The 72,089-nt window shown below is 35.7% G+C and overlaps 2 protein-coding genes and 1 long non-coding RNA gene across 5 annotated transcripts; all 3 read right to left on the reverse strand.

Annotated features, from left to right (window-relative positions):
- Window positions 1–4,800: 4,800 nt before the first annotated feature.
- LOC142634310 (uncharacterized) lies at window positions 4,801–15,021 on the reverse strand. 3 transcript variants are annotated; one of them, XR_012844112.1, is made up of 3 exons: window positions 14,808–15,021; window positions 12,907–13,001; window positions 4,801–5,382 (listed from the first exon to the last, which is right to left on the reverse strand). It is a non-coding gene; the product is annotated as an uncharacterized LOC142634310 (long non-coding RNA). The 3 variants fall into 3 exon arrangements; XR_012844110.1 differs by having other exon boundaries at window positions 4,801–5,411; window positions 14,808–15,015; XR_012844111.1 differs by lacking the exon at window positions 4,801–5,382 and adding an exon at window positions 11,951–12,509 and having other exon boundaries at window positions 14,808–15,000.
- A 4,276-nt stretch (window positions 15,022–19,297) lies between these two features.
- On the reverse strand, window positions 19,298–34,070 carry LOC142636156 (vesicle-fusing ATPase). Its single transcript, XM_075810263.1, has 21 exons — window positions 33,809–34,070; window positions 33,408–33,503; window positions 33,193–33,274; window positions 33,039–33,089; window positions 31,084–31,254; window positions 30,098–30,252; window positions 29,896–30,004; window positions 28,507–28,606; window positions 28,372–28,427; window positions 27,654–27,719; window positions 27,487–27,569; window positions 27,038–27,171; window positions 26,138–26,348; window positions 25,767–25,898; window positions 25,634–25,694; window positions 25,454–25,513; window positions 23,791–23,849; window positions 23,561–23,648; window positions 21,188–21,310; window positions 20,092–20,157; window positions 19,298–19,693 (listed from the first exon to the last, which is right to left on the reverse strand). Exons 1-21 carry the CDS (start codon window positions 33,949–33,951, stop codon window positions 19,550–19,552), a joined length of 2,190 nt encoding a protein of 729 aa, XP_075666378.1. The 5' UTR covers window positions 33,952–34,070; the 3' UTR covers window positions 19,298–19,549.
- Window positions 34,071–55,404: 21,334 nt separating this feature from the next.
- Window positions 55,405–56,508, reverse strand: LOC142635393 (protein neprosin-like). The gene is made up of 4 exons (XM_075809553.1): window positions 56,470–56,508; window positions 56,300–56,353; window positions 56,038–56,184; window positions 55,405–55,794 (listed from the first exon to the last, which is right to left on the reverse strand). The coding sequence occupies exons 1-4, from the start codon at window positions 56,506–56,508 to the stop codon at window positions 55,405–55,407; spliced, it is 630 nt and encodes a 209-aa protein (XP_075665668.1).
- Window positions 56,509–72,089: the final 15,581 nt, after the last annotated feature.

Consider the following 72,089-nt stretch of genomic DNA (forward strand, 5'->3'; position numbering starts at 1 on the left):
CTGGTCCATTCAAAACCCTTCCATTTATTTAATAATTGAAAGAAAGGCACATCGTCCGCGGACCGAGATATAAATCGGTTGAGAGCAAAGCAGTCATACCTGTTAGCCTTTGCACTTCTTTAGGATTTCGAGGTGGGTGTAAGCTGTTTTATTGCCTTAACCTCGAGCAGATTCACTTCGATTCCCCGGTGAGTCACCATATATCCTAGAAACTTGCCCGACCCCACACCGAAAGAGCATTTAGAGGCATTGAGCCGTAATTTATACTCTCTTAGCTTCGAAAAGTGCCGTTCGCATCTTCCAGATGTGCGTAAACTTCTTTACTCTTTACCACCATATCGTCCACATATACCTCAATAGTATTTCCTAGCCGTGTGCCTCAAACATCCTCGTCATCATCCTCTGGTAGGTAGCCCCTGCGTTTTCGGTCCAAAAGGCATTACCTTATAATGATAATTTCTGTAGGAGTGACGAATGCGGTCTTCTCTCGGTCCTCCATGGCTAAGTATACGGTGGTAACCTTGGAAAGCATCGAGAAAACTCATCCGAGGATACCCAACGGTAGCGTCAACTAACCGGTCAATCCGAGGCATCGGGAATGAGTCCTTCGGCAAGCTTTGTTTAAATCTCTGTGAAATCTACACAAACTCTCCACTTCCCATTCTTCTTTTCACCACCACAAGATATGGGCTAACCATTCAGATAAAACACTTCTTTGATAGCGCCGCTTTGAGTTTCGAGCACTTCCTCTTTTACGCTTCGGAATGTTCTTTTGAGACCTCCCGAGGTGGTTGCCTCCTCGGAACCACAGTTGGATTGACCTTTAAATGATGACATATGAAGTTCGGATCAACCCCAGGGGCCTCATACGCGTTCCAAGCAAACACATCCATATTTTTCTTCAAAAATAAAATCAGCTCTGTCTTCTCTTCCTGCGGCAATTGAACTCCAACCCGGAAGAACTTTTCGGGATCATTGCCTATGATAATTTTCTCCAATTCTTCACATATCTTGCCTCATCTACCTCGGCTATGGGAAGAGACTTTGATTGCTATGCTTCACCGTTAGCCGATGACGGGAGTACGTTCGGTCGACGCGTTGCACTGCGCCCGTGACACGGCTGTCGAGCCATGGGCGTGACTCCCAAGTAACTCCACCACTGGTCTCCGAATGAAATTTGATTTTGACATGCAAGGTTGAGGAAACAGCCCACTAACGCATGCAGCCAAGGTCTCGCCACAATAGCCGTATAGGGAGAATAAGCATCGACCACGATGAAATCTACGTCTACCACCTCCGACTGATTGCACGGCAGTAATGTCCCTTTGGAACGATCGCTCTCCTTCGAAGCTTATCAAGGGTGAGTCATATGGCATAAGATCTTGAACCCTTAACTTCAAGCCTCTAAATAGGTCGTGTATATGATATCCGCACCACTACCTTGATCAACCATTACCCTCTTTACATCATAGTTCCCTATTCCGAGTGGTTACCACTAAGGCATCATCAGCGAGGCCGGATGGTCCCGATCTTGTCCTCTTCGTAGAAACTTAGGACTGGCGGGATACTTGCCTTAATCCTCTTCGGTTGATCCCGTGACTCCTCGAAAATGTTCGAGCAACCGACATTACCCCGAAAGGAGCCGAGCGTCCTACGGGTGCGCAAAAATGACATTGATAGTACCTGTAGGGGTACGGATGAAGGACCGTCGTGGTTTGCCACTCTTGATTGGTTTCCTCGCCCGTTGGGTTGGTACAAAACGCTTCGGCTTTCCCTCTTTAACCAATTGTTCCGCATGATTCCACAAAGTGCGACAAATCTCGGTGGTATGACCTCTCTCTCGGTGATAATGGCAAAGGGAGATTTTGATTGCGTCTCAAAGGGTCTCCTGCCATTTTATTCGGCCATTTGAAAAAAAGGCTCATGCCTTACTTTCTCCAATAGCCGCTTTGCACCGCTCCCTGAAGACGGTGTTGACCACTGTGGGGGTATGCGTGGCCGCCCCGCCCGGAAAAATCCCGCGTAGGCCTATTGTTGTTGTATCGGTCCGACTGAAATCCCTCCTTTCTTGTGGGATAACCTTCGCCTTGCCTTTTCCCTGTTGTGATCTTCCTCAACCCTTTGTACTCGTCGATGCGATCCATCGGTCGACGTACGCTTCTGCGGCTTCTTCGTCAAGGATTTCCTCGAAGTCATGCTCCGTTGGTAGGCCGACCTTGAAGGTCCTTATGGCCACATCATCAAAGTCTCCATCGATTTCGTTGAACATTTCCCAATATCGGTCCGAATACGTTTTCAGTGGTTTCCTTCCCTCATGGCCATGGATAGTAAAGAATCCAATGGACGAGGAACTCTACCGCACGTGATAAAGCGAGAACCGAATGCTCTAGTAAGCTCCTTGAAAGAATCAATGGAGCCTCGCCCTTAAGCCGTCAAACCATCTCATGGCTACGGGCCCTAGGCTAGAAGGAAAAATCTTGCATAACAAAGTTTCATTCCCGGAATGCACTGCGCCATTCTCGGCCGAAATGGCTTACGTGCTCCACAGATCCGTCCGACCATTATAAAGAGTGAAAGCCGGTTGTGTGAAACGCCGAGGTAACCTCCCTTCCTCCACCCCGCGCGAAGGGTGATCTAGAGATTTGGTGCAACGCTCTTCCCATTGCGTCATTTCCCAAGCCCCTGTGGGGGTAGTCTCCCGCCCCGCCTCTCATGCATTGTGTCTTCCTCGGAAGAGACATATTCACCGGGGGAGTTACGGATCTCCGCTCGTAATTGTCATTCTCGGATCCTTCCGAAAGAGGGGTCGAGGCGGAGGAGTTCTCCTTCTCCTCTCGTGACGCGATCTCCTTTTTAGGCCGTCAATCTCTTTACGCATGGCCCCGGCATTTCTCTCATGGGGACTCCTACTTCCTCCTTGCGAATGACTAGCACTCCTGATGGTGTGTGTAGTATGTACACTTCCTTCTCGGTTCTCTCCATGATCAGGATGTAAGGAGTGATCCTCACGCTGGGAGCCGACGGACTCTGCACTGCGTGGTGGTTCTGTCCCTACCATGATGTCCTAAACTTCCTTAAAAACTAAATTCCCACAGACGACGCCAATTGTAAGGACACAATTCAAGTTCCCAAACAACGACTGGGAGAAAAATGGGCTTGAAAGGCCTTTCTTCACAATGAATTTGTAGAGGATGGGTTTGTAATTTAGATTTCAAGGATGGTTTAGACAATTACAAAAAGAACGGGCTTTGGGCCCAATGGAACAAAACAAAGAATCGTTTGCAAAGAGTAAGACTGAGAAGTCGTCCTCGGATAATGTCCGAGGATGGTTTATAATAATATTTCTCAAGTTTGGATACAAGTGTTGATTATCATTTACTATTGACTCTATCCCTTCTACTCAAAAAGTCCTCCCCTTCTTCGTATGCCTTTCCTCCTATTTATATATTTTTCTTTCCCTTCATCACCTTCCACTCACGGTTGCAATCCTCATTTTTGGATACTTGTCCCATCCATTCTTCCCTAAAGCCCGCTGGGATTAGGGACCAAGTTCCAAGCTCGATGTTCAGGTCCCATCCTTCCATCTATACAGTCAGCGTATCAATTTACAGAGCTTTTAATGTATGGGCGGTGGTAGCAGCTTTATTTTTAGACATTCCACCGTTTTTTCTATCGCCCTCCACGTATACTGTGCATCCCCATAATTTTAGGACTCTTTATAATATAACCCAAGGATACTAAACTTCTCTTCCTATGTCCTCGGCTTTGTAATCCGAGGACAAATCTACTCCTCGGACGTATTTGGATATTTAAATAGTCCACGACCATTTTGATGTCTTCGGATTTTGGGTTTCCAGCCCAAAATACTTCGTTGGGCCATCCTTCATATACTATTGGGCCCAATACCCCTACAATATCTATTCTATATTTCTCGAAGAGACAAAATTTCCTAAAGCTCATTTTACGAGGATCAGAGTAACGAAACTTGAATTCCATCTATGTTTGACCAAAATTTCCAACAATGATAAAAAGATTCAAATCAACCATGTAAAACTCACAATCTTAAAGCAATAAACAGATCCAGATTTAGACAGGAGGGGAAATCAAGTTCTTGAACAATTAAATATCTCCTCGTTGAAAATTAAAGCCTGGCATTGTTTAATCTATGTTGTGTTTACACAGTTTTCACGCTTGGGGGTATTTTTGGTATATTTATATTTAGTTGAGGGTATTTTAGACTTTGCACAATGAAATATTCCAAGTTTAAGTGTGAGTAACAGAATAAGGGTACAAGGTATTTGCTCATTTCTAAAACATAGTGAAGGACATTGTTTGGTTTAAAAGATAATGAAAGGAATGGTCAACAACACAAAACATAAAAGGGGAAAGTAACTTGAAAATGTTTTTTTCTCATTTATTTGTTATATTTTTCAGAATAATTTGCCCCAATTGGTTGGGCCATTTAGGGTTCTCGGTTGCCACTAAACTCATGATGCTTCATGCTAAAAACTATGTTACTATTTAGCTGCAATTTCATTCTTTTTTTCTTTTCTTTTTTTCAAGAATAATTTCTCTTTTTTTAGTTACTAACAACCAACAGTTTTTAGTGTTTCTAATTTTTATTCATATTAGTCGCTAACCCGTGCTATGCACGAAAAAGTTATTTTATTTTAATATATTATACGTATTTTTTTTCTTTATTAAGTACTAATAAATCAAAAAAGTCAATTAATTTTATATTAACATGATATAATATTATATATGTTATCTCTAGAGTATATACGAACAAATAAATCAAGGTTAATAGTAACTTGAGGGTTATTTCATAGGTTCATATAACAATTTCCACATTAAAATTGCAATAATATAACAACAAAAACTCACATACAAATAAATACGAAAATAATTTGTTTGTGCTTGTATGCTTCCACTTCTCATGGATGGAAATCTTCATATCTCTATATTGTTGTACATTCTGCAAAGGGATTGTATTTTTGTATGATGTAGTCTCATTTTTCACCTCAAGACAAAGTTAAACATGGCCCCAAAGAGCAACAAAAAGTTGTTTTCTGGTCCTTTGCAGTGTTCTTTCTTTTCCATGGTACCCTAGATACTCCCAAAAGTGCAGCTTATATGCCTTGAAAAAGGAAATAACTTATTAAATTCCTTGACAATAACAAACAATAACAAAGACCTCCCTATGAAATTGTCCACTTAACAAAATAATAACCATATTCTTTAGTTTCACTAATCCGTAGTTGAAGAAAAGTGAGGTTTTAATATTAGAGAAAATACATTTTCCACCAGTTTAACAGTTTCTTCCTTCACCCTTTTAACAAAATCCTCCATCTTGTAATTGATGCAAACATTAGCTCCACGATCCTTGCAAACAACTAATTTTTCATCATTCCCTACCAAACACAATCTAAAATATATTATATATGGAAACTAAACTTATGCATGCATTAGAAGAAAAGTGATATTGGACTATCAGCAACAACACTGAATTGCAAATGTACCAATACTCCCATGATTTTTTCCCAATATGAGAGAGAGAGAGAGAGAGAGAGAGAGAGAGAGAGTCTTCTCTTATTTGAAACTGTACTATATATTGCTTATAATTGATTTAGTATGCAAAGCCCCTGACTCTGAAATTCCTGGTTCACTAGGAGGCCCGGCTACCTCGAATTAGCCAGAAATCCTATTTTCAGTCTTATTGTGATCTTAGAGTTTGTAGTTGCCTTGATCATGGGTGGCGTTCGTAGTTTTTTTATTGAATCCAAACTTTTTCAACTGGTTGTAGAGGAAGGGGGACGGTATTTTTCTTTAAGGATTTTTGAGCGGTGTAGGTACTTCATGAAGTCGGTCTTCATGGGTAAGACAGTGGCACAATGGCTGATGAAGAGCTTAGAACAGTTAGTCGTTGGGTCCAGTTCGAAGTATTTTTTTTCATTCAGGGAAGGTGATTTTGCTTATACCCTTCAACGGAGCTCCAATTCTTTTGGCGTGTTCCTACGATTGACGGAACTTAAAGTTGGCGGGTCTAGGAGGTCCATTATTATTCCAGTAGGCAGAGCTAAGAATGGATGGAGGGTGTTTGGGTTAGAGTTAAGGAAGATGTTAGAACCCGATAACTATGCGAATAGTGGGATTGGGCAGTACAAATTTGTGGCTCAGCACCTTAAGAATAACTCAGGGATTAAATCTTCTACATCCTTTGCCGATGTGGTGCGTGGGCATGAGGTGCAGGTCAGAAGGAAAAATCACTTTGAGAAGCAAAACCCAGTTGGGAAACAGAACACGGTGAGCTTGGCTAGTCCGATGACTCTAGAAGGTAGAGTCGCAGGTTCTCGGAGCAGTACAGAGGCATTTAATGTGGGTATAACAAAACCGGTAGGAATTCAAAGGAAATCCCAGCTGAATTTCAAATCAAAGGGGTCTGAACATGCTTTTGGAAAAAATCGTGAGGAAAGCACATTGTGGGCAGGTAACAGCTTGACCATAGAAGTGATTGCAGAAGGAAAAAGGAGGGTGGCGTGGCATAAAGTTGGTCTGAGGAGTTCCTTATGTGTATCAAGAGATCAGAGGGAGCCTTGTGGTTCACGGGCTAATACATGTTCTGTGGTGGACTTAGACAAAGATGGGTTCCAAGTGGGCCTTCATTCTGAGCCCAATGGCCCAAGTAGGCTGGAAGTGAGTGTTAGCCCACCAAGGAGAAACCTGAGTCTCTTAAGTACGAAAGATCAAGTTTTGGCTAGGTCCAAGCAACATACGAAGCTTCGAAGGTTAGGGATGCCATCGGGGGTTGACTTCGCCCCTGCCGAGGAGTCACGGAGCTATCGGAGAAGGTCGCCTCGGTGCGACAACCTGCTCCGACGACGGCGGCCAGCGCGGCGACCGCCGAGACCCATTGTGGCCAGGTCGGCGACCGTCTCGGTGGCGGACGGTGGCTCTTTTTCCGATGGGTCTCTGGCCGGGGCTTCACCGGCGGAACTGGATAGGGCTGATATTGGCCTTCTTCACACCATGAGGCCTGATTTGGTGTCTGTTTCTTCTTCGGAGCATTTGGGTTGTCCTGCGGAGACTATGGCAGTGGCTATGAGTCTCTTTTCTGGTGGACCTAGTGCTGTTGAGTCTCTGCTCACTTTGGGTAATGCTGAAACAGAGGGTGAAAGGTCTGTTAAAGGTCTCGAGCTATCTACCTCTGTCCTAAGTCCACCGAGAGTTAGGATTGAGGCTAATCAATCGGTATTGGCTTTGTCTAAGGTCAAAACAGCCTATGCAGTTGAGGCCCTGGGTGAAGTGGAGAGTTCTTCCCCCTTGATGTCTATTAATCCCTTGGGGGTGGTTGTGACTGCTAAATTGAATAAAAATACTGAGGTGAGGAGGTTGGATAACACTTTGGCGGTGTCTAATTGGGTGAAACAGAAACTCCCCAGTTTCAGTAAGTTGATGGGGCTTCCTTTGGGTCGACATGAGAAGAGGTGCATTATGCTTCTACAAAGACTTGAGACGGAGATTGAGGCAACCAAGCTGGTGCACAGGAAAGATGTAGCTCACCATAAAGTTGCCTCCAAGAATAAAGGGAAGAGGGAGTTGAGGAATTTGATTTCCTTGGTTAATTATGATGGACGACAGTTTTATTTTCCTTGATTGCTTGTCTGAGGCTGCAGTAGGGAGTTCTTTAGTTTTAATGAAGCTAAGAATGGTGTCATGGAATGTGCGAGGTTTGAACGACTCGCGGAAGCGTTTGGTAGGTAGAAATTTATTACGAGATTGGAATTGTGATGTTGTTTGCCTTCAAGAGACTAAACTCGCAAGCATGGATTGTCAGTTGATCTGCAGTTTGTGGAGCTGCCCCTATGTAGATTGGGTGGCTTTGGATGCGGATCAGTCAGCTGGTGGGATTTTGATGATGTGGAATAGGAGGGTTTTAGAAAAGTTGGAGGTTCTAGTGGGTCAATTTTCCGTTTCAATCCGGTGGCAGGGCTTGGGGAACGGTTTTATTTGGGCTTGTTCTGGGGTTTATGGCCCGAATGATAATAACTTGAGGGGGCATATGTGGGATGAACTGATTGATATTCAACAACTTTGGGAGGTCCCATGGTGTTACATAGGGGATTTCAACATTGTTAGGTTCCCAAGTGAACGGTTGGGGGGTTCACGTCTCACCCCGGCAATGGAGAACTTTTCTGAGTTCATTGAGGAGCTTAGCTTGATAGATTTGCCTTTGGAAGGAGGGAGTTTTACTTGGTCGAGTGGTTCGGATCAGCCCTCAATGTCTAGGTTAGATAGGGCTCTGGTTTCCCTCGATTGGGAGGATCACTACCCGGATGTGACCCAACGGATTTTATCTCGTCCTATTTCAGATCACTTCCCCATTTTAGTGGAGGCAGGACGGATTGTAAGGGGGAAAAGTCCTTTTAGGTTCGAAAACATGTGGCTAAAGTCGGATGGGTTCAAAGAGAGGGTTCATTCTTGGTGGAATCAATACTCCGTCTCAGGTACCCCCAGCTTTGTTCTTGCCAAGAAGCTGAAGGCATTAAAGGCAGATATTATTCAGTGGAACCGGAGTGAGTTTGGAAATGTAGAGCGTCGGAAAAAAGAATTGTTGGAGGCTTTGAGATTATTGGACGTTAGGGAAGGGGAGCATGGTCTTTCTGAAGTGGAGTTAGGTGAGAGGGCTGGGTTGAGATCCCAAATTCAGAATCTTCTCTCTTTGGAAGAGATTTCGTGGAGACAGAAATCGAGGATGTTTTGTATTAAGGAAGGAGATAACAATACCAAATTTTTCCACAAGATGGCCAATTCTCGGAGAAGGTATAACCATATTAGTATGTTGGAAGTGAATGGGGTTACCTATGAAGACGAATCCGAGATGGCCGACCAAGTACGGTTTTATAAAAATTTGTACAAGGAGACGAGAGGAGTGGAGGCCTTTCGTGGAAGGATTGGAGTTTGTTCGGATAGAGGGGTTGGAGAGGGCTTGGCTTGAACGGAGGTTTGAAAAGGAGGAGATCCTTCGAGTTGTCAAAGAGATGGAAGGAGATAAAGCTCAGGTCACGATGGTTTCTCTACGGCTTTTTATCACCGGTGTTGGGAGGCTGTGGAAAGAGATGTCCTATTTGTGTTTGAAGAGTTTTATCAACACGGTAAGTTTGAAAAATCTCTAAATGCAACGTTCCTAGCCTTAATCCCTAAGAAGAATGGTGCTTCTAATATTCGAGATTTTAGACCTATTAGTTTGGTGGGGAGTGTCTACAAGATTTTGGCCAAGGTGCGGCAAATCGCATGAAAGAGGTTTTGGATCGGTTGATATCGAGTCTCGAACGGTTTGTGGGTGGTAGACGGATTCTTGATTTGAGTTCTCATTGCTAATGAGTGTGTAGATAGTAGGGTGAAAAGTAAGATTCCGGGGGTTATCTGCAAATTAGATATTGAGAAGGCGTATGATCATGTGAATTGGGAGACTCTTCTTGATTTGTTGAGGAGAATGGGATTTGGGGTGAGGTGGTGTAGGTGGATCCGCACTTGCATATCTACAGCCCAATTCTCGGTGTTGTTTAATGGGACCCCGACTGATTTTTTTGGGAGTTCGAGGGGGTTGAGACAAGGGGACCCGCTGTCGCCCATGTTGTTTTTGGTTTTGATGGAGGTTCTCAGTAAGATGCTGCAAAGAGCTGAAGGGGCAGGTTTAATTCGAGGTTTTAGGGCTCACGGTAGACGAGGGGGAGGGGTTTGTGTATTGCATCTATTGTTTGCGGATGACACGATTCTGTTTTGCGATGCTGATGAGGAGCAAATTCTTTATATTCGGATGCTTCTTCTTTGTTTTTAGGCAGTGACAGGTCTTAAGGTTAATGTGCTGAAAAGTGAGATGGTTCCTATTGGGGAGGTTCCTAATATCCATGTCTTAGCAGAGCTTTTGGGATGCCGGATTGGATCTTTGCCTATGACCTATCTTGGTATGCCTTTAGGGGCGTCCTTCAAGTCCCCTACTGTTTGGAATCCTATCTTGGAGAATTTTGAGCGTAAGTTGGCCGGTTGGAAGAAGTTGTATCTGTCAAAAGGTGAAAGACTAACGTTGCTTAAAAGCACTTTGTCTAGTCTTCCCACTTATTATCTGTCTCTTTTTACCATCCCTACGCATGTGGCCAATAAAATTGAGAGGTTGCAAAGGGATTTCTTGTGGGGGGACTCCAAGCTTCATTTGGTGGGATGGGACAAGGTGTGTGCACTTTTGAAAAATGGTGGGTTAGAGGTAAGGAAATTAACTACCTTTAATAAAGCTTTACTAGGGAAGTGGTTATGGAGGTTTGGGATTGAGGAGACAAGGCTTTGGAGAAGGGTCATAGCCCTTAAGTTTGGGGAAGATTGGGGGGGATGGAAGTCCAAGCTAGGTAGAGGGGCGCATGGGTGTGGCTTGTGGAGAAGTATCCGCATGGGATGGGAGGATTTCAGCAAGAATACTTACTTTGAGGTAGGGGTGGGGGATAGAGTGAAGCTTTGGACTGACTATTGGTGTGGGGAGTCTCCTCTTCAGTTGTCTTTTCCGAGCGTGCATGGGATTGCATCCAATAAAGAGGCATCGGTGGCCTCTTCTCTTGAATGGTTGGGGATTGAGGAGCGGAGAAGCTAGAATGTTCGTTTTATTCGGAGTCCTAATGATTGGGAGATGCGTGAAGTGGATGATTTTCTTCAAACATTGGGCTCCAATCTTCATCTTCCTCACACCGAAAATGTAGATCGTATGCGATGGAAGTTGACAAAGAACGGGGTCTTTGATATTCGTTCGTTTTACAATAAGTTGAGAAACTCCGCGCCTATTATCTTCCCTTGGAAAGGGGTTTGGAAGGTTAAGGCTCATCGGCGTGTCTCTTTCTTTGTGTGGACTGCTGTTTGGGATAGGATCCTTACAGGGGATAATTTGAGGGGAAGAGGGTTGGATTTTGTCGATTGGTGTATCATGTGCCGCAGTAATGGGGAGACGGCAGATCATTTGTTATTACATTGTGGAAAAGCTTCTAGACTGTGGAGTTTGGTTCTTAGATCTTTTGGGTTTTCCTGGGTCTTGCCTAGATCGATTGCGGATACTCTATTCAGTTGGTGGAATTGGCTTGGAAAGCATTCGTCTAGCATCTGAAATTTAGCTCCTTTATGCTTGATGTGGTGTCTCTGGAGGGAACGCAATAGGAGAACGTTTGAGGACATGGAAAGCTCAGATGACCAGCTTTTGGCCTCTCTTAGTGGCACTCTGTTTGATTGGTCTAGGGCTTGAGGACTCACCTCTAGTGATTCTCTCCCTATGTTCCTTAGTTCTCTTCTGTGTTCTTAGTTTATTCTCCTCTTTTTTCTTTTTTCTCTTTCTCTTCCCTGTGTACTTATCTCTCAGCCTTATGTCTTTTGAATAAGGTAGTGTTTTTTGAATGCACATATTTTTTTTTTTGATAAGTAACGAAAATTTTATTAAAAAATGAAGAACAGCCAACCCGAGTACATTGGGAATGTACTATGGGGGCTTAAATCAATAACCAAGATTACAACGATCAAGTAAAACAGGAAGGGAAGAACAAGAAAAATGACAAAAAACCACACTCCAATCGAGGAGAGTGTGTAGGAATAAAGACTTAATCTCTAGTATAGAGCGTTCACAGCCCTCGAAGCATCTCTCATTCCTTTCGCGCCAAATACACCATAACAAGCAATGAGGCACAATTCTCCACAACTCTATATTTCTATGTCTTCCAAACTTACCCTGCCAAGACACAACCAACACAATAACGTTCTGTGGAATAACCAAATGAATTCAAATTAGGAAAAACACCAACGACCACAACTCACAAGCAATGGGGCAATGAAGAAGAAGATGATCCACCGACTCCCCACAATTCTTACACATATAGCACCAATCAGAACTAGCACTCGTCGTTTGCGAAGATTATACGTTGTTAAAATCTTACCTAAAGAAGCAGACCATGAAAAGAAAGCTACCCTTGGAGGAACCTTCGATTTCCAAACCAACTTCCAAGGGAATGGTAAGGTGGTAGGAGGGTAGAAAGAACGATAGAAACCTCTAACCTCAAAACCTCTACTCCTTGCTGGCTTCCAACACAACCGATCCGGACCCAAACCCCGTACCGTCGAAGAGTAGACCATATCCATAAACCGATCAAAGGATTCTTGTTCCCAATCCTGTGGAGGACGACGAAATTTAGCATCCCAATGAATCCTCCCACCAGACCAACACATAACCTCCGCTACTGAAGAATCCTTTGTCCTACTAATACTATAGAGCTCCGGAAAAGCCTCTTGGAAAGTACGATCACCACACCATACATGCTTCCAAAACTTCACTCGAGTACCATCACCCACATCATACATAAGGAGTTTAGAAAAACATGTCCAACCACTCCTAATATGTCTCCACAAACTAACACCATAAGCACTGGTCACCTTTTTCGTGCACCAACGACCCCAATCATTCCCATATTGAATGCACATATTTTTACCTATCAAAAAAAAGAAAATGAAGTTTTAATATTCACCCGTTATAAATTGGAGGTACAATATATCATACATAGTTGTTAATACTATCATCAATCACATATATTGTCTAACTTCTCTTATCACAGATATTTCAGATTTTGTGGGGGAAAAATTAAAAGAGAAAATGTGTTTTTATTTATTTATTTAGAAAGAGCTACAATGGTAACCTTCTCGGCTGGACCATGTTGTCCTTTATTTTATGGTTGTAGTCAATGAAATCAACACTAAGCAAGCAAGAATTTTAGTTCAAGTTGATCAAATGATGTGTGTGAAGAGTTGCAGAAAAATATCTTTTAATGTAAAATAGGATTCCACTCATCATATCATAACTTAAATTTTACTTCCAAACAGCTCTGTTACCTTTGTGCAGTCACCAACAGAAAGCATAGCGATGTGAAGGTCTATTGGCATATTAGAGAGTTGCAGTAGAATTTAATTTGCCATTTTCTTTATGCCTAACATCATAAAGAGAAAAACGTGACTTATTATACAAAGAAAACAGAAACCTGGAAAGAGAACAACTTTTTGATAAAATAGTACTAAAATTACTACAACTTGAATCCACCCAAAAATTACACTCATGACAAACTAAACACTTTACAATTGAACAGATACAACATAGCCTCCTCTAATAATACTTTGCCACTAAACACCCTTGCATTTTTCTAAATCCAAATATATATATAGGTAGCCCAAGCCAACTTGAATAATGAGGAATTACATTTAGGATGTAACCAACTGAGATTTGAGGACTAATTTGTACATGAGTTTTGACATTTGACATGATTTATATCTATTTATAAACCAATAACCCACAGATTCAAAAAAAAAAAAAAAATCTTAAAAATTATTAATTTTAAGAAAATTTCTAAAATTAGAATGTAGCATAAAACCAAGAATTCACAATCCAAACATCAATCAAAAGGTGTGGGAATGAACACATTAGATAATCCAAACAATTATATTTCTAGTATTCAAAACCAAGACAACATATCCCCAATCTGCATAATGCAAAAATGCACACCTCAGGTACAATGTCTAAGATATTTATGATTATTGTGTTAAATAAAAGTAAATAAACAAAAATACAGAACTTAGTGGGTCATCATCTAGTTTATGACGGTTCATCTATAATATAATCTCAACACCTGTATAGGCTTGTAAACTAACATAAGTGCAATAATGTCAAGTAAAACCAGTTGCTCTTAGAGGCCTTTTGTCGAACACCAAGCAGATATAACCAAGAAATAGAACTTGGTTAATCTAGAGGTGCTATAATAGAGGGAAGCAATACTTCCAGTACCTAAAGAATATTTAGAGAAATGGAATCTACAAATTAGAAACATATTGATACCTCCTATTAGAAGCAAAAAGATGTTGATCTTCACTATTTACATCAATAGAAGAATTGCTAAGCATGAAAAGCCATAAAATGTTGGCTTCAAGAAGATTTATATGCTTATATAACAGTGATGGTGAACAACAGAAAAGACTAACCGTCATAATAGTGCTTTTTTCTGCTTTGCTTCTGCTTCTCTATTTCATCAATAGACATGATCTCTATTTCAAGTAATTCAGCCTCAACACTACAAGTGAAGGCTGTGGCCAACCCTAGGAGTATATTTCTACAGGGAGTAAGGGAATCAATTAAGATAGCCCATTCAGTTGCACACTCTATTGTCTCTGCATCTTTGTACTACATCAACCCCTGTAATTCAGAAAGCCTGAAATTTTCTTTCAAAATTATATACCAAATGACTAAGACCAAGTCCAAGTTCAATGTCAATCCCACAGCCAATACTCAAGCAAATCAGTAAAAATCACCAAGGTATGACCTTACATTCGCATACGCACGGTTCATTTCCAAATTTACGCTCAAGAACACCAAGCCACCTCTAAATTAGACCCAAATTCATTCTAAATGAAATTTTTTAAATTTGCAGAGAAATTCCCAAACTCTAATGTCAATGCACAAACCCACCATGAATGAATCATAAAAAAACCATTCCTATTTCTTAGTTTTCCCTAAACTTTCAAATACACTCCCTAATGGAACCCAATAAAAATTATTATCTAAAACTTCCTTTCGAATTTTGAATTTATCTATAAATCAAAGGCTCACAAATCAATGCCTACGCAGAAACCTTAAAAAGAAAAATCCAAATTTACAAAGGGAAGGAATCCACATTTAAAATTGCAATAATATAACAGCAAAAACCACTATCAAAAATTGAATTGGGAAGTTTTAAGGCAACACTCACTTGGATGTGCGAAAACTGGAGAGGGACTTTCCCATTGATCCAGGATGGTTTGTTCTTGAAGAGGCATCGTGAGGCAGCCTACAGAGAAGAAGGCTTTCAGAAGAGAGTGAGAGAGAGAAATGGAGAGAGGAACGTATAGAGAGAAAAAGATATACGTAAACTATTAGATTTATATAGTTTATTTATGGTTAGGAATATGAAACGGGTTTGTCATTACTACCCAAGATTCAAAACGTTCTAATGAATCAGAACATTTTTTCTTTAAATTAACATAGGCTACTAAACACCGTAGTTACTAAGAGTATCAAAACGTTACCACTAACGAAAAGTCACTTGTCTTCAGGTGTTTTAAATGTAACATGGCTGGTGCAATAAGGAGTGGTGTTTTATATTATATATGGATAGATATAGATTTTTAGTATTAATACAGTGTGAGGAGAGGAAGAGACGATGGAGTCAAAAAGTCAAAGTCTGGCATTAGGAAGTTGAAGGGTTACTGTTTGAGATTGTAACCGTGAAACACAAAGGGTTGCTATTTGAAATTGTAATCGTGGAATACAAAGGGTTGCCGTCTAAAATTGTAACTATGAAAGAGATAGAATTGTGAATTATTTTCTTTTTATTAGGTTTTTTAAATTTAGAAAAACCATTTTTAAATTGTATGGCAAATTTTGGAAAAAAAATGATAATGACATGGCAGCTGATGTGGCTAAACCTGAACGTAGCAACATTAAATGATACGCTTCAACTTTTAGTAATATATAGATTGGTGTACATAACTGTGATATTGGAGCAGTGTTTTATATGTCTATGTTTACAATTTTTTTAGCTATTATGAATCTTATGTGATTGTCATGCCATTTTATAAGAAAAAATAACCATCATATCAATATTTTCTTCTTCTTCTTCTTCTTCGTTTTTGGGTGCCGAATTACTTTTAAACTTTTGGTAGTTCTTATGGCATCCTTTTTGTTTTGTACTTTATTATTATCCCAAGAGTTAAAATCTCCTTTCCAAGTTAAAAAACTTCAATTATGTTATTGAAATGCTTTATTTAAGTTACATATAATTCTTGATTAAGCCGTATATCACACGGGCATAATAACTAACATATATTTATAATGCATTACTTTTTTTTTTTGAGAAGATTTATAATGCATTACTTAACACAACCATTTAGGTATCTTTGTGGCTAGGCATGCGGTCTCTAGAGCATAGGCAGAAAAATCAACCCATGGGTCTTAACAGTTACAGGCTAGGCCATGTATCATAAGCTTTTTGGCAACACTTTTATCACCACCCCCCCTTTAATACCATCAATTTGTGTAGTACAATGTATAAGATTCTCATTTCTCACAATTCACAAAGGGTCTTCGTACGTTTTTAGACGAATTTATCCACACAAATCACAAATCAGGTGAGATTTGTTCCAGGCAAACAGGTCAGTAACAATATTATAATTGCCCAGGACTTGGTTTGTGGATTAATTAAAAAGAAGAGTTGTACAGGTTGTTTAGTGGTTAAACTAGATTTTGATTGGGACTTCATGCATGATAGAGTGTAGGAGTTTCCATCAAATACTATTACACTAATCATGAATACTATTTCTTGACTGTTTGTCTTTATTGATGGAACAAACTACATAGATAGAAAGATCACCCTTCTAAATTTAAGAGATAACTGCAATTTCTCTATTGTCTTTTCCATGGACAATATTTTCTTGTTTTCTTGTGTTACTCGGTGAGACTATCACAATCTTAGCTCGCTAATACAAGATTTTTTTTTGGTTTCTTAGAATAGGTCTCAGTACCAAGAAGTCAAAAGCCTTGTTTTCTTCAAACGCTATGCAAGTATAAGTTCTTATTTATTCTCTCAAAGCATGTTTACACTGTCAAAAATACACACTCACACACACATATGTGTGTGTGTGTATATAATTGGCATAAACTCACTTATAATATTAGAGACAATAGAAACATGTAAGTTAGCAACAATGCCATGTGTCAACTAAGAAGACACGCCATGTGTGATTTGACAAATTATGCCATGGAGTGAGTAACATAACCCCTTATCTTGAGAAGTGGATAATTGGTAAAAAAAAAAAAACTAAAATTTTGAGTTACATGTCACAATAAATGTCGCATGTCAATTGCATAAAAGATTTGAAGCTACAATAATGGAATTCTTCAATGCCCAAGTAAGTAGGACAAAACTTAAATACAGTACTTTAGGTGTTATTTCTTAGGTTCCTGTGGGGAGTAAAAAGATCCTGATGGGAATGTGGGCCTTTTGGGCCGTGTTAAGGAAGGCCGACCTGACCCTGGGTTTAGAAGTTGTTAGTACTATGGGTCGGCCCATACGCCGAGGATCCGAGGGTCCAGCCGAGGGTAAACTTACCCTCGGATGAGCACCGAAGAACTCGGGATTTCATAGTAAAGGTTAGGGGATGACACAGTTAAGGCCAATGGTTAAAAGGGGTGAACCCTAGAACGCCCCAGAAGCACCGGTGTTGAAGAAATGTCAAAGATAAAGGCTGCTACCTCCACATTAAAAACCCTGCACCTACCACCCTGGCCGCATTTATGGGGAAGTGACACCTGAACAGTGGAAGAGAAACTTCTGGTTACTATTCAAAGGCACTGAGAAAAGAAATATCTAGTCTAAGGGGGAGGTGAGGCAACACGTGTACAAAGCATTCAAAAGAGTAGTATATAAAGAGCAATTTAAGACAGAAAGAAGGGACGGACTTTTTGTAACCTAAAAAGAAAAGAAACAAAGAGAGAGATAATATAAGAACAACTCGTGGCTTATGTCCGAGGAGGTTGATTGACTATACTCCTTGTTGTTTCCAAGCATTTGCAATCTTTAGTTTGTCATTTAATCCTCATACGCTTCTAACCTGGGTTTCAAGCCCACACTCTACAAATTCATATTGTTTAAGGCTCATTGGGCCTGAGCCCATAACTATTCTTGGGATCAGGTACAGTGTGCGCTTACAGTTCCCTCTTAAGTTTTAGCTATGTGGCGATTTAATTAAAAAATACACTTCCATCCTATGAGAAAAAATGCGCATGGCAGAATTCTAAAAAGGGAACCTAAGGAACAAAGTACTGTACCTAAGTTTTGCTTAAGTAATATCACCAAAGGATATAGTGATTATGTAAACTAGAGTTATTTTCTCATACCTCTTAGGGCTTGAAGTGCTCACTATTCGTATTACTATTGGAGATTGAATTATGCCATGATTTTAGGGAATTTAATCTCGTGTAATTCATTTCCCTCTAATTTTGAAGTTATCCTTTAGTCATTAGGGTTGATGTCATGAAATCTAACTGTAATAGTTGGATATGAGTATCCTCCCTTATATGTGGAGACTTATTGGCAAGTTTTAAACGCTTTGGGCAACCTACCACTTCATCAATCCTATCTTCCATATTATTTGACTCGTTCAAGACCTAGTTGACTTGACACATCATAATTCCTCTCTATTAATTTTTATCCCTATTTGATTTTTTTTTTTTTTTTGTCTTTTATGAAAAATAAAGTTTTGAAATAATTATATTTATTATTATGTGTTAACCTTAGACTTTTATTTTTAAGATATTTCACTTAATTCACAATTCATATATTTTCTTATTATGTATTTGTAAAAAAAAAAAAAATACAATTAAGTGATGGGTAATATACTTGACGTTATATAATCCAAAGTATATTTTTAGAAAAATAAATATTTTTTATAAAATTCTTGGGAATAAACCAAATGTGGGGGTTTCACATTTCCAAAGAATCTTGTAAGATTCCTAATTAAAACACATATTTACATTCCAAGACATCACGTTTCCATAGATTATAATAGTATGCCAAAATACAGTAGATTCCCGAGTTAAGAATACTAAAGCATCCTAACCCCATAATTACAGACCTTTAAAATGAAGATGGCCCGAGATTATAGGGTGATTCTTTGTTGTTATGACCATTATTTTCAATACATATATTTAGTTCATTAATTCAACAGTGGAAAATCAATTTTTTATTTATTTATTGATATATGTAATTCAACAGTTGAAAGAGAAGAAGATTTTGAACCTCAAAAATGTCAAACCATTTTTTATGGAAACAATAGATAACAATTGAATTACAAGACTTTTGGCATATTTATATCCTAAATTCCTAATATGATGATAACAAAGTTTGTTAATTCAACCAACTGAAAGTCACGTCTAAAATCATAAATAATAGTGGTGGACTCACACAAATGTCTTACGATGGCCATCTCACAGGAACGTAGGTGCTTATTTAAATTTCATATATACCTCACGGGGTATGATTTTAGCTGGAAACAAATCGGCTGTGACTACTACCATTGGATGGATTTCTTACCATGACCGTGAAGCCACCTCTTTTTCTCCTTCAGTGACCGATGGAAATTATGAGAGAGAGAGAGAGAGAGAGAGAGGCAATATAGTAGAGATTTGATTGGACCATGAGAATAAAGAAAAGGCAATCACTGAAAATATGGAAATTCTACAAAATAAAGTAAACAAAAGTTTCTCAAATCGTTCTCTCTGTTCTCAATTTCTCATACACTGCAGAAATTTACAAAATTCTGTTTTCAAGGCCTAAAAGCCAGAGAAAACCACAACTCACAAGAAGAAAATAATACAAAATATCACCACATAGAAACAATAAGAGAGAACGATTTTCCGCTTCGTAGTATCTGTATGGAACTAATTGTGAAGAATCTAGTATCGGACAATATCTTGAAGGCAATCATAAAAGTGAGAGATCTTAATCTTCTCTTTTCCAGAGTATATTGCCTCAGAATCTCCACCATGTTCACCCTGGGCTGCCATCTCAATCAACATATAGAGCTTCTTGATAGGCATCTGTGAGGAGAAATTGAACAGAAGTAAGAAGTAAAAAGCAAGAAGTAAGCGATCATAATAATAAGTTCCTTTCCATACTACTAATTTCTTCAGCAACAAACCATGCAAAAGAAAAGACAGTTGACAATATCCAAGGTTCAGAATATTTAAGGTTCTGTCATGACTTACACAAGTCAACTTCAGGTAAACAAGTACAAGCACAAATGATGGATTAAACTAGTTACTGTAAAGTTTCCAGGGAAAGTATTATGATTTCATGAGATGGGAAAATTTTCCTTTTTGTTTCTCTTAATCCGTTCTTTGATGGTGAAGGCAGAGTTTATGAGAGATGTGTTGTAAAAATTTAAATTAAAATGACCCAAGGAATGTTACAAAAGACTGATCAAGTATAAGCTTACATCATTCAGGGACTCTGCAGCTGTATCGATGTCTTCATTAGCAAAAACATTCAGCTGTTCTAGCACCTGAGATGAAAAAGAGTAGATTAAAATACATTGAACTTTGAAGCTAAATGTTTGTTATAATATAAATTTCCTTTCAGCATTCATGAAATATATGTAATGAAATGAACTTGAGGGTCGTAACATTCATCCAGACTCCAAAAGACTACCATGCAAGGAAAGAATCGAAATAATGACATCCACAAACCACTTGATCAGTCCAAACATCTGTTTAGCAGAGAAATTATCAGAATTTTTACTGGAAGTAACTCCCTACTTTCCCAGCATTGTAAATCATGAATCAATTCTTACCAACCTCCAATTGTAAAAGCCTTACATACAGATTTCACAATCTCTGAGTCAATTTACAAACATACCCTAAACGGCAGCTTTCTTTCACTACCACAATGAAAGTGAAATAAACACACCCATTTATTAATGGACACAGATTGCTTTATCATAGTTAGACTACAAAACAACTCATCAGCACCATTTTTAGATGTATCATTAGGCATATACTCCATTTTTATTTTTGGGGTGAATCATATACTCCATATTCCTTGCACAATTCATATGCATTTCAGCATTACTGCCGACCCCAGCAAATATAATTTTTCTAAAAAAAAAAAAAAAAGAAGGCTAAATTATTCCCACTTAAAAGTTTAAAATATGATATGCAAAATTTTCAATTCCAGCCCTGCATTCATGATAATTCATGCAGCATTTCCTAAATTATATTTAATTCTTCAAAACATATAGGCCGGAATATACAAAGGGTAATTTGACCATTTCAGCCTAAGAAGTGTACTTTTAGCACACAATCCATCCTCGTGTCCAATTTAGCAAGTGCACAACTACTAGACAAAAATCAGTAAATGTCAGGCTCTTAAAGCAATTACATAAATCAAAATGACACTATTCTTTAGCTCCTTTTATTTAATTTACTAGCATTGATGGAAATTGATGCTAACCAGAAAAAAAAAAAAGAATACCACAATTACCCATATTTCTGGGACAAGAACAGAAGTACAGAACCACAACAAAAATATTTTACCTTCTTTGCATCACTTGTCTTCAATGTAGGAACATTGTAGGTGACAGAGAAATTATCACAAAAACCAATAGAATCTAAGAAGCCCACTTCACTTGTTGTCCCTATGACCATAAGTTTTTTCCCCTGACAACAAAGCACACAAAATGAACTAGTAATGAGAACTTCAGGAAGGTCAGAAAATTACCATTCATCAAGTCAGATATCACATAACTACTAAAGGAAAACCATGTCCGAAAGATATCAGAAAATATCACACATAAGGCTGTTGATGAATGCTCTTTGTACAGCCAGTGATGGTGACAATATGGGGCTGAATAATCCCAAACAATTGACCAGACCAACTTCCACCAGTACATCAAATAGCATTATGATTTTATGCATTTATGTAGCTCCCAAAAAAGAGTATATAAGGGATAGAACCCATGCTCATCCTTTCACTCTGTTATGGGGTAGGAGATCCCAGATCTTAGCTACACTTTCAAAATTTGTAATCTACAATGAATTCATTGTTTTTTTTTCCCTCATTCATGCTGGGTAAGACTCAGCGAAGTTGTGTGTCTAAGAGGGGTTTGAAGAGTGGAGACTACATATTCAATATGTCACTGGAAAGATAGCATGACCATAGTTTAGAAAGAAAATAACAATTATAAAAGCGGATTTCACAATTGCTACCACTTTGAAACCATCTTTGTGAACAATTTGTATCTAGTTCTATAGGTTTTGTAACTACCAACATGCATAACACATGCACTACAGTTGGTCATAGAGAGGGAATTTCCATACTGCCTAAGATCCAAATCATACATGATACATCAACCAAAATATTTTGAACCTGAGGTGTAAAAATAATAATAATATTAACCTTCATTTCAATTTTGCATAATTTTTCTGATATGTTCTTTTCCCTAAAGGGGAGGGGAAAATAGGTGATTTGAACTAGTGACCTCTGCTTTGTGAGGCGTAGGTGCCCAGTAGATTAAGCTACCCTTAGAGTAGAGGATTAATCACCTTACTTGCTCTTATGAGGGGAGGTGTCAGTTGAAATAGAGCTCATCAGCCTCACATCTTACCAAGTTCAAATATTTAACTTTGAGATAAAGCCACCATTTTTTCCAAAAGAAATTACATACTCCCTCATGAGATGTTGAGTGTCTTGTTTTCCTTAACATCCCAAAATGAGTGCACACTTGCCAAAAAAAGAAATAAAAAACCAAGCATTTATACCTAAACCTTCCCATATTACCCCTCACTAATTCAAAAAAGAATCAATACTTTTGGCATTTTGGCTAGAGTGGCATGCTCTTTCTTCCTCATTAAATATGTGACATGTCAAACTTAGACATTCAAATTGGTTTTTTGTTTTGATTTTGATAGGTCTTAGACATTCAAATTGGTTTAGAGGGAATACTAAACTTCCCCTAATTCTTTCAATCTATTTTCTTTTTTTTTTAAAGTAAGGCAAACAGTTACATCATGCAGAGAATTTCACTGACCAGAATAGAAGCATTTTAACATGTACCTATATTGCTGTCATTGTGTCGTGCTCATTGAAAAATTTTGCATAAGAAATCACATTATTTAATTATTTTGGATAGCTCGCACACTCCAGCACAGGGCATTACATGATTTTAAGATTGTGGTACAAATGACAGGTAGAGAAATATATGATGTGACCCAAAAAGGTACTGCATTTACATCACAGGGAAGGAGGGTGGTTACAGGATTGTGAATTGGTAAAAAACATCAAGGACTCAATTGGTTGAAAGTTATTTCTCCCTGTTCAAAAATTGGAGATTTTCACTGAAAGTAGTCTTTTGGGAAGTTTATTCAAGTAGAAAAAATTTCCTAGTGAAAAGTCTTATTTCATAAGTGCTGCTATATCAAATATTTACCTCAACAGATGGTGAACCACCCAATACAGAACATCTTATGTCATTTATTTTCCCATCGATTTATCAATATTCACTTCCAGATTTAGTGTATCTTATCATACCTGACATATCTTGAAAAGGTGAATGGAATCCTATGAATTACACTCAATTCAGATATAAATGAAGGGTCTAGTTAACGAGTGCCCTTAGGACATTTGTTAATGGACCAATTTAGAAAAATTTTGATACCACTTTTATTTAAAATATAAAAAGCTGTCAAAAAAATTAAGTACTTTTTCTTTTCCCATTAAAAGTATTTATAAATGTTTCCTACACCAATGCCTTTAGAGCATCCGTTAAGTTTTCCTACAAAAAAATATATCCACCCCTTACAATTATACATTTTGAATAAAGAATTATTCTTCATGAAATTCACTGATAATAATATAATAGGAAATTATAAGACCAGTCCAACCAATAAAGACAAAGAACAACGAAAAACCTTTGGAGGAAGCCGCTTGAGTAGGACCAATAGTGTCTGAGAGATTATATTTGAAAAACGAGGCCCAATGGCAACATACTCCAATAACCTGCATCAACAATTACAGTAAAATCATCTAAGGCACTTGTTCATTAACATTTATAGATGAAAAAGGTGCACCGGGAGAGGGGTGGGGTGTTGTTCTGGAGAGAAGTAGTACAGCTTCATTCAATTCACATCAGTGGCTTTACCTTTCAATGTCATCGAGGACGATGATGCTCAGTGGTGACTTGTATGCATCCTCAAACACCTATTAAAGAATATCATTATAAATAAGGCTTCAGAATTTCCTCCCAATCACGTAAACCAAAGAAAAACATTAAAAAGTATAAATCTTTCTAGTGTAAATAGACAATAAATAATTGATAACTCTGCAAGTGCAGTATAAACTTGTCTTAGATACATCTCAATTTAGACTAGGAACTGGTTCTATCCCATAAATGAGGAAAAAAAAAATCTTTTAGAATGCAACCAAGAATGGTCAAAGTCTTAGGGCCTGTTTGGTAAGTGAAACCAGTTCTCAGTTTTCAGCAGTGTTGTTAAAAGCGCGCAAAGCCCTTGGGACTTTTTCCCTCTAAAGCGAAGCGCCCTCACAAAAGCGCGCTTTTTTGAGCTTTTTATTAAGCACAAAGCGCGCTTTTTTGAGCTTTTTGTAAAAAAAAATTTTAAATTCCTGATTTAATTTTTAGCCATTAGATATAAATATGTTTGATATAAGCCATTGATTTAATATATAAAAACTAATAGTGTGGTGTGCTACCATACACCTAAGCCTATCTCTTTAGATATTTTTGAACTTTTAACCACAACCACACAAACAAACGCTAAACCAGAGACTCACAAAGATTAACATTACTTAACCTTCTAATACTTTTTAGCCTTTGCCTTCTTGGTTCTATACTTCTATTTTGATTCAACCATGTTTTGTAATCGTGACCATCAAATATCATGGTTGCATATATTTTGTAAAGCACAAAAGAATTATATAAATGTTATATAAATTATATAAAATGTTTTATTGTAATTTATATGATTAATTGATCACTTGATTATTGTATTGATTATTAATAATTTTTATTTATTTATTAAATTTAAAAAAAAAATGTGCACTTCACATCGATTAGGCGCACGCTTGCGCTTTGCGCCTAGGCTCCAGGAGGCCTTTGCGCTTAAGTGCGCTCGCTTTTAACAACATTGGTTTTCAGTTTTCAGTTTTCAAAGGGTTTTGCAAAGTTGAGTTTCAATACATGCTTTCTCAACCAAAACAAAACTTGGTCTGTTTGGCATGAGATTTTCACTAAAAAGCTGGTATTAATATTCATCTAATAAAAATTTATCACAACCCAGTCTCAGTTCTCAACTGAGATCCAACGCAAACAAAGAGAGGGAGGAGCAAGAGAGACAAACATAGAGAGGCAGTGGTTAGATTTGGATACCCAGATCCGACGCCACAGCAATGCTTGGGATGGTGCTCCACCGCCATCTCTGAGAGTTCTACAGTGTGTGTGTGTGTGTGTGAGAGAGAGAGAGACAGAGAGAGAGAGAGAGAGAGAGAGACAGACAGACAGAAACAGAGTAGAGAGAAATTGGGTTGAGAGAAAGAGAGGAATACGTAAGAAAAAAAAATTGTCTTAATAATACTAACTTTGAAAATTGTTGCTCGAAACTGAAAACTGCCCGAAGTGTTCTCAAAATTCAGCACTTAAATCCTCTAAAGTGAAGACTGATTAAAAACTCCTTGCAAAATATTGTTACCAAACACTTCCTATTTTGGACCCCACAGTTTTCAGTACTTAAATACTAGAAACTATAATTTAAAAACTGCTTCCAAACGGGCCATTGCATTTGACAAACCTTGACAATCTGTGCACACTTAGTGCTTTCGTGAAGACCAATCATTGATTCTGCTGAGACCTACCCAAAAAATGGCAAAAATTAGAAATAGGTATAAATGGAAGGGACAGTAGAAGAGACTGAAAAAATTCCTTGAAAATAACAAGATAGAATATCCAAAATATAAGGTAAGGAGCTTACTATCTTGACATATGGAAAATCACTGTCAATGCCAACAGTAGCTGCTAGTGCGGTTTTACCACTGTCCAAAAAGGGTAAGATTCAAAAAAGATGCAATTAACAAAGTCAATTAAATAAGAAAAACCATGCATACCTGCCACTCGGGCCTTCCAGAAGACAAGTAACAAGCGGACTTCCTTTACTCACTTTAACTTGCTCCACAAGTAGCATAGCTCTTTGATAAATGTGCTTATTTCGATCACCACAGTCCACCATGCCATTCAGTCTATAAATCACGTTAGTGAATAGAATCAAGCTTCCAGCAGAAACAGAGTACCATTTGTTATCCAATTTTTTGGACAGCCAAATATATCATTGTCCCAAATTTCTCACATAGTAAACAAATTAGTCACATGTGCCATGCAATGCAACATAAACTATTCCAAAAGGAAGACTTATCTTGAGCATGACAATGTGATGTGAGTTAAAAAGCTAAAAGCATTTTCAAATTGCTCAAAACTATACCTGCACCGCTCAAGGTCATCAGTGGAGGCTCCAAATGCAGGAATTATTTCGTGGAGTGCATTCAAAAAATCATCCATCGTAACTTTTATACTCTCTTCATCCACTGGCTTGGTGAGATCATCAAGACTTAGTTGTCTATTCAAAGCATAAGATACTGCACTTTTTACAACACCTTCAAGTTCGGCACCACTATAGTTTTTCGTACGAGCAGCTGCACTCACAAAAAAAAAAAAAAAAAGAAGCTGAATCAACCAAGACCTTCATCTATCATTCCTAGAGTCCAAAACATTGCAACAATTTAAACGTTCAACACATGGTCAAAACTATTTGTATAATAAAGTAAGAAACAATTTTAAGAATCACTGCAACTTTTTCAAAGTGATCAATTTTGGACACATTAAACAGCACCCCCCCCCCCCCTCCAAAAAAATAATAATAAATATCATATCCTTCAGTTTTTTTTTTGATAAGTTCATATCCTTAAGTTTCACCTCTTAACAGTTGGTTGTAACATATAAAATCATTAAGGGTGTGGTTTTTTGGGGCTAGGTTAAAGGGAGATATTAGATTAAATTGAATTATAAATCATTTGGTACTTTAATTTTCTAAGATCCATACAACTGCAATACCTTTTCATGAGTTTGACTATCCAAGCCAGCCTAGAAAATGTTCTAGTATAGATTATGTTCTCAATATATTATAAATTTATATATATATATATATATATAGAGAGAGAGAGAGAGAGAGAGACACACACACACACACACACACACACAACTCCAATCAAAACCTGGATGCAAATATAATTTAGATATAATCGTGTCCCCATTTAACAGTCACTTCAGCCATATAATAGATGAATAAGTAGATATCATAAGCATATCTCACTAATGGACATACCAAGCTCTTGAAGGTTCACATCAGGAGCAAGAAAAGAACTCTCTTTCATCTTGTTTGTATGAATTTGAAGAATCTGTAAGCGACCATTCTCATCAGGAAGGCTTATCTCAATTTGAACCTCCAAGCGTCCTGGTCTATAAATCAAGAATAAACAAATTAATGAGTGAATTTTATTGGTAATTACACATGCACCCAACAGGTTTTGAATCCATGATCTCACCCTCCACCTCACATTTTACAAGGAAGTGCAGTTTGAACTAGAGCTCATTGGTAGGAATAAATAAATAAAATTTATTGGACTTTGATTTAGAATCCAATGTTGACTAGTAGTTGCAACAACCTACGTACATCACTGTTAACTAGGAGTTACTATCCATGCTTTTCATGACATAAAACAATTTAAGGTTGCATGGACAGTTACACAACACAGAAGCGGGTGAGAAATAGACCTTAAAAGGGCTTCATCAAGTAAATCTTTTCTGTTGGTCATTCCAATAAGCAAGACATTATTTAAAGACTCCACACCATCAATCTGAAAAGTAAATAGTCTTTTAGTTATTAGCAGAGAAACACTCTGATTTGCAAGATTGTAAAAGCAATTGAACCTCTAACTAACCTTTGTAAGAAGCTGGTTCACGATACTGTCATGGACTCCTGTACCATCTCTAGTTGAACCTCTTGACTGCATATGCAAAATGAGAACATGCATTGAGCTCTTTCCATTTGCTAAAAAACTTGGATTACATAACCAGACAACCTTAAATCTAAAAATTGACATTGTTTCTTTGACATATTAAACAATGCAGACCTCAGGTGGAAATCCAACCATGTAGGTGTTACCAATGTGTTCTTGTGCTGTAGCTTTTAAAATCATACTAATAATAGCATGTTCGCTTAGAGGTCAAGAAGGGAACTAGGATTCAAGTTAATATATACATACACATATATAAATATATTTTATGTCCAAAGGCCTACTCATCTACAACTCTTAGCACTATGTCACTTAGGGTGATTCTTTGACTCAGGGTCCCAATTCTTGGAATGGTCATTATTGTTCATTAAGACAACATAAAGAGTTATGAAACTATACAAAGCATTTCTAACCACATAAGGAAGTTAATCTATAGATTCCGCACGACTTAGATATTCAAATAAATGACACTCCAGGGCATTCAAGAACAATAGATTCAGTCAGAGGAAAATGCTAATTAACTAACTATACATACATGCATATATATATATATATATATCAATCAAAAGCAACAAATTGATGTCACTATCAATCTACTGGCAGGGAAAAAAAAACGTTAACAAATATTTGAAGAATCATGTACCTTACAAATTGCATCAATTTCATCAAAAATTATGACATGCAGATCACTTTGGTCCCCTGAAAAGGAAAAGAACATGATGGCATTAGTAATCACCAAAAGACCAAACTAGGAAAACACCTGCTATATCTCCCTTACCTCGAGTTCTTTGATCATTCTCAGCGTCAGCAAATAGATCCCTAACATTCTTTTCAGTTTCACCAACGAATTTGCTCAAAACTTCAGGGCCATTAACAATCTGTAACAATTTGTCACAAAAAGGGTAAAAAATAAAAAAGATGGTCCATCAACTGCAAGAATAGATTTTGACCATCTTATAGAATGTGAAGCATAGAATACTTATAATTTATTTGTTTTTATAAGTAATAGAAATTTTATTGATAAAAAATTACTTCATCTTCACAATGATGAACATTAAGTAATTAAAACAGCATAGAATACTAAAATAATTTGTTCCTATAGTTGAAAGAATTCAGACATGTTTAGTTAGCTTTGGCACCCAAAAACAATGTTCCAGCATCAAAACGAAAAGTATGCACTAGCAAGTGAGCATATGCTCAAACGAAAATTGAGCACACCAAAAGACCCAGTGACTATTGATATTTAAACCATGGCATAACCAAAAGTGGATGGGTGGATGTGCATGAGGTTTTATGTTGCAAGAAAATAAAATAGAGATGACGCTGCCTGCCTTCTCATATAAGATATATCTTCATGAGATTTTGTGTCAATCATGTGCCTGAGTAGCATTTCTGCTTGAAAAATTAAAGAAAAAGAGTGTGATTCATCGTGGTCATCATTTCAGGATAAATTAGTATCTCTATGGAATAAAGTTCAATGTCAGTCAAATAGTAAGGGAACTCATGGTCTATGCTCAAACAAGACTAGAAATAATCTTAAACATTTGATATATGTTTTTTGAATTACTAAACTGCTTCAAGTGCAACACTACCAACCTGGAGATAGTAAAAAAGTTTCATTCTACTCAATTTCGTGCATTAGACTCTTGTTTTGAAACTTCATACACCAGTTTTAAAAGATTAACTCAAAGTCTTTAGGTCAATGAAATTATGGAATTACAATAAACAAAATGTACAGAACAAATCAATTCTTTGCTCATTGCAAAGTAAAAATGACAACGCTAAATTTTTTAATAAGATAAGCAGGCCATGTAAATAAGAATACAAACTTATGAGCCTTGAGAAAACAATAGTTATAATTTCATCAAGGTCTAAATATTATCAAAATCATTTGTCTTTATAGTTAATATTACTATATTGTTACTGACAAGAAACATTTATTAAAACTTTCTTTGGTTCTTACTTATAAAAAATAAAATTAAAAAAAAAACCTTTCAATGGCTCAACTCTGCCTCATTTATGGGGACAGGGGGAAGGTTAAAAAAAAAAAAAAAACTCTTAAATTCTAAAGATGGAAAATGATAAGGTGTTAGCCTCATAAAGCTATAAGTTTTATCATTTGGTGAAAGACTGAAAGATATATAAATAAAATAAACCATATACAAACCTTTGGTTCCCTTCCATTCAACATTTTTCCAATTTGACGAGCCATTAGTGTTTTACCAGTACCAGGAGGCCCATAAAGCAGCATACCCTTCACATGCTTAATCCCCAATCTAGAAGATAAAGAAATTTCCAGGTAAGAGCATGTTATGGAGATAAAACAGACTAGAATAATTAATGCATAAATGACAAATTGAAAATATTACTTATTTGTCACATGGGGAGGGAAAACACGCGAAGCAAAGGCTCTTCGAAATATATCTGCAAACTCTGCACTTAGGCCACCTATACCAAGTGATTGAAGATTAAACTCCTTCTGCCTGAAGATGTTGCTACTGGCTGCCTCACGCTGATTGACTATCTGCAAGTCAAAATATAAGTTACTGGATTTAATGTTTGACATCAAATTGATCAGCCTATAATTACTCTGAGCAACTGTGATCTGTATAAATGCTTATCAGGCTACGCTGATCATGTTCTGTTCAACAGAGGAAGAGCTAAATAATTAAGGGGAGATGCAAGTGTAAAAGATATTTTGACTGATTGTCATGGCAGCACCTTCTCCAGCATGCAATAAGCATAAAAGAAATATAAGGTACAGAATCCACCAATCTAATAGCATTGATTTGTTAATTATGCAAACAAACAAATGATGGAAGAATTTTTCATGAACATCAAACAAAACACATGAAGTTAGTTTTGTCAATGGCACTATGTATACAGAAATTTTTTCGTATTATTATATTAAACTCTAGGATAGCAATCCATTTTTTTTATATATACTGTAGGGAACTTTTCTAAAGAAGAGCCCTTTGGATTTGCCTCTAGGTAGCAAAACCTAAAAAGCAAATGACCCACCTGCCAGAACTAGTTGCCAGGTAATCTAAGGGAGTTCACCACTGACAGGCAAAGCATTTTATGCTCATGCCCAAAAGCTAGGATAGCAAACTTATCACCAATTCAATATAATTAAACCTAACCAGTATAGGATAGCTAAGTGGAATAAGTGGAGAAAGAAGCCAATGGGAACTAGCTCAAATGCATCTCCTCCTAGTAAGAACAAGGTGGAGGGCGAGGTAATGAGTTCAAGACCCACTAGTGCTTGTGTATTTACCAATAAGAAAAAATTCAAAACAAGAACAAAATATGTGTGCGTATAAAGACTAGTACACAAACAAATACATAAATATACCTTTATTCCACTTGCATTTGATGTTTCAAAGACAATGTATGTATCACTTGATATCATCCCTCTTTCAATAGTACTAGATTTTTCCTGCCCCTCTACGGCAGCTTGATTGACTGTGAAAATATAGTTATTTCCATGAAACTCAAATGACACTCTTTGCCCTGCCGTCATTACCTGCATACAACAAGAACAATAATCCACAGCTTGAAGTGATATCATCCAAAAAGATTTTGGACTTGAAATAGAACCATTCTTTTGTTTTTGTGAGTAATAAAGAAACTCTTATTAAAAGAATTAAAACTATAAAAAAAAAAAAAAAAAAAAAAAGCTCAAAAGCAGTCATAAGCTTAAAATGATCCATAAACTCAATTAACATGTTTCAAGAGATCCCCAAGCATAGGAGGCCATTAACATAAACTGCCCAAAAAATTACACTCAAGCTCAATAAAATATTTCTCCACACCCTCAAAAATTCAGCAATTCTGCTCCCTCCAAAACACCCACATAAGATATAGGGGTTACATTTCATTCCACATGACACATTCCTATGTCTCCCATACATCCGTACAGCAACAATATACATCAATCAATTTTTAGGGCATCACCCACCGCATCTCAAGAGCCGATAAAAGAAAAGACCATATGTTGTGGGCAACTTAACAGGGTAGCAAAAGGAAATCCACTGAATCATTGTTGGCAATACAGTGTAGCAAAAGATAATCCACCTATTCATTGTTTGCCTTCACAAACAACAATTGACCGATGGTATATTCCTCTTTATAAGATTGTCTATAGTCAAAATTTTATACAATAATGCTGTCTACACAAAGAATGATAGTTTCTTAGGCACATAACTAGACCAAATGCATCTCCTTGTAAAAAGCTTCCAGCTAGCATTTCTAAAATGTTCATAGTACGATCAAACACCATTGCTATTCAGTATTCATATCACACAATCAGTGCCTCCAGCAAAGGGCAGTTTATCATAAAACAAATCCATTAGAGAATACACCCCCTCCATCTCCAAATCATGAAAATTATGAATAAATCTCATATTCCAATAGCAGGAGCCATTCTTCCCTCCTGAACTCACCATAGAAGATATAGAAGCACCCTTTTTTTAAGTATATAGAAGCATCTTTATTTTCAGCAATCAAATACAGATTCAAATACAATTTCTTAAGACCCCAGTTAATTACTAAAATTTCATCAATTTGAATAAGCAAGAACTTTGATGTTAACCTAATCATGTGATTTCAACATTTATTAAATATTTACAATTTTTGTGGGAACATGGCTCACATGCAGTTAAATAGAAATAAATAGCAACTCAACAAGACTGCTAACCTCCATTAATCCTTTCCTACCACTCAGCTTTATCAAGTGAAATGGCTCAAATTACTAACAAAATTATGTGAACTCTCACTTCATGAATCCATGATCTGCTCAGCCTTCCTTCCCCTTGTCTTATAGCTTTTTAACTTAATAAAAAAAAAAAAATCCCCTCCTTACTAACACACTTGATGGCTTCGTTTAACACAATAACCATCCATGGGAACTCTTATTCTTCCACAAGGATTTCAACCCTCATCTTCTCACCAATTACTACATATCTAATTCTATCATTTCCAATCTTACTTTCCATCCATCACAACTTCCTCATCTCAGCTAGTTACAAAATGGCAATGTTGTTTCTCACGACTAACTACATTTCTATATCATTAAACACGACCCACCTTTTAGCCATCCGATCAAATTACCCTTTTCATTTTATTAGCATTTAGTGATCAAACAACAACGCTAAAGCGCAAATTCAGGTAGCAGAAGAGAAACTCCCAAGTACCTAAAAAGTGCCCATTTATTTCAAAATCCTCAATCAATTACAGCCAACACGCGCAGCCAAGTAAAACTACCAAACACAAAATGGAATAGTAAGTCATAAACATATAAAACTCTACCTGGTTCATAAATCTCTTTTTAAGCTGGTTAGCAAGCAAAACAGCATCAACCTACAAAAAAAAAAAAGAGAACACCAATTTTTTTTTTAAGCAAAAAATAAAAAACCCTCCATGAAGTTAAAACTAAGATTATTGACTGAAAGTCTATAATAACCTGTTCACTTTTAGTCCCCTTTTTCACAAACTCCAACTCAAGTGAAAGCAATGCCAGGTCGAAATTCTCCGGCGGAATAAATCTAAAACAAATTACAAACCACACACAACAATTAGAAACAATACTAAGCAAAAAAAAAAAAGAAAAAGAAAAAGATGGCGATGGTGGTGGTGGTGGTGGTGGTGGTGGTGGTATCGAATCGAATGAGCTCCGACCTGTTAACCGATATGGTATCACCGGATGAAACCCTGGCATGGCGACGCTGAATCGCATTTAGAGCTATGTGGCCATTCCGTACGCTCTCGTGAGCAGTATCATCATCAACTCTTAGTTAAGGCCACCAAAACAAGAATCATAAAAAAAAAGCCATCAATCTTAACAAAAATTACACGCAAATCTTAGTTATGCAAGAAATCAACAAATTTCAGAGCAAATTCTAGAAGCGACTTTTCGGATTTACATCTAAGCAAATAAGATACGGCAAATCTTAGCTTGTGCAAGAAAATTCTACTGTAAAGGATCAGAATCAAGGTTGATCAGAATTGGAAATGTGCATGATGAAACAAAACTTCAGAGCGAAAATAAGGAGCAGTAAGAAATGAGAGAAAAAGGATATGAGAGAGAAAGAACAAAGGAATCGGCGATGGAGGCGAGGTAGAGCTTGGTGCCGGGGACGGCGAAGCCATGAAGATCGGCGTGAGAGCAGTAAGCGAGGTTCGTGAGGGCGAGGTCCGCCGCCGGAGTGTTCGTCACGATCATGCTTGTCGACGACGGTGGTACCCGGTTTTTATTCGGGTCGGGTCCGTGGAGTTGGGTTCGGATCGAATGGAATGGGTTTGGTTGCTTAACTGGAAAGGAAAATGAAGACACGTTTAAATGTTTCTTCGCGGAAGTTAATAAAGCCACACAAGATTCGTTAAGTGACGTTATTGACTTAACTATTAAGCATTTCGAATCTCTTTTTTTTTTCTTTTTTCTTTTTTACTTTTTATCCAAAAAATTGTCTGCATGGAAATAGGCCCAATCCAAATGTCCTCAGATTTGGATGAAGGAGGAAATTAGGAATTGAGGCCCAAATTAAGCCCGATGCCTTGAATAGATAAACACCAACCCAACTTATTTAATAAGAGTCTTAATCTGGTAAGGATGGAGTGTAAAACTTATATTTTACACCCTTCAGTAAGAGTATGTCATATCAGCATATTACACATTATTACTCATGAGTGAATAAGTAGTGTCACACACAATCACAACTCACTCAAACCCAAATCTTCTCACTTTCTTGCTAGATTCTGCTGTCGTCCATGGAAATAGCTCCCAAATTCTCAAACTGGATTTGTCGTGCGTCCACCTCTCATTAGATTCTATCGCCTCTCGCTGATAAATTAGATTTTCATATTGGTATAAGGATTTTCTGATGAGTGAGAGAGTTGATTAGAAGGAAAAGGAGTAAGTGAGAAAGAGAAGCGAGTCTCTGGGCCACCACCAATGGTGGTGAGTGATTGCGTTTGAAGCAACTCTAGCCATGGGTTGAAATGGAAAGGAGAGATTGAGGGAGTTTTGGGGTTTGGAGGAGGTTGACAACAACGGAGAAGATGGAGGGTTTAAAGAGGAAATGATTGATTTTGTGAGGGAGAAGGTGGCAGAGGTGAAAGCAAAGGGGGGAGGGGATGGGAGCAGGAAGCCATGGTGATTGGCCTGATTTGAGACACGAGAGAGAGAGAGAGAGAGAGAGTACATATAGGTATTGAGGAGAATTGATTATGTGTGGCCATCTTTATTCAGCAATTTGTAAAATGTTTGTGACATACTAATGTAGCATTATTTAATTGGATGGTGTTTTACACCACATTCTTATTGAATTTAAACTCATTTAATAAATGTGTTAACTGCTAACAATACAACTCGTTTATTAAGCGGGTTAACACAACACAATCCATTTCAATCAGTTTAGCACACAATCCAAGAAAAATGAAGTGAAAATATAGTTTTTTTTCCACCTTGTTTTGGGTAAAATTCAATAAAGAATATATCAATATAACCATTATAAAATTTTACTTAATTATATTAGGATTCAAAGTTATATCAAATAAAAAAAAATTGGGAACATTACATTTTACCTCCTTAAACTATAAGAATACACACTTATTACCCCTACTAAACTATGCTCATTTTATATTTAACCCCCCCCCCTTAAACTATGAGAATGCACACTTACTTTTCTAAACTATTATACATAGGATGGGGTTTAAAGTGTTACACGGGTAATAGTTTAAAGGAAGTAAATGTAAAATGAGGTATAGTTTAGAAAGGTAAATTGTAATTTTTTTCCCTATAAAATGACATTGATTTAAATGAATCAAGTCATTTCAGGTTAAGCAATACAACATGAAATTGACCCATTTATTAACCATGTTAAACTTTTTTGACTTGTTTTGACACGAATCCATTTTCATTAAACACTAACCTACAATTGATTGTGGCATGTTCGTGAGTCATGTCAAATAATGGCAACCCTTATATAGAACGATATATACATGTATTGCACTTGCACCTTTATCTCTTTTCTTTTTTGAGAAGTACTTGCACTCTTCTTGATCATGCCACCATTAATTTTAGAGAGGTAAAAGCAACCTGAACCCACTCAATAAATTGAAACCCAAATCCACCAAATTATTTTTAGGCAAAACTAAGGTACAAGAGTCTTGTACCTTAGGTGCCCTTTTAAAATTTAGCCACTCCTTAACATTTTCACTAAACAACGTTAAACACCTTATGTTTCCCGTTAGAAAACCTATCTAAAGTTGAAGAAAAACCTCGTCCAATCGCCCATTTGAAACTGATCTGCATAAAACCCAAACATAGGCCCATTGAATTATTAAAGATTTAGTATATAAGAGATAGATAAAAGGGAGAGGGGTAAATTAGAGGATCTAATAGGGTTTTAGAGAGAGAGAGAGAGAGAGAGAGAGAGAAGTGGAGATAAATCGAGATGAGACAACCACCACCTAGGGTGGCAGTGATGGGTGGTAGTGGCAGTGAAGATGATCTTGATTTAGGGCTAGGCTTAGAGAGAGGTTAGAGAAAGATAAGGAGAGAAAGAGTGATGAGGGTTCGAGTTGAAGACAGTTGCCACTGTTGGTGAATGGTAGTAGATGGAGAGAAAAGCTTGAGAAGCTGGCCATGGTGGATCGGTTGTATTTCCAAGAAAGAAAGGGCTGAAAGAGCTTTGGCACTTTGTATCTCTATGGTTTCAAGGGAAGTGATAGAATTCATGAGAGAATAGAATAAGTTTTTCTTTTAATCTCGTTTAGATGTGTTTGCTAAATAGCCACATGGTTTATTTTTAAAAGGGGAACCTAAGATACAACACCTTACCTAAAATATATCTAAGTTTTGTCTATTACTGAAATATGCTATATCCACAACATTTTTACAACACTTTTACAATAAATCTTAAGTAGCTGGTTGTTATTGGTTGTTAAGGGTAGGCAAAAAAGTAATTTAAATTATGGATTCAAATTAGAACCAATAACAAATCTTAAGTTGTGGATTCAAGTAAGTAATTACCCAATTAGATAAGTATTAATTGAGTCTTAACTAGGTTACTAAAAGTACCCAACAAATCAATCATCAATCTCATATCATATTATTTTATATACCATATAATAAAAGTTGTGCTTAGAAATCATGGTTGCACTAAGGGGCTATGCCAAAATGCAACAATCCAGTAGATACAAAAAATAACTTATTTGTTCTTATTAACTTTTTTCTCTACTATAGTTTTTCCTCCACTACTTTATCACTTCTTCTGATAAAGTAACAATTAGTATTTCAACTTCTTCTCCTTTTATATTTTATTATTTTTTATTAAATGCAAAAAAAAAAATCAATATATATATATGAGTAGAGACCTCATGTGCGAGAGCATGAGGTTCTACAAAGTGGCGCATTATATGACAATTTTTTTTCATTTAGGCTTCCACCTTATCTAAATTTAGCATTTATATCAAACTATTAAGAGCATCAACAGTGGAAAAGGGGAATGCGAGCCAAATGTAAGGGTATTATAGCATTTAGGCCCAAATGGAGCTCAGCATCTGGAAGTGAACAATTGTAAAAAGCCAAAATTTTTTGCCATACGGCCCACACTGCTACAGTGCAATTCTAAAGGTAGAATTGCACTGTAGCTGAATGATAAACCAATTATTATTATTTTATTCTCTCTCTCTCTCTCCTACTTTTTATTATAAACAATTCCAACACTTTCTCTCTCCTCTCTCTCTCCTCTCGTTATTTCTCATTTTCTTTGCTCTCTTCCTTCTCTCTTCAGACCCAAAACCCATAGCCACCACACCACAGCGAGCCACTACTCCCGTTATTTATCCTCTTTCTCATTGCAGATTGGTGTGTTTAAGCGTTTTCCGGCGTGGTTTCCTCTCAACAAGTGCAGGCAAGCCAAGTTGTACCTCCCATGGAAGTGCGAGACTAAACGCCACATCTATGAGAAGTGTGAGTACGAGCTCTTCATGGAGCAAATGATCAAGATGGAAATGCGAGTATGATCTTCTTCTTTGTTATTTATTTGCTTTTTCTTTCTTTGATTGATGATGGGTTTTTTTTTTTGGGTTATTTATGATCTAGGATTTTGTTGTGAAATTTAGGATTTTTTGTTTGTGGGTTTTATTGATTGATGCATTTTTGGTTGATCTATGAAGTTTTGGGTGTTTGAGTTGATGGGTTATTGTTGGATTTGTTTGATTGATGCGTTTTTTTCTTGAACCTATTCAATGGTCTTAAGAAAAAATTTTCTTTTGATTCTTCTCCAATTCATGGTTCAACCGACGATCTATTTGTTTTGAATCAATTATGAATAATTGGTGTGTGTAATTTTGTCTCTTTGTGTGTTGTTGTAGATTCGGCATTGAGAGAGAGGCTGAATAAGATTATGGCTTCGGACTATTTCACCAACTTGCCAGAAATGAAGGCTCCGGTGGAAGTTGTAGATGGAAGAGAGCTAAAAATTAGAGAGAAGAGAGAGATGGGAGAGAATAGATATGATTTTGGGATATATTATTTTATTGTGTAGAAATATTATTTTAATGTGTTGTATTGTAAAATAAAAATTGAAATATTGGGAGTATTGTAAAACTGTATTGTATAATTGATAAAGTGGTTTTTTGAAATTGTAAAATAGGATGGAATAGAATTCCTAGATGTGGATGCTCTAACCGTGCGTTTGGATTGAGATTATAAATTAAAATTATTTCACTATTCAGCTTATTTTTATTACTATTCATGGACCCCACTGCACTTTTGGCACTATTCATGGGTCCCACTGTATTATTTCAACTAACTTTTACCTTTATTTACAGTACTTTTAACAATAATTTTTCAGTTTCAACAAAATAAGCAGTATCCAAACACACTCTAAGTAACGACATATGCATTTATTTCGATGCATTAATAAAATTCAAAGAATTTGTATACATTTATAATTTGAAATGCTTTGGATAGATATGGATGGATCTAAAAAGTCATGAGAAAGATAGGAATTAAGAAAAATTTTCAATTTTATGCATAAGACTAACTTCAAAGCAGAATTGCAAGACTCAGATTCAATGAATATTGAGTAATATGATTATTTGTCTCCATATATGCCTAATATAAATCCCCTTTTCCTTTGAACTTAAAAATCAAATTTCCATAATTTCTCTCACAATATCTTTAGATCCCTTTTTGAGAGGTATGTTAACTTCCAAAATATTATGTTCGTCTTTAATATTTTGTTTAGATTTTATGTATTCATTTTTACTAATGTAGCATTGTAATGTGGTTAGGATGGTTTTTTCATATTATGTGCTAATTTAGATTTTAGGTTTTCTGTATGATGCATATACTTGTCAAGGTGTTTAGCTGCTTTTAGCTCAATTAAAATTTAAAGGAAGTTAAATTATGATATTATTGCGTCATTATGGAATTATTATTTCTATTGCTGTATCATGAAATTCTGGAAATTTTTATAGCTAATTGATTAAGATATCATTCTTTCAATTTTCACCCTATTATAATTAAGGTCTTAGAAAATCAAACTTTTCTTCAATTAAAATATTAATGGGCCTTAATTTTATCTCATATCAATTCTGAAACTAAAGAAAAGCTACTTTCACTAACATAAAAATTATAGGTGTTGATATAATGGAGATAGAGACTTTAGAGGCATAAGAAATGTAGAAATTAACACTATAAAATCTATATATAAAGTGTAGGGATAAAGGGCCCAGAAATGGATATTGGGTCGTGGGCCATGTCCAAGGACGTTAAGTTGTCCGAGGACAAGTAGACACTAATGGGGGCATATAAGTTATTAGTCCATACAAGAGGTCTGGTCATGAAGGATTGGGAGTGTAGTTTGAGGAGAAATACCTCCTCGACTAAGCAAAGTGGAAGTCAAAGGTCCGACCTTTCATCAAGAATAACACATCAGACGATCATACTGGTAAGGATAAGCATCAAAAGGGGATAAGACAAAGGAAAGCTGCTACTACTGCATTGAATACTTTGCAGCTAACTCTCTGGCCGCATTAATGTGGAGGTGATACCTGAACAACAACATTCTGCCTTACAGCTACCCACAAAGACTTCAGAAAGTTGCCGATGGGACAATGATCAAAACCAGCAATTTGGTCTACACGTGAAGGGCTGAGATGAAGTAAAGAAGGGGAATATAAAGAAGAAAAACCCCCATTACAAAGGGGATCATCAAATAATCTGTAGAAAAACACTATACACTTAAAAACTATAATTGTGTTTAAGTTCAAGAGAAATATATAAGAACTGTCTTCCTTGGACTTTGCCAAGGAGGATTTTCCTTGTATAAAACTGTTTATTCTTACTTTGTAGTATCATTTAACCTACTGTGATTGTTATCCAACTCATAGAAGTCCAGTTTCTAGCACACTCTCTACAAATTCATTGTTTTTGGCTCTTTGGGCCTTTGTCCTTTTCATTTTTGGGCTTGGGAAGCAAAACGTGCTCTTACATAAAGCATAAATCATACAATAAAGACACCCAAGAATCATCGGGTTTGTATTTATAACAAACAATAATAATATTCATGAAATCAATTGATCATAAATAATTTCTTACTAAATTTATCAAAATGCACAGCGCATCGCATGAGATATCCACTAGTTATGCTATAATACATATACAACACTCTCCAAAAACCATCTTACATAAAATATTACAATATTATTCGTGCATCGCATGGATAACTTACAAGTTATTATATAATAAAAGTTAGACTTAGAAGCCATAGTTACGCCAAATGGCTATATCAAATTGCAACAATTTTTTGATAAAAATAATAGCTTATTTGTTCTTATTGGACTTAGAAGTCATAGTTGCATCAAGAGATTATAATTACAACAAATTTTTTGATAAAAACAATAGCTTATTTGTTTTTATCATTTTTTTCTCTACTGCCCTGCTTTTCTTGTCAGCTTTTTCTCCACTACTTTATCACTTCATTGGATAAAGTAACGATTATTGGTTTAATCAACTTGCTCTCTTTCTTTGATTTTTTAATATTTATTTATGTTTTATTAAATGAAAAAAAAAAAACTATCTAATAAAAGTTGGCTTCTATGATTTCATCTACCAGGTACATACATAAATGGGATCTAAAAGGCTCTAAGAAGTTGCATTCTCTTAATATACAAGGTTTGTATTATGCACAAGATTAAAGAGAACCAAAAACTACTTTGGTTTTCATGTGACAGAATCTTCAGTGACATCAATTTGCTCTTCTTGCACCAATATCAATTACTCGAAGGACACTTGAGTTACAAACATTAACTCAGGCAATGGTGGATTGATGGTGGAGCAATGGTGGAGAGGAGGTGTCGTGGTGGTGGAGTAGTGGTGGTGCCAAAGATGGTTTTGATTTGGGGAGAGGGCTGCTACGCCCGCACGAGAGAGAGAGAGAGAGAGGTTTTGTTTTTAACTGATTAGGAAGAGGAGGTTTTTGATCTTTTCACTTTAAGAGTGTAAAGTGTAATCAGAGTGTATAGTTTAGGGTGATAAATTGTAATTTTCCCTAGTTTATATGAAGCAATCTCTATAACATCCATGAAGTGAGTTTTGGTTGGCAACTTCAAGAAATTCCAAACAAAACCCTTGAACCAAACAACTTCACAAAAGAGCAACCCCAGTAGTTTAGGCCTCTTTAGCTTCAAACCTTGAAAACCACTAGAGTCAACTTGATTTTCAATAAGAAGCAAGACTTGCGGACCTTCCTCCCTCACTAAGCAGCAAAGTTTCATGTAGTGCCTTTAGGATCCCAAACCACGACAGTCATCTTGAATTTCCTTTTTTTGGCTTAGGGACTTGAGTGATAAAATCAGTTGTATAGCGAGAATAATATGGAATTGATAATGACATATAACATTTAAAAAAAAATAAAAAATGATAAAAATCACAAGAAAAAAAATTAGGTGTGAGAACAAATATGGAATTTTTTATTCTTAAATCATTGTGACACACATATTTTCCTATAACATTTTTGGGTAAATTACAAGTTTTGGTTTCTAACTCTTGCACTGTGTGTCAATTTGGGACCCTTCGCTATTTTGTCAAAATAGTCTCTACTGTGAAATAATAGATGGAAAATGCTGACGTAGTTAACTGCCAAAATAGATAATAAAAAAAATTATTTTTATACCAACATCAGTTGACACATATAATGCCAAATGGAATTAAAAAATAAAATAAAATTAAAGATTTTGTTGAAATATCAAATCTAATTTAATCAAAGTCTAATATTTTTTATTTATCAAAATATGCTTTAAAAATTAATAATTATAAATCCCAACCTGAAAATTATTCAAACAATTGAGATCCCTGGGTTTGTAAACTTCATGGTGCTGTTGGGTTTTATCGTGGATAAGAAAAAATCAAGAACTATTGGACGGATATGGAAATACAATCTTTATAATTTTATTCCTTTTCTTTTTCCCCATGCTACTAAATAAAAGAAAGAGGGCTTGCCTACATTTTTCTCAACTTCATCATTTTGCTTGTAATTCCATCCTATAAGTCATAATATTTTTAACGTATATGTAAAATTAGAAGTTTTTTTTATAAAGATAATTTTAACTTGTGGTATCTGCTTTTAACGATTGTTAGTTATCCAATATAAACCTATTTGATAATTTAAATACAAAAAATTATGGGTCTCATTAAAAATCAATTTATTTGGTTTAGTGTTTTCCAAAATCAACTTAATAACTATGATCCCAAATAAATATTATGCAAAACAATCTTGGGGTGCCCTATGGTCTCTCTCTCTCTCTCTCTCTCTCTCTCTCTCTCTCTCTCTCTCTCTCAAGTGCTACTGGGTTTGAATAATTCTCAGGTTGAAATTTGGAAATGCAAAAATTACATTTTGTAGTTATGGTTTTCTCAGGTTTGAAACTTTGAATTAGTGGTCAAGGAGAGGGGTTTCCGTGGGTCTTGGTTTGAAAGGTGTTTGGGGCTCAAATATGGATTAGATGTTCTGTTTAGATGCTGAGAAAGTGATGAGAATATTTTAAAATGATTTTACTTTATTTATAGATTTAAAATTCAAAGCATATTTTGATAAATAAAAAAATAGATTTTGATTAAATTATATTTGATAATTCAACAAAAATATTTTATTTAATATTTTTTATTTCATGCGGCATTACACGTGTCATTTGATGTGACATAAAAACAATTTTTTATTTTGATTATTAGCAAAGTTAGTGCTTTTAATCCATCACTGAACATGGTACATGAAACTTGTAGGGACACGATTTTCAGACCAAGCCCAAAATATAAGGGATCTTGGCCCAGTGAACCTAGTACAATAAATTTGTAGAGAGTAGGTCAAAGAGCTAGGTTTTAGTGCATAGATAACAGTTAATATGGTTTTGGATGATGAGCCAACAAGAATTGAACCCGGTTTGTGCGAGAAAGTTTGTCCTCGGCACAGTCCGAGGAGCTCTGTTCTAGTATATATTGGATAACAATGGTTACAGGAGTTGTTGAGATTGCTATAGTGCTTTCTCTTCCCCCCTTTTCCATCCTCTTTTCATGAATGGCATCTTCCATTATATAGTTCCTTTTGGATGATCTTAATCCTACACTTGTTGATCTTTTGAGCCACCACTTGAATACTTATCCCATTAGACACCCTTTCTGGCCTTCTGTGAATTGTGGTTGCCGAGGTAACATTGTTTAAGGGTCTTTTCCACATAAATGTGGTCAGAAAGTTAGCTGCAGGGCATTCAATGCGGTGTAGCAGCTTTCCCCTAGATATTTTTAAGTTCTTATCCCTCTTGTACGTTCATGATGCTCGTTCCTATCATTAGAACTTCCTGGAAGGTCACTTTGATCATTAGGATCTATACCCGATCTGCGTTTAGCTTATTCGAGGAGATATTCCTCCTCGGACTCGGACTACTCACGATTCCGGCCAAAGCCCCACGCTCTCGGCCGAAGCCTAAGACCCCACAATAGCACCTCAAAACTCCGATTTTTTCCTCTCATCCAAGGAAAAAAGTTGGGTTTTGAATTCTTAAGAGTTAATTCTGCTTTGATCCTTTGATTTACACCCAGGGGAGTGCCGTTTCACGCGCCCCATATTTGTACTGTAAATTGCTCCTTTCAGAGCTACCAATCTAAGGATTTGGTTATAATTTTGGGCCTATCTTGACACTTAGTGAGAAACAAATAGATATCATGGAATGTTAATTCCCCAAAGTATATGGTCCGAGGAGCCTTGTATAACTAAGGTTCCGTTTGAACACTTTGAAAGTTGTCATGGAGTGTTAACTTTCCCACATTATCTGGTCCAAGGATCGAGGCATGATCGAGTTATAGTTTAAACACTTTGAGAGTTGTTATGGAGTGTTAACTTTCCCACATCATCTAGTCTGAGGACCTAGGCATGATTGAGTTATAATTTAAACACTTCCAAAGTTGTTAGTGTGTGTTAATTTCCCCAAAGCAGGAGGTTCGAGGACCCGACATAGCTAAGGTTCTGTTTAACCACTTCTAAAGATGTCAGTGTGTGTTAATTTTCCTAAAGCAGGAGGTCTGAGGGGAAGGAAAAATCCTGGTTTTGTATCTCATACAAAACCCACAGCGGAAGCAACGAACAATGATTTATTTCATTCATGATTGATAACGTGCACTACATAAATTTTAGAATTTAAGAACAAGATAGCGTACCTTGGTGTGGAGGAATTCAAAACAAAGATTAGAAGCACTTGGGAACACTTTTAATCTTCACTCCAATTCCACTTTACGCCATAGATGTGTGGTCTCTCAATCAGTTTTTTTTAAAGGGAGAATGAAAGTGTGTCTCACACTCTCTCACACACCGTTTCTTTTTCTTTTCTAAACTCTTCTAATAAAAATTCTGTATGTTTCTCCCTTTATAACTAACTGATTATCTAATTGGGTTGGCCTATTGGGCCTTTCCAATTGGGCTTTAGTGTGTGGCTTGGAGTGAGACCAAAAGGGACCAATAAGACACTAGCTCCAATAGGCCTTAGGTTTTTCCGTCAACTCTTGACAAGTCCAAAGTTACCATTAATTATATTTAATACCACTATATAAATATAATTGCACTCTACGCCTTATTAATAAATTATATCCCAAGACTTTATTATACACGTAACCCCTTCATAAAATATTCGTAGTAACACAAAGTCATAAACGTAGACTGCCACTTTGTAAATTACTACATCTTATCCTTGAGTACCCGATTTAATTCTTTAAAGTTATTCATTATATATTTATGAAATCCAATTTCATAAATATATACTTTAGTAATTTCTTACTAAAGTGGTTAGGCCTAACTCTCTGAATAATTGAACACATTAAACTTATCTCAATGGAATATTTTATATCTCCATCAAGAGACTATGAATTCCATCTTAAGAATATATGTTCCATCAACACTAAATGTGGTTGCCCAACATACTGAGGTTTTGACCGTCACTTCAGATCTCGCTCCTGATATATCAAAGCAACCTACACTTCATAATCATGTCCATTATTCTCTCAGGATTAAGAGTTCATGCAAATAGAAATCGTGAGATTTATTATTCATTTGACAGTCGTTAGTAGAATAATAAATCTCACAGCGGTCCTGTTCAATATGTCTTAACTCTTAAAACATATCAACATATCAACTATAAGCTTCCACTTCCATGATAAAGACAAATCATCTTAGTTGACACGTTATAGTCTTCGCATATGAAATGTCCAATTTCATCACCGACTACGAACTATAAATTCTGAGTTTCAAAGAACTTGTGATTTACATCTTCTGTGACTTTTCACATAAATCACATACAATGCATCTCATGGACTATATGATAATGTCCCATATTCATGTTACCATTATTTTAGATAATAATAAAATAACTTTATCAATCACAATATTAAGTCATACATCATGTCATACATAATGTCATACATAATATCATACATAGCATCATACAATAGGATTTAAGGGCACTAATCCTAACAATCTCCCACTTTCCCTAAAGACTATTGTGCATTAATCTAACTCCCATTCCCTCCAAATGTGACTCGAAAGTCATTTGAGGCAAGGTTTTGGTAAAAGGATTTGCTAGATTATTTGCACTTTCAATCTTTGCTACCACAACATCTCCACGAGCAACAATGTCTCGAATGATGTGGTACTTCCTTTCAATGTGCTTTTCTTTCTTGTGATTCCTTGGATCTTTGGATTGTGCAACTACTCCACTATTGTCGCAAAACAATGTGATGGGAACTTGCTCCATTCTCACAACACCAAGATCAGAAAAGAATTTCTTGAGCCAAACAGCCTCCTTTCCTTTGCTGCTTCACAAGCAGCAACGTACTCGGCTTCCATGGTGGAGTCCACAATACAAGATTGCTTAATGCTCCTCCAACTTATGGCTCCACCTCCCAAGGTGAAAACACATCCTGAAGTGGATTTTCTGAAATCTAGATCTGACTGAAAGTCTGAATCTGTATAGTCAATGGGAATCAAATCCTCACTATGGTAAACAAGCATATAATCTCTCGTTCTCCTAAGATACTTGAGAATATGCTTTACAGCTTGCCAATGTTTTGGTCCTGGATTTGATTGATATCGGCTGACCATGCCAACTGAATAACAAATATCTGGTCTAGTACAAAGCATGGCATACATGAGACTTTCCACTGCAGAAGCATAAGGAACTTGTCTCATCATATTTTCTTCCTCTTGAGTCTTAGGCCTTTGGTCATCAGACAGATGAACTCCATGTCTAAAAGGAAGCAATCCTTTCTTGGAGTTTTGCATGCTAAATCGTTCTAGAATCTTATCTATATATCCAGCTTGCGATAAGCCTAACATCTTATTCTTGCGATCTCGCCAAAGCTTGATCCTTAGAATAAAGTTAGCTTCACCCAAGTCCTTCATATCAAATTGGCTTGACAACCAAACTTTAACCGATGACATTACCCCTACATCATTCCCAATGAGTAGAATATCATCAACATAAAGCACTAGGAACATTACTACTTTGTCTCGATATCTTTTGTACACACATGGTTCATCAAGATTTTGTTCAAAACCAAATGACTTGATTGCTTGATCAAATCTGATGTTCCATGACCTAGATGCCTGTTTAAGTCCATAAATGGACCTATTCAACTTGCATACCATTTGCTCTTGGTTCTTCGCTATGAAACCTTTTGGTTGCAACATGTATATTTCTTCTTCAAGATTGCCATTAAGAAATGCAGTCTTGACATCCATTTGCCAAATCTCATAATCATAATGAGCAGCAATGGATAAGAGAATTTTGATAGATTTAAGCATGGCTACTGGCGAAAAAGTTTCATCATAATCAATACCTTCTTTTTGTGTATACCCTTTCGCCACTAGTCTTACTTTAAAGGTTTCAACATTTCCATCTATCCCTCTCTTTCTCTTGTAAACCCATTTGCAACCAACAGGTTTAATGCCGTTAGGCGCCTTTACAAGATCCCATACATGATTGGAATCCATAGAATCCAATTCAGATTTCATAGCTTGGACCCAATGATGTGCATCTATATCATTCATTGCTTCATCATAAGTGCAAGGATCCGATTCAGACTCTTCTGAGATAGCCTCATAAGTTTCTCTCAAACCTATGAATCTTATAGGAGGCCGAATAATTCTCCCACTACGACGAGGCACCTGTGTACTAGACATCTTATGAGTAGTATTATCTAATGCAGTCATATCATCCCTAGTTTCATCCATTGGTTGTTCAACTACAGGTTCATTCATTTCAGCCAAGACAACTCTACTTCTAGGAGTAAAATTATTCATATAGTCATTTTCCAAGAATTTGGCATTTGTGCTAACAAACACTTTATTATCCTTATGACTATAGAATAAACCTCCAACTGTTCCTTTTGGATACCCTACAAAAAATACCACTACAATTTTTAGACTATAACTTGTCAGACTTTCCTTTAAACAAATTTACAGTACAACCCCAAAAGTGGAGAATTCTCATACTAGGATTACGCCCATTCCACAACTCTACAGGTGTTTTAGGAATAGACTTCGAAGGTACTAAATTCAGAAGATACATTGCAGTATTTAAGGCATATCCCCAAAAAGAAATTGGTAGAGTCGAATAACTCAACATGGACCTAACCATATCTAAAAGAGTCCTATTCCTTCTTTCTGCTACACCATTTTGTTGTGGAGTTCCAGGTGCAGTCAATTGGGACATAATCCCATTTTCAGTCAAGTAATCCTTAAAATCACCAAGAAGGTATTCGCCACCTCGATCAGATCGAATGGCCTTTATATGTTTACCCAATTGATTTTTAACTTCAGCCTAAACTCTTTGAACTTTTCAAAAGTTTCGGACTTCCGTTTCATTAGGTACACATAACCAAATCTAGAGTAATCATCAGTGAAAGTAATGAAATACTCATAGCCACCTCTTGCTTGAATTGACATAGGACCACATACATCTGAATGTACTAGTTCTAACAAATCTTGGGCTCTTCTACCCTTTGCATTAAAAGGTCGTTTGGTCATCTTACCTTCCAAACAAGATTCGCAAACTGGAAAACCATCAAAGTCCATGGGCTGTAAAAGTCCATCTTTGATTAGTCTTTGAATCCTACTTGAATTAATATGACCTAAACGCAAGTGCCATAGATATGCATCACTAGTAGAAGGAAACTTTTTGCTTTAATGATTTCACATGAGAGTTACTATCTAATTCAGAATTGTATAATTCATGCTTATCAGGAGTTAAAATATAAAGACTATCTACAATATTGCCAGAACAGATAAACACTTTATCATTCTTTATTACAACATTGTCTTTCAGGATAACACAATATCCATGTTTACCTAAGTAAGTTGCAGAAATTAAGTTCCTACGAACATTAGGTACATACAAACAGTGTTTCAATATTAAAACTCTAGACTTAAAACACAAATTAAACACTCCAACAGCTTCAACCGGAATCTTGCTCCCATCAGCCAAAGTAAGAAATAGTTCTCCCTCATTCAACTTTCTGGTCTCCTAGAACCCCTGCAAAGAATTGCAGATATGATTAGTACAACCTGAATCCACACACCAGGAATCTGTTGGATTCTGTACCAAACATATTTCAAGAAGAAATGAACTTTTCATACCTTTATTCTTAGCAGCCTTGTATGTTGGACAATTCCTCTTCCAATGTCCTTTCTCACCACAATGAAAACACTTTCCTTTGGTTTTCTTTCCTTTGTTGGCAACCCCTAAGGCAATTTGCTTACCATCTTTCTTAGTGAAGTCCTTCTTCTTCTTCTTCTTACCCTTGCCTTTCGACTTAGGTTGAGAAGTAGAAGCTTCACCCACATTGGCTTCAACACTAGAAGTACCAAGGATGCCTTCCGCCGCTACTAACTCATTCATTAATTCAGACAAAGAATAAATCTTTTTGTTCATATTATAATTGAGTTTGAATTCCTTGAATGATTTTGGTAGTGACTGGAGTATCATATCCACTTGGGATTCTCCATCAATGTCGGCACCTAAAACTTCTAATGTGTTCAGATTAGCAATCATCCTAAGACAATGCTCCCTCACTGAACTTCCTGCAGCCATTTTGGTATTATAAATTTGCCTCATAGTTTCTTGCCTTGCAGAACGGCCTTACTCACCAAACATCTCCTTCAGACTATGCATTATGTCCGAAGCAAGTTCTATATCCTACATTTGATGCTGTAGAACATTTGAGATAGATGCTAGGATGTAGCACTTGGCCATCTTATTAGATTTCTGCCAACGATCATATCGTTGTTTTTCCTCAAGAGGAGCATCTAATGAAGGAAAGTTAGGACATGGTTGAGTAAGTACATATTTGTGCTCTTCAGCAGTAAGTACAATGTCCAAATTTCTTTTCCAATCAACATAGTTGGATCCAGTCAGTTTGTTTTGGTTAAGAATAGAAACAAGTGGGCTAAATGATGCCATGACAAAATCTGAAAATAATAAACATGAATATAATAAGTAAATTGGACATTATCAATTTAGTATAAAAGCATATAATATGGAACCTTAATAAAACTATAAAATAATATATGCAACGACAACCCAATCTCATATTCAATATCCCTCAGCATAGAGTGAACATAAAATACTATGATTGATTGAGAACTATTCTCATTATTAGTGCTATCATGATAACTCTTATCAAACACTAATAATATGCCGTTTTATATTTAGCCTCTAATTAATAATAGTAAGAACTCAGCATAGAGGATACTGTAATACTTAGTCTAGTGTATACCATTGTCTAGAATTATGTGTAACCACATTTCATCCCTTTAACAGGCTTATTTTGTAGTACCATGATAAAACACCCTCCGCATGGAATGCAAAGCTCGAAGCTAAGACAAGGTGTTTATCAAACCACTATAAACCAAGAAATTCAATCTTGTAGGACCATGAAATAAATACTCTCCGCATGGAATGCTAAGCTCGAGCAAAGACAAGTATATATTTCAAGCTACGCATGAGCCAACAATGGAGAGTGAGATCCAACCCTTGAATCTCTCTCCCACTAGATATTTTAAATTAAAGGTTTTTAAGATTAAGAACCATAATAATGCTAGACACGTTGAAAAAATAATCCTAATCTAATTAGGAATAAATTTCATTAAACTAGCATTGACTATATAAATATATATATATATATATATATATATATATATATATATATATATATATAACGTAATAAAAATCTTTATTATATATAAAAATATTTATTATATTATATATAATATATAATATACAAATTAATATATATATATATAATATATAATTATTACATTGTATATATATATATATATATATTTATATTTATATTTATATATGTCATTGACTTGTCTTTTTCTTAAGTCACGGTGGGCCATCAAGAAAATATACTCCAAGACAATTCATGAAAGAAGGCTTTGATTCATTGCAAGTGTGCCAATTCGTATCATGCAATCTAAATAAACCAAAGCACATTTCATGCAATAAAGGACAAAACATGCAACAAGACAAAGTCAAAAATGCACCAATTGAACTTCCCATGCAATCCATGCAATTCCACTTCCAAGTCAAACGGTGCAAGGATGAATGCATGCAAAAGGTAGTTATTTATATATATTGGTACAACTTCCATCCGTGAATGAAATGGTAGTTATTTTTTTAAAAATAACTACCATCCATTTCAATAACCACCTATCCATCCGTATGGAACATGTATAGAATGTAAAAAGTGGTTATCATTTTGAATGTGCCCATACATATTTCAATGGCTATAAAGCATTAACATTCAATCATATTCTTCCATTAATAGTTATAGAATCAATGACCCATTCGTGCACAAGCATAACAATATATCACATATATTTATCAATGCACACAAAATTTATGGAACAATATTTTTATGCAGAAATTTGAAAACACAAAGATATCGGTTTTCTTAAATTTTAAAATTCAATCACACGCTATACAATCATGATATGAAAACCTGGCTCTGATACCAATTGAAGGAAAAATCCTGGTTTTGTATCTCATACAAAACCCACAGCGGAAGCAACGAACAATGATCTATTTCATTCATGATTGATAACGTGCACTACATAAATTTCAGAATTTAAAAACAAGATAGCGTACTTTGGTGTGGAGAAATTCAAAACAAAGATTAGAAGCACTTGGGAACACTTTTAATCTTCACTTCAATTCCACTTTACGCCATAGATGTGTGGTCTCTCAATCAGTTTTTTCTAAAGGGAGAATGAAAGTGTGTCTCACACTCTCTCACACAGCGTTTCTTTTTCTTTTCTAAACTCTTCTAATAAAAATTTTGTATGTTTCTCCCTTTATAACTAATTGATTATCTAATTGGGTTGGCCTATTAGGCATTTCCAATTGGGCTTTAGTGTGTGGCTTGGAGTGGGACCAAAAGGGACCAATAAGACACTAGCTCCAATGGGCCTTGGGCTTTTCCGTCAACTCTTGACAAGTCCAAAGTTATCATTAATTATATTTAATACCACTATATAAATATAATTGCACTCTACGCCTTATTAATAAATTATATCCCAAGACTTTATTATACACGTAACCCCTTCATAAAATATTCGTAGTAACACAAAGTCATAAACGTAGACTGCCACTTTGTAAATTACTACATCTTATCCTTGAGTACCCGGTTTAATTCTTTAAAGTTATTCATTATATATTTATGAAATCCAATTTCATACTACTTTAGTAATTTCTTACTAAAGTGGTTAGGCCTAACTCTCTGAATAACTAAACACATTAAACTTATCTCAAGGGAATATTTTATATCTCCATCAAGAGACTATGAATTCCATCTTAAGAATATATGTTCCATCAACACTAAATGTGGTTGCCCAACATACTGAGGTTTTGACCGTCACTTCAGATCTCGCTCCTGATATATCAAAGCAACCTACACTTCATGATCAGGTCCATTATTCTCTCAGGATTAAGAGTTCATGCAAATAGAAGTCGTGAGATTTATTATTCATTTGACAGTCGTTAGTAGAATAATAAATCTCACAGTGGTCCTGTTCAATATGTCTTAACTCTTAAAACATATCAATATATCAACTAGAAGCTTCCACTTCCATGATCAAGACAAATCATCTTAGTTGACACGTTATAGTCTTCGCAGATGAAATGCCCAATTTCATCACCGACTACGAACTATAAATTCTGAGTTTACAAAGAACTTGTGATTTACATCTTCTGTGACTTTTCACATAAATCACATACAATGCATCTCATGGACTATATGATAATGTCTCATATTCATGTTACCATTATTTTAGATAATAATAAAATAATTTTATCAATCACAATATTAAGTCATACATCATGTCATACATAATATCATACATAGCATCATACAATAGGATTTAAGGGCACTAATCCTAACATGAGGACCCAGCATAACTAAGGTTCTGTTTAACCACTTCAAAAGATGCCAGTATGTGTTAATTTCCTCAAAGCAGGAGGTCCGAGGACCTGGCATAGCTAAGGTTCTGTTTAACCACTTCTAAAGAAGTCAGTGTGTGTTAATTTCCCCAAAGCAGGAGGTCCGAGGACCCGGCATAGCTAAGCTTCTATTTAACCACTTCAAAAGATGCCAGTGTGTGTTAATTTCCCCAAAGCAGGAGGTCTGAGGACCCGACATAGCTAAGGTTCTGTTTAACCACTTCAAAAGATGCTAGTGTGTGTTAATTTCCCCAAAACAGGAGATCTGAGGACCTGGCATAGCTAAGGTTCTGTTTTACCACTTTAAAAGATGTCAGTGTGTGTTAATTTTCCCAAAGTAGGAGGTCCGAGGACCCGGCATAGCTAAGGTTCTGTTTAATTATTTCTAAAGATGCTAGTGTGTGTTAATTTCCCCAAAGTAGGAGGTCCGAGGACTCGACATAGCTAAGGTTCTATTTAACCACTTCAAAAGATTAGAAGATATCAATATATACCTTCAAGAACTAGCCCCGTCGCAGAGCCCCTTTGAATTGCTCATGTGTTGCTGCCACTTCCTCTAATGGAGGTTCAGCGAACTCGACCACCAGATTCGTGAGGACCTAGCCCTTGACAAAGGTACGAGGTATGTACTTGATGTCAGAAGCCCCTAGAACTGTGCCCCATTCAGCAATCCTCACCGTATAATCCGCACTTCGTAGTATAGACCTGAGCGGAAGCTAAGTTAGGACAACAACGGTGTGTGCCTCATGTAGTGACTTGTTCACATAGTAAACTAGCCACCATAATGGCTTTCTCCAGGGACTCTTGCTGATGGGGGCCTGATCTTACCATATTTAACCATTGCACTCACTATCACACAAGCTCTTCCCACAGACAGCGCCAATTGTGGGGACACGATTTTTAGACCAAACCCAAAATGTAAGGGATCTTGGCCCAATAAACCCAGTACAATAAATTTGTAGAGAGTGGGTCAAAGAGCTAGGCTTTAGTGCATGGATAATAGTTAATATGGTTTTGAATGATGAGCCAACAAGAATTGAATCCGGTTTATGCGAGAAAGTTTGTTCTCGGCACAGTCCGAGAATCTCTGTTCTAGTGTATATTGGATAACAATGGTTACAAGAATTGTTGAGATTCCTATAGTGCTTTCTCTTCCCCCTTTTTCCATCCCCTTTTCATGAAGGGCCTCTTCCATTATATAGTTCATTTTGGATGATCTTAATCCTACACTTGTTGATCTTTTGAGCCACCACATGAGTGCTTATCTCATCAGACACCCTTTCTAGCCTTCTGTGAGTTGTGGTTGCCGAGGTAACACTGTTCAGGGGTCTTTTCCACATAAATGTGGTCAGAAAGTTAGCTGCAGGGCATTCAATGCAGTGTAACAGTTTTTCCCTAGATATTTTTGAGTCCTTATCCCTCTTGTACGTTCATGATGCTCGTTCCTATCATTAGAACTTCCTAGAAGGTCACTTTGATCATTAGGATTTATACCCGATCTGCGTTTAGCTTATTCGAGAAGATATTCTTCCTCGGACTCGAACTACTCACAATCTCGGCCAAAGCCCCACACTCTCGGCCGAAGCCCAAGACCCCACAAAACTTATCAAGACTTCTCTAATAAAACTCCACTTTAGTTTGTCATAAGTTTTTTTCTAAATCGATCTTGATGGCCATGAAACCAATTCATCTCTCTTCTTGCCAATCATGTTAATATTTTTTTTGAAGTATAATGGCATTATTAATACCTTTTATTTTTGAGACAAAAGCTTAATAGAATGGACAAGTCAAGTTATTAAGAAGGGGCCTTAACTTAGTTACCGCTATTTTGGTGACAATTTTGTACATTGTGTTACATAAATTAGGGGAAATTACATTTTACCATTTTAAATTATACCTCAAATTACACTTTGTACCATAAGCTTTCAGAATGTACAGTTAGCACCCTAAACTATAACTCATATTATACTTTAAACCCCATTGTCAATTAGGCTATTAAATTGGAACTGAAAAATATGACATCATATGAAAAGACACAATTGCCTCATCTATTTAATCTTTTAAAAATAAAAAAGAAATTACACTTTACCATAAAAAACTACACTCTCGATTACATTTTGCATCAAAAACTTTGGTTTTTCGTCCAAAATAACGGCGGGTGCAAATTATAACACGAGATATGGTTTAGTTTAGGGTGCTAGGCTGCTAGTTGTGCATTTTAAAAGTTTAAGGTGCTAATTATACATTTTGAAAGTTTAAGATATAAAGTGTAATTTAGGGTATAGTTTAATATAGAGTATAGTTTAAGATAGTAACGTGTAATAACCCCATAAACTAATTGGTCTAAAATTTCCTAAGATTTTAGGCTCTTGAATTTTTGGAATAAGGGTAACATGGGTCTGGTTTAGAGATTTTGGATTTGTTTTTTTACCCTAAAAATCCTTTTAACTTTCTGAACAATTATTTCTCTAGGAACTAAAGTAAAATAGTAAAAAAAAAATCTAGGACACAAATAAAAACACCCCCATAAATAAAGGGACAAAAACTAAAAAATTTCCATTATTTTAACAAGAAAATGATCATGGATAATATATTACTTGAAAATTGAAATTATTTTCAACTAATGTCCATAACACCTCTCCTCTGTGCCACCTTTTCCGCCAAAACAAAAAGTATAACCGACTGTTTCGTCTTTGTATGAGTGATCTCCTTCAAAGTAACAACGAGACTCCGCAGTTTGAATATCAGTTGGCGAATGAATTGATTGATACTTGTAATCAGTATATTTTACATTAATCATGTTGGCAGTTCGTTGATATATTTCATTTTTAAATCTTCCACTACCCATTTCAGGGCTAGTCTCATCCTCTGGCTGAGTGAAAACATAGCCTCCAAATTTCAATGTGTCTGCTCCATCGCTTAACTTAGTAAACAGTTTGTTTGAAAAATACCCAATCGGTGTAGGTTCTTGGTTATAAAACAGCCACCAAGGTGATTCTTTCTCTGGATCCTGTTGTTATCAAAAATGAGAAAAAGGAAAAGGAAAACAAAAATTGAAGATCAGAAATTCTGCAAATTTTTGTGTCCGTTCAGTAAGGCGTTCTGGAAGATTAAAAGAACGTTTTTTGAAACCTAAAATTTTGTTTTGCAACTACAACTCTTCGTAACTTTTTTAAAAATATTCGTTTTAAACTTAGAACGCAGTTTTCCAACAACTTATAAAAATAATATAAACATAAAAGGTAATTATTACCTGGATGAGGGTGAAATGCAAAAACACTTGATTGTCGGTACCGTAGTCAGAGACATCATATATAGCAGCGCCAATTGGAACTTGGGTATTTATTTGTACAAATCCTTGGCAATTAAGATCAAAACATCCTGGAACATTTGTTATGTTCTAGTTCATGTACAGTACATGTGAAATTCAAATTAAGTTAGTACTATATTAGTTTAAAAAATATATATTATCCTCCCAAGAACCTTAAATCTGTTTAAAGATAAAAAATACTTACAGTTACTTCAAAAAACCAATGAGTGAAACTGTCCTGGAACTGGAATGGGAACACCTGAAGAATACCACAAATAGTTACCAATTCCACATTTCCATATTATAAATTATAAATAGTCATAATTATGTAAGAAAAAATATATATTTGAGAGTTTAAAATAGTGTATTTAGAACCCAAAACCCAAAGCTCTCGTTTGCAACTGCAACTCCCATAACTTTTTTTACAACGTTCATTTTAAACTCAAAACACAGTTTTCTAACCGTTTATACAAATGCACCCATTCTCATTTTAAACGGACCAATTTTCAAATCCTTTTTTCTTCCCTAATACTTACAGTCCACCCAAATTGTATTCGAGTGTAGTCAGGTCCCTCTCCTACTTCAACTGAGATTGCAACTGAACTATATTGGTTAGGCCCAACATTTTTTGGATTCCATAGTCATCACGGCTGAGACTCCTTTATACTTTTTGTCTGGGGTTGTTTTCGTAAATATTCCTGCAAACTGATTATCAAAAAGAAAAAGATAAAAAAAATGCATGCAAACTATGAGGATGATCATTCCATTAAAGATAAGAAGATTCTAATTGCATTACAAAAATAAAGAAGAGAAAGGAAAAACGAAAATTTTCGACAAACATTAAATAAGAGAAAACCATATAATTCACTTACTTCTAAACCATGATTCCACTGCTCATTCGGAAACAATCGAGACTTATTTAAGAATGATACATTTTTCAATCGGTCTTTGTCTGCGACCCTCAGAACAGGGACAGTCCCTTTTGGGCAAGCTTCATCTAACTTTATCTTTGCATAACGATGACCAGGCGATAGCTGCTTCTTGGATAGCATTTTGGCTCTTAGTTTTCTAGCTTTATAGCTAGGTCTCATCTGTTCAGTATTTTATATACTTCAGTAAATCAACATATCATTTAAAATGAAATATTATAAAATAAGCATCCGAGTTGTTAGAGTAGCATAAAAAAAAAATATATATATATATATATATATATCTATTTTTTTTTATTTTAAAAAACCTGATTTTCACTATTTCCTCCCTAAAACACCGATGTGGGACATTTGACAAGAATGATGCATTTTGCGGCAGAAACCTTGGAGATTTGGAAGTCAACAGTACCCAAGACAATAATGACAATTTGTGGCAATTATTTGAGAGATATTTGGGATCAAGTATATCCAGAAGATTACGTTGCTTATTTAGGGTGAGTTTGGCATTAGTTCTAAGCTTCAGTTTTTACTTTTTATGTATAATTTTTAAAACTTCATTTTTTTCATATTTTCAAATTTTTTCGAGGTACAAATATATTTTAGCATATTTTTAGCAAAAGTTTATAGAAGTTGTTCTCAAATAGATGCTTAGTGTTAATTTGTCAATCATGCACAGGTTCTGCAGAAGATATCTTCAACAAAAGTCCAGATGTAGAAGTTGGAAATGAGCAGATCATGTCCTTAATTGATTTTTTTTTCCTCTTATTATTATCTTAGCTAACTTATTAGCCTATTTGAATTTGAATTAAGAAATTTAGTTTATTTCATTTCCTTGTTTATCACAATTATCATTATTGTTATCCTTAGTCTCCAAGTCTATGGTAGGTGCACTTGTACTATAAAAGGGGGTGTAAGGGGACTTTGGGAAAAGGAAGTTGATGTTTTATAAAATTGGTTATTATAATGAAACCTGTAGATTTTCAACAAGAGTTATTGCAACACTCTTTTATCTCTTCGTCTTGATCATGGCTTGACAAACCATAGATTGGAGTAGAATCATACTGCTCACTCTTGTTTTACAAATCATTCCGTTGTGTTTTTTTTCGGTAGCCGCGGGCCCAACTTCCTCCAATAGCAAGCCTTTCATGTGCAAGTATGGTGAAACTTTTAAAATTTCCTAGGTTTAATTGTCTTTCATATTATTTAAAATTGAAAATAAAGTGTCACTTAAAGGTTTGTAAAATTTAATATGAATTATTAAATTGATAAGTTTCAAAATGGCTTTCAAAAAAAAAAGTTTCAAAATGATTATGGCGTGGACTATGTAACCTTGTGCATGCCCCGCTCCTTTACTCCAATACCTTGAAATTGAATTTAAATTATGAAGAAATATTAAACGCAAATGGAGTAACAATATGAACCTGAATTGTATGATTCCAGAGCAAAGGATGTTTAACACTTGCTTGCTTGTATATATCCACGCAATCATAGGTGTCTCCATGCTTAGTCTGGATAAAATCTTATTATTGTTAGACTAAATCTCAAGCTATAAGGAAATGCAAATACTTAGTTAGAACGAAAATTGCAATTGCTTTTGCACTAATTTGACATGAAATTATTAGGAAGAAAAAAAAACCATTAAATAATGAATATTATTTGCACAAGTAAAACAATTGACAAGCATATAATGGAAAATACCAAAATATATAGTTTTGATAGGTGGTAATTCTGAATTCAAATCATTGAGATTATTACCCTTCACCATGGCTTCATTATGGAATGAGCCAAAATATATCAAGACATATAAAATAACAAACCCTTTGAAAGCCATTGATCCTTAATTCTCAACCAAAAAAGAAAGGGTTTGTTTTGCATGTGCACTTTCTTGTGTCTATATATAAATGGATTAAGGACTATAAATGGATTCTAAATCACACACTATGTAAATGCAAATGATAAGAACAGAATTTCCCTCTAATTATAGGTTAATCCCTGCATTCATGGGGATGAAGATAGAGGAAAATTTTTGAATAAGTCAACTGTACAACTTTTTAGGGCTAGCTAATGCACAAAGATTGGAATTTTCCCCCCTACTTTCCAAGTATGGGCTTATAATAGTAGAGAAATGTACTCCAAGCAGGTGCGTTGTAAGAGACAAAATAAGAGGCAACTTATTTTTTATGCATGCATTACATTATCTAAAATAGGAAAATACTAATGAGAAGTTGATAATAGTAAATATGGAATGGTTATGATTTGGGTGGGGTTTTTGGTTGAGAGAGAGAGGCTGTGACTTTGGTGAGCAGTTTGCTGTGATTTGTGGTTTGTAGAATGGGTAAAGGAGAGAGAGAGAGATGGAAAATACTAACGAGAAATTGATAAGAATAAATATGGAATGGTTATGATTTTGGTGAGGTTTTTGGTTGAGAAAGAAAGCCTGTGATTTTGGTGGGCAGTTTGCCAGTCATTTGTGGTTTGTAGAATGGTTAAAGGGGAGACAGAGAGATTCAATCCTCTAACTTTACTTTTTTTCAATTGAAACCTTTAAGCTTCAAATATATTCAATTCATACATTTGGTTCTGTTCCATTAAAAAATTGCCATTAAAATTTTTTTCCTCATAAAAAAAAAATCGATAAAATTAATAAAAATATTTTATAAATTTTTTATGCATACTTAGCGGCAAATTTTTAACGTACAAAGTGTTTGGGGGTTTCCAGGGGGAGTTTAAGCTAGTTAGTAGCATATTATAATTGTATTTACCTTTTACAACTTATATGGTTGGAAGATACTTAATTTTAGCGTGCATGTTCCAAATAAGAAGTTCTCATGAGCATGCTCCATATAGGAAGTTCTCATGACGGAGGCACAGATACCTAATGTAGAGACACAAATGGTGATAAATTGAAAGTTAACAAAGTTAAATGTATCTATCTACTGTGGTCAACACTTTCGCTAGTTTTAAATTCCAACTCTCACTTAGGCTTGCTAACTATGTTTATGATTCATAAGAAAAAAAAATCATCAACACACTTAGAAAAATCCCTTATAATAATAATATGGGAACTATATGATAATATAAATATTTCTATTGAAATTAAGTTATAAATCCTTGTAAAGTTGTGATTTTCAACCATATTGTGTTGGTTTTAATTCCGTGCCAAATTTGATAGTAATTTCTTCAATCATTTTCCTTGTATGTATGTAGGTTTAATTGTAAGGGATGAGTGTGAGAGATCGGTGAAGAATCAAGCTTCAAAAGTTGAACAAGTGGATTTCGCGACTGGCTTGCGATTGTCTCATGAGAAGCAACGCGTGAAAGAGCCACATGTAGAGCACATGACTAGAAGATGAAGAATCGTGCCAAACTTTCATTTTCGCAATTGTCTCGCGGGAAGGGTCATCCCGCGAAGGACCCGCGGAAGTTTCTGTTTGGCAAAAAGTTGTTTTTTGCTTTACCAAACCTTTACCCACACTATATATACCCTCATTACCTACAAATTGTAAGGAGTGCTTTTTAAAGAGAAAACCCTAGAAGATTCACTTGAGAGTTAGAGATTGTTATACCCACAATCATCTACACATTTCCTTATAGTTTTCCTTAACTTCTACCTCTCCATCTCTAGATTCTTAAGAGGTTGCTAGCCCAAACACTTACAACACCCATACTGAGTGTAAAGTGAGATTTTGGTGTTGCTGTGAAGTATTGGAAGGAGTCATTCATTGGCAGATGCAATCGGCCTGAATTGCGGGATCCGGAAAGTTAGAGAAGACAAGGCTCCGAGAAGTCAGTTGGTAGCAGGAGTTTGGAGGGCTCAAGTACATAGGGTAGATTAGGCTTGAAGGGTCTTTTGTTATTCGTATACTCCAACTTTATTTTCTAATAGATCAATTTCGACTTGGAGAGTCGTAGAGAGGTTTTTCACCGAGTTCTTCGATTTCTTCTTCAATAACACATCTTGGTGTTATCTTGTGTTTGCATTTCTCTTCCCTACTTTTTAAGCTTTCATTTTATTGTTGATGATGGATGAATATGGCTTAGGGTAGAGTTATCGGTTCATTGCTCTCATTTACTCTTGTTCCGCACTTAGTCTAAGTTAGAGTAAAAGCAATCTAGCCGTAATTTTTAATAGGAGATCTAAACAAGCTCTTATGTTTTAACACAAATCCAAGCTTTTAGTCCTAATCTATCCTGCATTTAATGCTCTCAATGGAGCTAGAACATGTGACACACCCTCCCTCCCATTGAAGTCTTTGTGAGGTGACCACCATGTCATAGTTGGTCATGGTTATTACACCAATTAATGTGTTTTAAGAAAGAAAAAAAAAAATTTAATAAGGCCTTTGGATGTTCCCAAGGGTTTGCTTCCATCAAAGAATGATGCTTTAAGGGTCCAAAACTCAAGTTTTTGTGGTCTGGGAATGAGCTTGCTTACATGGGTTCAAGGCATGCGTACGCATACTTCCTAAAAACCCTAACTTCGACTACATTGATAGCCTACTTTCAAACGGTCATATCTCACTCAATATAAATCCAAATCATGCAAAATATATGTTCAAATTGAATTTCAGGATGTCCAATTTCCAATAAAACAAACCTTACTCAAAAATTATATATGGATCAAAAGTTATGGTCAAAACTGTGAGGAAATGACATTTTTCAACAATATTTTCAAAGCAATTTAAGCACTTTTGAGCAACATTCACTTATTTTTTAAATATTTACACTTTCTCCAACCTTTCTTCTTCCCTTAACTTTTCATCTCTCCACTACTCTCTACTTTAATATCATTATTCATCTTTCCCTTCATCTTCCTTTATTTGTCTTTTCTTATTCACTTTTTCTTACTATAAATTTGTCATTCTCTCTTTCATTTTTTTGCATAGTTTTCTCTCACAAAAAGGTTATTTCTCTCTCTCTCTCTCTCTCTCTCTCTCTCTCTCTCTCTCAATTTTTTGGTGGACTTTTATTTTTCTTGCATCTTTGCTTTAGGTTTATATTTTTTGTGTTTTTTAGAACTCTAATTTAGGTTGATACGATTTAGTTTTGTGTTTTAAGTTATTATTATTATTTTTTGTTCTCTTTGATTCTTAAATATTATCCCATTACATTATAAAGAATTAAAGATAGTAGATAAGAATATAATACTATTTTATTACATAGCATGATTTGGATAATTTAGTGTTTATTGTTATATCTTTTAATTCAACCACATCCTCTTTATCATTAAATTATCTATATTCTCTCCTTTTTGTTTTAAAAAATAAAAAATTTAGTATTTTACTTAAATTCAAATAATAATAAAAATTGTCCTCATCAAATTGTACTCATTTTTTTAACATTTACATTTTCTCCAACTTTTCTCCTTCCCTTTATCTTTTTATCTCCCCAAACCTTCTACCTTAGTATCGCTCTTTCTCTTTCCCTTTATCTTCCTTTATTTTGTTTCTTTTTATTATCTTTCTCTTAGCATAAATTTGTCATTTACTCTTCCATTCTTTGCATAATTTTCCCTCACAAAAAAAAGGGTTATTTCCCTCTCTTTCTCCCTTAGTTTTTTTGTGGATCTTTTTTATTTTTCTTGCATCTCTACTTTAGCTTGATCAAGTTTTGTGTTCTTTAGAACTCTATTTTGGGTTGATATGATTTAGTTTTGTGTTTTAAGTTTTTTTTTTTTTTTTGTTCACTTTGATTGTTAAATGTTATCTTGTTGCATTATAAAGATATAAAAATAGTATATAAGAATATACTATTATTATATTACATAGAATGATTTGGATAAGTTAGTGTTTATTGTTATATATTTTATTTTTAATTTTTTTTTTCATCTCATATTATATTATTCATCATTTGAATTCAGCCACATCCTCCATATGTATCATTAAATTATTTATATTTCCTCTCCTTTTTACATTCAACATATAATATTTTTCTTAAATTCAATAAATAGAATTGTCCTCATAAAGTGGAGTAATGCTAAGGAAACACTCATTCATAACAACTCAAGGGAAAGCACTAGCCACATTTGCGCTCTACCTCAAAAGGACTAGTCACAATTGAGGCTCTTTTTAATTGTTAATAAAGCTCAAATCTATCCAGTAAATGGATTCTAAATCACACACTATGTAAATGCAAATAATAAGAATAGAATTTCCCTCTAATTATAGGTTAATCCCTGCATTCATAGGGATAAAGATAAAGGAAAAATTTTGAATAAGTCAACTTTACAAATTTTTAGGGCTAGCTAATGCACAAAGATTGGAATTTTTTCCCCTACTTTCCAGGTATGGGCTTATAATAATATAACTTTTTAAAATACTCCAAGCAAGTGCGTTCTAAGAGACAAAATAAGAGGCAACTTATTTTTTAAGCATGCATTACATTATCTAAAAATAGGAAAATACTAATGAGAAGTTGATAATAATAAATATGGAATGGTTATGATTTGGGTGGGGTTTTTGGTTGAGAAAGAGAGGCCGTGACTTTGGTGAGCAGTTTGTTGTGATTTGTGGTTTGTAGAATGGGTAAAGGAGAGAGAGAGAGAGAGAGAGAGAGAGAGAGATGGAAAATACTAACAAGAAATTGATAAGAATAAATATGGAATGGTTATGATTTTGGTGAGGTTTTTGGTTGAGAAAGAAAGGCTGTGATTTTGGTGGGCAGTTTGCTGATTTGTGGTTTGTAGAATGGTTAAAGGGGAGAGAGAGAGAATCAATCCTCTAACTTTACTTTTTTTCAGTTGAAACCTTTAAGCTTCAAATATATTCAATTCATACGTTTGGCTCTGTTCCGTTAAAAAATTGCCATTAAAATTTTTTCCTTAAATGAAAAAAAAAAAATCAAAAAATTAATATAAATTTTTTATGCATACTTAACGGCAAATTTTTAACTCACAAAGTGTTTGGGGGTTTCCAGGGGGAGTTTAAGCTAGTTAGTAGCATATTATAATTGTATTTACCTTTTACAACTTATATGGTTGGAAGATACTTAATTTTAGCGTGCATGTTCCAAATAAGAAGTTCTCATGAGCATGCTCCAAGTAGGAAGTTCTCATGAGGGAGGCACAGATACCTAATGCAGAGACACAAATGGTGATAAATTGAAAGTTAACAAAGTTAAATGTATCTATCTACTGTGGTCAACACTTACGCCAGTTTTAAATTCCAACCCTCGCTTAGGCTTGCTAACCATGTTTATAATTCTTAAGAAAAAAAAATCATCAACACACTTAAAAAAATCCCTTATAATAACAATACGGGAACTATATGATAATATAATTATTTCTATTGAAATTAAGTTATAAATCCTTGTAAAGTTGTGATTTCCAACCATATTGCGTTGGCTTTAATTCCGTGTCAAATTTTATTGTAATTTCTTCAATCATTTTTCCTGTATGTATGTGGGTTTAATTGTAAAGGGTGAGTGTGAGAGATCGGTGAATAATCAAGTTTCAAAAGTTGAACAAGTGGATTTTGCGACTGGCTCGTGAGTGTCTCACGAGAAGCAACCCATGAAAGAGCCACATGTAGAGCACATGACTGGAAGATGAAGAATCGTGCCAGGCCATCATTTTTGCGACTGTCTCGCGAGAAGGGCCAACACGTGAAGGACTCACGGAAGTCTCTGTTTGGCAAAAAGTTGTGTTTTGCTTTACCAAATCTTTACCTACATTATATATACCCTCATTATCCATAAATTCTAAGGAGTGCTCTTTAGAGAGAAAACCCTAGAAAATTCACTTGAGAGTTAGAGATTGTTATACCCACAATCATCTACACATTTCCTTGTGGTTTTTCTCAACTCCTACCTCTTCATCTCTAGATCCTTTAGAGGTTGCTAGCCCAAACACTTACCACACCCATATTGAGTGTAAAGTGAGATTTTGGTGTTGCTGTGAAGCATTAGAAGGAATCATTCATTGGCAGATGCAATCGGGCTGAATTGTGGGATTTGGAAAGTTAGAGAAGACAAGGCTCCGAGAAGTCAATTGGTAGCAGGAGTTTGGAGGGCTGAAGTACATGGAGTAGACTAGGCTTAGAGGGTCTTTTGTTATTCGTGTACTCTAACTTTATTCCCTAATGGATCGATTTCGACTTAGAGGGTCACGGAGAGGTTTTTCACTGAGCTCTTCGATAACACGTCTCGGTGTTATCTTGTGTTTGCATATCTCTTCCCTACTCTTTAAGCTTTCATTTGATTGTTAATGATGGATGAATATGGCTTAGGGTAGAGTTATTGGTTCGTTGCTCTCATTTACTCTTGTTCCGCACTTAGTCTAAGTTAGAGTGAAAGCAATCTAGCCGTAATTTTTAATTGGGGGTCTGAATAAGCTCTTGTGTTTTAACACAAATCCAAGCTTTCAGTCCTAATTTATCCTGCATTTAATGCTCTCAATGGAGCTAGAACATGTGACACACCCTCCCTCCCATTGAAGTCCTTGTCAGGTGACCACCATGTCATAGTTGGTCATAGTTCTTACACCAATTAATGTGTTTTAAGTATAAATAAATAAATAAATAATGCCTTTGGATGTTCCCAAGGGTTTGCTCCCATCAAAGAATGATGCTTTGGGGGCCCAAAACTCAAGTTTTGGTGGTCTAAGAATGAGCTTGCTTACACGGATTCGAGGCATGCATACGCATACTTCCTAAAAACCCTAATTTCTATTACATTGATAGCCTAATTTCAAACGGTCATATCTCACTCAATATAAATCCAAATCATACAAAATATATGTTCAAATTGAATTTTGAGATGTCCAATTTCCAATAAAATAAACCTTACTAAAAAAATATATGTGGACCAAAAGTTATGGTCAAAACTATGAGGAAATGACATTTTTCAGCATCATTTTCAAAGCGATTTAAGCTCTTTTGAGTTGTGATTGCTTCCAAACAATTATGAACTCTTTAATTACCCTTGGTTGACATATGCCAACCTCATCATTGGGGCCAAGAACCAAAGTTTATTACAAAATGAGGTCTCTACACTAAATAAACAAGAAAGCCTAAAAACAGTAAAGAACTAGATGGAATGCATGAGAGAATGTATTAGTCAAGAGATAGGACACCAATAGATTGGTGTAGAATTCAAAGCGCTGACCATCAAAAGGTTTGGTGAAGAGATGAGCTCTTTGATCTTTAGTAAGAATGAACTCAAGAGTTAAGATTCCATTTTTCATCAGTTCACGAATGAAGTGATGACGAATCTCAATGTGCTTTGTTTGGGAATGTTGAACAAGATTTTTGGAAATATTGATAGCACTAGTATTGTCACAATAGATGATCAGATGTTTTTGAAGAATACCATAATTGAGCATGAGTTTCTAAATCTAGAGAAGTTGAGTGTAGCAGCTTCTCATAGCAATGTATTCAACTTTAGCAATAGAAAGAGAGATAAAATTTTACTTTTTACTCATCAAAGTATCTAGAATATTTCCTAGATAAAAACAATCACTAGTTGTACTTTTTCGATCATCACATCCAACAGAGTGTATTCCCTTTTCTTTTTCTAATTTTGCTATTTATTATTATGATGTTTGTTGGATGGCTAAAACTTATTAAGATTTTCACTCTTGCTAAAATGCAATAATGGCCCTTTGTGGATTGAACTTTGGACAATAATTAGGCTCTTCATTTAGCAATAAACTTTATGCTCTTGATTTTTTAGTCAATGTATTCAAGGTGTATGCATAGACATAGTTGTTGGGCTTTGTGAAGCCTAGTTGTATTTAATCCAAATTATGATCTAGCCCAAAATAAAAGTATTACTGTTTTTAATGAGATTTTTTCTGAGGCTTAGTTCATGGAGCGGAGGCTTGGGTTGAAATTTTTTTGCCCGTTTGTAGCACATTATAAATAATGTGCACAAGATAGAAAAACAGTTGTTTTGGAGATTATAGTGGATCTTTTTTGAAATGTTGGGCAAGCGCCCTTCTGCTGTATTAAGGCCTAAGTATTCTGGGTAGAAGAGTTAAGACCGGTCCAATCACAACTTATTTTGGTCCGGCTTGTGCACAAACTATGTCCATTTATCTTTGGCAGAAACTTCGATCATATGCCTATGGTAGGCGTTGCTGCTATAACAAAGCTAATGGTAGGCAGAATGTAATGGAAAATAATAAAAAACATGATTTTACTGTTAGACAAAGCAAAATAAAGGATCCTTAAATAAAATGAAGAATACAACAACTAGAAACATGTCGTGAGAGGAATGGCAGAAATAGAAAGGGAAACAATAATGGTGATTAATCCAAAGAAGAAAAAAAGAGGTTAGTCTGCCGTGTTAAATCATGGTACGGGATTGAGACCAATGAGGGAACCATCTCCTCAATGTGAACAACTTCTCAAGAAGACCCTACCGTAGAAATTATTCACTTTGAGGGAATGAGCCTGAATGGTTTATGCCTAAGCAAATCTTTTATTCTCGGCAGAGGGTAGGCTTTTAGAGGGATAGAGAGATAAAAAAAGCTTGTTGGTGCATGCTTGTCATTCTACGCTTTCTCTTTCTCTTCCTAATCCTCTACTTCTTTCTCTCTGCTTTTTCTACTTTTTAGTTCCTCCCCTTTCTTTCTTTCTTTCTTAATATTCACTTGTGTAGTATAATGGTGTTTACTGTTGTGGTGGTGATGTCGCTATGATTCTCTCTTTGTAATTGTTACTGTTACGATTCTGATCCTTTCCCATTTTTGTACACAGCAAGAGCTCTTTATATACTGCTTGTCATGACTAGTTTTTACCATTTTAGCCTTTAACTACTTTTGTCTGAATTTGGGTGTCCTTCCCGACCATCCACTAGTTTTCTCTTCCTAATCCTCTACTTCTTTCTCTCTGCTTTTTCTACTTTTTAGTTCCTCCCCTTTCTTTTCTTTCTTTCTTAATGTTCACTTGTGTAGTATAATGGTGGTTACTGTTGTGGCAGTGATGTCGCTATGATTCTCTCTTAGTAATTGTTACCGTTGCGATTCTGATCCTCTACCCTTTCTGTACACGGCAAGAACTCCCTACATACTGCTTGTCATGACTAGTTTTTACCATTTTAGCATTTAACTACTTTTGTCTGGATTTGAGTGTCCTTCTCAACCATCCACTAGTCTGTCAGCTGTCCAACCACCACCACTTGGCTATGTTGATCGTGCCACTCCCCATTACCAAACAAAGAAGACTATCTTGTTTGCTTGCCCACTGTAGCATTCTAACCCTCCACAGTGTGGGTATTCTTTCTTGCTATCCTTCATGTCACGTACCTAGTGGTCTCAACTCATCCCCCCTCTTTTGGGTAGTATGTCATCCTAGCAGGACATTTCCCCCAAAAGAGTTTGAACGGGAACCCTAAAATAGGCTTTCTTCTCTCCCCACCGTCAACCATACCCTCTCTTACCTCTAACCCATGACCCACCACCCCTGTATTGACTGGGTATAGGTCGATAATGCCTAGGCCTTACGCATGCTCCACTTTTATGTGTGTTAAAAGCTTCGTCTGCTACCCATGTGTTTGTCACGGTCTAGAGCTTCATCTATGCATTCTTCCACTCATCCTTGATCTCTTATGCCGTGAAATGTCTTCTGATTTTCCATTCTTTATTGGTTTATTCCTTTCAAGAGCTGGGCCTTGCTCGATCGTGGGTTTTCCTTTCTTGAGCTCATTCTTTATGCCTTCTGTAATCTCGTTGACATTCTTGCCATGCCACTCTGCCGTGGTGTTACTTGACCCGTGCTCACTGAGCTTCCTCTAGGCCTTTTGCATGTTCTTCTCCCAATTGGTTTCAATGATCCTATATGATTATTGGATTCATACTCATGCTACTTTGGGCTTACTGGGTCCATTATATTACTTGTGGGCTTCTTTGGCCTATTTCTTCCTTGTTGGGCATCCTCGGCCCATTTTCCCTCTTTGGGCGTCCTCGACCCATTTCCAATTCTACATTTTCATGGGTTTTTACTAACTCTTTTTAGGCTTTCTGAGCCTAATTACTATATCCTCCATCCTTGGGGTTTATGGGCTTTCCACAGACCCTTTACTTTCTTTCTTCATTACATTGGATCTGTTGTGACTCATTCTCACTTTTCTACATCACATAATACCTATAGGTTTACTATTTCTTCCTTTGGGCTCCCGTTGGCCCCTTTTCTTTTCCAGGGCCCATCCATTTACTTTATGGGCCTAAGACCCATCATTCTTGTCATTAGAGCTTGATGAGTTTCTTCCTACCGCTGGGCTATCCCAAAATAAGCATCAACAGAGATTAGGATTTATGTATTGTTTTGAGAGAGAAAACTGTACTGCCACATCTTGTAATTTTCCCAGTGAATAGTAAAATTACTACAACACTATAGACGTAGGCAAATTTTCGAACCACGTAAATATTGTCTTATATAATTGTTTTCTTTGGCATATATTTTTCTCTATTTTGCATCTCACATGTATGAGAATTTCATATATTCCCTACATTAGTTGCTCCAATTCAAATGTATTCAAGGAATTTCATTTTCGCCTTAGAATTGACCACATAGACATAGCTGCTGCCTGCCCATAATATATGTTCACTTTTTTGTTTTGCTTTGCTTTGGAGTAAAATGGACTGAACTTTTGAGTAAGAGTTTCATTGATTAGTGATGAAGGCTAAACAAGATCCTAAAGTTCAACTTTAGCAATGTAGCAATAAACTTTAGGCTCTTCATTTTATATTCAGTGTATTCAAGGTGTTCGAACGCTTGTCTGATTTATGTTAACAATTAATACTATAGTGAGAATTGATGGAAACTGTTCATCTGATTTACTGTTTGGAGAAAGACATGCACTAAAATTTAAACTTTGGGATGCAAACTTTGTCTTTCAATTGAATAGCACTATAGGTTTTATTTTCGAGTTCCAAAATTTTTGCTTTGGCTATTCTTTTTGATTGAGTGATTCTGGTTAGTGCTCCTTATTGCTTCCTGTTATTTCTTTTAATTTTTTGAAAGAAGTATGAAACTTATAAAGACTTTTTTTCTTAGGTGTGAAAATGCTGAAATCTTGTGACTGAACAAGTTCTGTTCTATATTTTCCTCTACTGTTGAAAAGTTTCAATTCTTATTTTAATATTTCTTTTCATTTTTTTTTTCAGCCCATCATCTTAACTAGTTTATTGCTACATAGCCTACATTGCTTTTCACTTCATTAGTTACTAGTACTGGGAACTAAAGGGTATTTTAAAAAAAAAAGTTGAGATGGCTGTTGTGCTGGGATTGTTATAGTATTGCTAATTGATATGTCTTAAAGCTTCAGTTGAGAATAGTTTTTTGGGGGGAAAAAAGAAGCCTTTTTCTATATAAAATAATGTATAAACTATGTTGCAGTAGTGCCAATTGATCTGTCTTAAAGCCTTTTTTGTTCCTAATTTTTTATGGATCATCATGCTACATCATTAACAAACCTAAGTTTTGTTTAGATGGGTAAGAAAAAGGAGACTTCAAATCTCAACACTAAACCATCCCAAAAAATCTCAAATTTTAGAGTTCAATGGACATTAAGACTAACGACAATCTTTTGTGAAGCTTGTGTGGATGAGGCATTTAAGGGTAATTGACCTAATATCCTCTTTAGTAACTAGAAAGGAATTTTCTAGGATGAACTATATGGATAGGTAGGATAGATTGAAGAAAAATTAGATACTTTGAAATAGGTTTGCCAAAGGAACAATAGCTGCAACTTGTAATTGATGAGTGGTGGGAGAGGAAGCTAAGTATGTTTCATATAACCCATTGTACTTAGCTATATCTATATATATCTAAAAGGTCAAGCGTAACATTTATTGTTACTATGCTCCAATTAAGCCACATCAGCATTTACGTCAATATCTTTTTTCTTTCCAATTATACTATAATTCTTTTTTTTTAATATTCACTTATTTTTTTAAATATTTACATTTTCTCCAACCTTTCTTCTTCCTTTACCTTTTCATCTCCCCACTACCCTCTACTTTAATATCATTATTCATATTTCCCTTCATCTTACTATAAATTTGTCATTCTTTCTTTCATTTTTTGCATAGTTTTTTCTCACAAAAAGGTTATCTCTCTCTCTCTCTCTCTCTCTCTCTCTCTCTCTCTCTAAATTTTTGGTGGATTTTTTTTATTTTTCTTGCATCTCTGCTTCATGTTTATATATATATATATATATATTTTTTTTAGAACTCTAATTTAGGTTGATACGATTTAGTTTTGTGTTTTAAGTTATTATTATTATTTTTTGTTCTCTTTGATTCGTAAATATTATCCAATTACATTATAAAGAATTAAAGATAGTAGATAAGAATATAATATTATTCTATTACATAGCATGATTTGGATAATTTAGTGTGTATTGTTATATCTTTTAATTCAAGCACATCCTCCTTACTATTAAATTATTTATATTCTCTCCCTTTTCTAAAAAAAAATAAAAAATGTAATGTTCTACTTAAATTCAAATAATAATAAAATTTGTCCTCATCAAATTGTACTCATTTTTTTAACATTTACATTTTCTCCAACCTTTATCCTTCCCTTTACTTTTTTATCTCCCCAAACCTTCTACCTTAGTATCGCTCTTTCTCTTTCCAATTATCTTCCTTTATGTTGTTTGTTTGTTTTTACTATCTTCCTCTCAGTATAAATTTTTCATTCACTCTTCCATTCTTTGCATAATCTTCCCTCATAAGAAAGGCTTATTTCTCTTTCTTTCTCCCTCTGTTTTTGGTGAATCTTTTTTATTTTTCTTACATCTCTACTTTAGCTTGATCAAGTTTTTCATTCTTGCATCTCTATTTTGGGTTGATGTGATTTAGTTTTGTGTTTTAAGTTTTTTTTTTTTTTTTGTTCACTTTGATTATTAAATGTTATCTTATTGCATTATAAAGAATTAGAGATAGTATATAAGAATATATTATTATTATTATATTACATATAATTATTTGGATAAGTTAGTGTTTATTGTTATATATTTATTTTTTTTTTTCATCTCATATTATTTTATTCAACATTTGAATTCAGCCACACCCCCCATATATGTCATTAAATTATTTATATTTCCTCTCCTTTTTTATAT

Source organism: Castanea sativa, chromosome 5, assembly GCF_040712315.1.
Source record: "Castanea sativa cultivar Marrone di Chiusa Pesio chromosome 5, ASM4071231v1".
In the NCBI taxonomy this organism is placed as follows: Eukaryota; Viridiplantae; Streptophyta; class Magnoliopsida; order Fagales; family Fagaceae; genus Castanea; species Castanea sativa.

Excerpts from the sequence above, each read along its gene's own strand:
- LOC142636156 (XM_075810263.1), bottom strand. The coding sequence starts at position 33,951 with ATGATCGTGACGAACACTCCGGCGGCGGACCTCGCCCTCACGAACCTC. Across the intron at positions 27,570-27,653 it reads TGAACCAGCTTCTTACAAAG|ATTGATGGTGTGGAGTCTTT; the intron begins GTTAGTTAGAGG and ends TTTACTTTTCAG. Across the intron at positions 26,349-27,037 it reads TGTGAACCTTCAAGAGCTTG|CTGCTCGTACGAAAAACTAT; the intron begins GTATGTCCATTA and ends TTGTGAGTGCAG.
- LOC142635393 (XM_075809553.1), bottom strand. The coding sequence starts at position 56,508 with ATGGGAGTTGCAGTTGCAAACGAGAGCTTTGGGTTTTGG. Across the intron at positions 56,354-56,469 it reads ACGAGAGCTTTGGGTTTTGG|GTGTTCCCATTCCAGTTCCA; the intron begins GTTCTAAATACA and ends GGTATTCTTCAG. Across the intron at positions 55,795-56,037 it reads TGCATTTCACCCTCATCCAG|GATCCAGAGAAAGAATCACC; the intron begins GTAATAATTACC and ends TGATAACAACAG.